Below are 72,008 nucleotides of genomic sequence, written 5' to 3' on the forward strand. Positions count from 1 at the left end.
CTGCTGGATTTGTCTGTGCAGCTTTTTTTTGTATTGATGTGTTTGCAGACCGATTTCACGGACATCCCTTACCTTGCTGACCTCGATTTATTATGATGCATTAATGCTGTAAATTACTCAGGCACAACATGGCAGGTATTCATGATACATTTATTTCTGCCTGTTTGTGTCTGTCACCTGACTACGTCTTCATGGTCTATTCTCTGTAAGATGACACACAGCAGAAAAACAAGGATCTGCAGGAAACACACCTGTAAGGCCCTCTACAAACACAAATAAATATTTACATTTTAAATCTAAAGGGAGATTTTCTCAATGATGAGGTACGACAGAAAACAGTCATATGAAAAGTCACAACAGTTTATTTTACAACAGAGAAAAGTCATTGAAAACTGTAGAAATGCTGCCACATTTATGAATGAGCATCTTACTGCAGATTTGAAGATCTTGGTGTCACATGACTGATCTGTCATCATCATATACAGAATATGTGATCATTTATATTGATGAGCTGTAATGTATACTGAAGAATCACAGTCAAAGGACATATTACACGTTTAAAAATATATATTACATTTGTTTCTGTCACTTTCATATTATATCGCCCCATTCTGCATAAAGTGTAAGATACTGAACCCCAAAATCACTGTACATACACTGTATGTGAGATGGCAAAAAAAACTGTACAGAGCTTTGAGTTTTCATCAAGACGAGAAAAGCTCTAGATAAATACAAACCATTTATCATGTAATAGAGTCAACCATGAGTTTTCAGAGAAATGTCCCTTTAATGACTCGTCTCTGCTACTCAACTGTGACTTTCTACATGTCACTGGTTCATTTTCACAATGTGTTCTCACCACAGTACTGTTACCACAGGGACAAATACTTTGATGTTTGTTCTCACACTTGGTGTCAAGACCTATCGAGGTGAGAGGACGTCTCAGTGGACGTCAGGCTCTTTATCTGCTGGCCGACACGCTCTTGAGACTGATGTACAGGGAGCTGACCATGGTGGCCTCCTCCTGGATGGAGTCCTTCAGCTCCGACTCTCTCATGCACATCATAGCCATCAGGCTCTTGGGCAGCTTCCCGCTGAACAGCAGGTAGATGCAGGGGTTGGCACAGCTGTTCAGACTGGCCAGCAACATCAGGATGCTGAAGATTGCAGCTGGAAACACACAGAGATTCACATGAGCTCCATTTTATTTATATTCTTTATTTAATCTTACCTCTTTAAAATAGACAATCTACTCTTGGTAACACATACTGTTTGCCCAGATTAAAAAATGCAGTTCCTTTGTGTCTTAAGGAAGTACTTTATCTCGTACTATGTCTCTTCGTGTAGAATACTGTACTATTTCTCGAAATGTAATATCTTGTACTATTTCTCTTCATCTAGTTGTACTTTGTACCTGTGTAGTTTATAGTCCTATTTCTCTTAATGTAGTATTTGTCTATTTATTATCTTTTACCATTTCTCTTCATGTAATATATTGTACTATTAAACTTCATGTAAAATATAATTTGTACAAACACTCTTCGTGTAGTATCTTGCACTATTTGTTTTCATGTTGCATCTCGCACTATTTCTCCAAATGTAGTGTTTCATACTATTACCAATAACATGAGTGAATATAATATTATGATTATCGATATTACTAAATGTGTTTTCATGTAGAAGTCCACCGGGATCTTACAGTGAGTGGGCGCCTGCACGTCCCACACGGACCACAGCTGCACGGTGAAGAAAGGCGTCCAGCAGACGATGTATGTGAGCACGATGACCACGGTCATCTTCACGGTCTTCGCCCTGGCTTTGGACACCCCGGCCACGCTGCTGGCCCTGGAGGACAGCGCCTTGGTGTGCGCCTCTCCCACCTGCTGCGTCTTCATGTGGAAGTTGACGTGCACGGTGCGGCAGATGCGCGCCTGGCACACGATCACCGTGAGAATGGGCAGCACGAATATCACCAGAGTGGTCCAGGTCACGTAGGCTCTCGGTCCCCACGGCTTGATGAACTGCGCCCAGCAGTCGTACACGCCGTGAGCGACCTCCACCCGGGAGAAGATGAACACCTGCGGGAGGCTGCCGAAGAGAGAGAGGCACCACACGGCGCACACCGGAGCGTTCCAGCGCGCCCGGCGCCTCTGGAACGTCACCATGGGTTTGCAGATGGCTTGATAGCGGTCTATCGTCATCGCCACGATCATGTACGTGGAGGCAAACATCCCCACCACCTGCAGGTACTTCACTGCGCGACACAGCACGTCTGGACCGACGAATCTGTCCGTGATGTCCCACATGAGCTGCGGACAAACTTGGAAGAAGGTGACCACCAGGTCCGCGACGCACAGGTGGAACACGAAGACGCGCATCCTGGAGAGCTGCTTCCTGCGCTTCCACAGCACCAGCAAGAGCCCGAAGTTCAGGATCCCCGCAGTGATGAAGATGATGGACAGAAGAACTATTTCCACCTGAGCCAAGCGCTCGTTCCGCGGATCATCCTCAGGACGCGCAGTCTCCAAAGTGATGTTACTGATATTTACACTTGACCAAGCCATGCTCTCCGTCTTAAATACAGCGGAGTAACGCACCCCCCTTATATCACCATTCCAGGTGAATCCAGTTAAAGTAGAGACATTTAAAAAAAATAAGTCAAACGCCAGCAGGCAAACTGGGATTCTATTTTAGTAATCTCAACAAAAGTATTTTCTATTGTGTGATTCAAAGGATACATTTCCAATAAAAAACCAATTGAGTGTCTAGGCAGAAAGTGAGGTGTTGGTAGTGGAGAGTAGGGGGCTTTATAGCTTGTCTCTCTGAGAGGTTGCTCCTCCCTCCTGCTCAGAAAACATTCATTTCTCCCAGATACACAAGTGTACGGGATTTACACATACATACATACATTGTAATCTGCACAGCAATTCAGTCTTTTTAATTAAAAATAACATTTTTAACAGAACTTAGTTTCTTCACTAAAACAAGATATTTTGTGTAACTGCAGATAAACCTAAGAGAAAAACAGCAAATCAAAACCAAACATCGGTTTCCCATCATTGTCTTATCAATAAAAATAAATACTTTTTAAAGTAACTGAGCTCAGGTTTAAATTCACTAGCCTCATGTTTCATCTTTCCACACCGGTGCAAGCAGTGAATAAGTGCTGTTGGGATCAAATCTGCATCGTTATAGTATCAGCTGTTAATCTGAGGGACTGACACAAACAGCAGCTCTGTGATGACACATATGGTGAAATCAGCTGCGGTTTTCCATATCATTCATGCCCATAATGTGGCAGCTGCAATGCTCAGTGCATATTGTGTGTGAGGTCTACGGATTTACATGGCGATGCAGATGAACACAGGAGGCCCTCCGGTAATTTAGAATGAAATTGCTTTCATCAATAGGTGCTGTTCTTGTGGCGTCCTCTGTCAACAATGCTCGATCAATACCAGTGATCAGCACAGTTACCATGCAGAGAGTCCAGACTATTTGTCAAAAGGAAAAAAAAAAAAAAAAAACAGCTCTGCTTTGTCTATGTCTGTGCGTGACTGAGCAGTTCCTCTTTGTCCATCTGATAGCGGCTCTTCTTCCAGATGTCGCGGAGACTCTGTAAGGTGGCCCCAATTTCCTTGCCTGACGTGATGCCCATCCTCCTCAGATCGTGACCGCTGACAGGGAATCGAGGGACGGACCACCGGCGCAGCTCGGCCAGCAGCTTCTCCTCACCTTGATACGTCAGCAGCTCGCACACTTTCATCTGAGCATCCAGCTCCCGACTCTGGAAAGATGCAGCACGTGTGGGAGTTATAGCTTTTGAAATGTTGTCTATTAGGTTAAATATCCATCACAATAAGCAATAATCAGAATCAAATAAAAACCTTATTTGTATAATGAAACGGCTATTACTAAATCTGGATTGGTTCACAGACATCACATTTTGTCTAAACAATCATCCCCCACTTCAGACCAGTTAAATGGGCATAAAAGGAGGAAACAGTTAAATAATCACAACTGAAATCAGGCTTTCATGACAGCTCCCATCTATTACAATAATGTGTCTTACGATTCTTGACAAATATTTTCTACTGTAATTACTGTCACTCTTGTCTTTCTTGTTCGGTTACATCTTCTAGTTTCCACAGAATTAAACTGAAGCTTAATCCAGAGTTTTATGCACTTATCCTTTCAAAGCCCATTTAAAAAAACGATTTGAATGATTGTATTGTTTTAGTATCGCTATGTTTTGAGAAAAGTAACATTCTAAAACAGAAATGAAACCAAAGCACATTTTTATCAAAACACAATCCCACCTACTGATTAGTAACATTTCTGAGAATGTAGCTGAGGCTCATTAGTATGGGTGGTAACAGGTTGCATGCAGATGGGGTGATGGATGCTGGTGGACCACAGTTCCGTGGTAAGAAAGAGGGAAAGGTTTGTGTATTCAAAGTAGTGCTGTCTGTATAACTACAGTCATTTTCATGACCGTTAATGTGCTGATTATTTTCTAGATTTAGTGTTTAATTGTTAACTGCAAAAAGGCTAATCACATTAGTTGAAGTTTTGACCTGTCTTGTTTCGTCCAAAACTCAGATACACAGTAGTGTTTCGATCGCAGAAGCTGGAACCTGTGTTTTGTTAATTTTCAATAAAAAATTCTAACAAATTACATTAATGACTGAACTTTGTCGAGCAGCCACTGTATTCACCTTCACAATCACCCAACCATGCTGTCATGGGCAATCACCAGCTGCTTTCACCAGCACATAACATATTACGTGCTGGAGAATAATCGAGGTCTGCCCAGAACATGGCATGTGTACTAGGAATACTCTCGGCTAAAATCAATCAGACAGTTCACAGCATTCCGCTAAGAAGCTCTTCAGCCCTTAATTTGAAAAACAAACATGAACACAGTGACGTCTGTTGCTTTTGACACACTAACTAGAGGAGGCTGAAACTTACATCAAAGATGAAGTCAGTGAAGGGTTTGAGACTCTGCGGCTCGTCTCTGCTCTTGCACAGCTCTCGTCTATGTTTGACCAGGAACAGAGCCAGATTCTTCTCCTCCCTTGAGACTTTCAGTCGGAGGTCCATCTTTTCCACCTCCTCTGGACAGTGAAAGAGAGCAGCCAGGACGGTCATGGGCTTGGGAGAGTGGTCTTTGGCATTCTTCCACACTTGCTTCATCTCTTCAACATCGCCATCTGGAGGTAAACCTGTGGAGGATCAGGGCGGAAGGGATGAGCAGCAGTACAAACAAGAGTAATGGATTTGATTGGATCAGCGCTCAGCTTTGGTATCCTGTTCAAACATGCATTACTGAATAACCTGCTGTGAAATTATTCATTGAGAGACACTGGATCATCTGACTAATACTAGAGGTCACAGTGCCACAGAGGTCAAGAGGCATCAGAGTCCACTTCAACTTAGTAGAGGACATTGAATCCTTCCCCTTTTAGAAACGGATACAAATTGTTCAGCCCTTGAGATTTAATGACTATTGATCTTTTTTCCTGAGATAATGACTTGATAGCAGTCATTATGTGCTGTAGCCTACTCTATTTTCAAGAGGGATCTGAGTAATAACAAAGACAAACACATGTTCGGCATGGGAACATTTTCCGATAAACTTAGCTACGTACATACATGTATATACATAGGCAAGGTGCTACCATGCAGCCATAATAGATGTTTTTACCTGAAATAGGAAATTATGTACCTATTCTCTTGTTGAGGTTGAGAGTTGAGAGACCGGTTGGTCAGTTTAAAAAAAGATGCCAATTACAATGCAGGACAGATGTGAGATGCCGTTAAGTTGCATTATGCGATATGTGGGATCAAGCCTTCTTGTTTCACATGGAAGCCAATATTTCAACGACCTTATTCTGCATGAATTTTTTTTACAATTATGATGTTAAAATTAGTTGCTGTTATGTGTATGACTCAACATAACGCCTTTCTACTTGTTCACACTCAAACCCAGGACATGAGTTGTGAGGCGGTTAGCAACTGTTGTGTGTCTATGTTGCAAAATTCTGTAAAAACTCCAAAAGGATTTTACAATGTGATTACGATGAAAGTCTACTTAATGTGACCAAGGCCAGAATATTCCACGTCTTAGTTCAATAATTATTTATATTGTATATGACTTTAGTCAGATTAAGGTCATCAGAAAATGGTTTACATGGCAGTGTCTCATTCAGAGTGTTGTTTTAATCTGGTTAATATCAGAATATTGTTGGCCATGTAAACCTATCTAGTGTTCCAGAAGCTATAAAAATATCTTTGCATCTGTCTCACCTATATACTGGGCCAGTTCCAGCTTGTACATCAGCTCCAGTAGATGAGCAGCATGGTCACCAACCACCATCTTTTTTAGTTCCACCCAAATCCGCTCTCCCGATATTGCTGCTAGGCCTCTGCCATTTTCCTTGATGGCTGTCAGCGTCTCAGGGTCGTGGTCATCAGGATCCAAAGCCACCCTGCCGTGGAACCTGGGTTGAATTAAGGGGGCTACGGTTAATACACTTAGAACCTTTTGGAGGGTGAAAACGAAAATCTTTTACTTCTAAGTCCTCTCCATTTTACTCAGAGGTAAGTTTGAATTGGTTAAGACGAAAATGAAATGAAACAGCTCACCTGAAATATCGCAGTATTCTCAAGTAATCTTCTTGGATTCTTTGCTCAGCGCTGCCAACAAACCGAACTTTACGGTTTTGCAGGTCTTCGTATCCTTTGAAATAATCATACAATGTGCCATCGAGACCTATAAAACACAGTTAGGAATTAAAAACAGAGTCCGCACTGTTTACACTGTGAATGAGGAGGCTGGTGTAAATAGGGAGCAGATTGTCTATTCTGCAGTTGGTCACAGAAAATTCTATGAAAAAGGAACAATAATGGTCAAAGATAAGAGCAGGGACTTCTTTTCTTGGACCGGCAAAAAGGTTACTGGCTGTAACTGTTAGCAGCACTTTGCATTCACCGCTGGTTGTTGAATCGGCCCTGCGTCAATCAGGAAGCCACTGCATCATATCTTTTAAAGTCTGTTTCTGCTTGCGTAAAGTAAAATGTGACGCTGGAGTTCTCAAACCGTAACGGCACCAGCAGCCTTTCCAAAAGTCACCGTTCTAGGGGCTTGAAAACTAACGTCAGGCGTAAATATAGAGAAAGTGATGGGTTTCAAAACTAAACCTCTTTAGTGTGAACATAGTGTGAATGAAAATTAATACGAATCAACAACACTTGAACAACAGAAGCAAACGCAAGGGGAAGTCCTCAACAAAGTTCATATCCACTACAGAAAAACACTTACCTAAAAACAGGGAGTTGATGGTGAGGTCTCTCCGCTCTGCATCTCTTAGCCAGTCTTTGGTGAATTCCACCTCTGCATGACGTCCATCTGTCTGAACGTCCAGTCGCAAGGTGGTCACCTCAAAGTTCTCATTGTGTAGCTGTAAAAAATAAACAAAGAAAACAATGATGACAGGGGGCACAGCAAGACCGCCCTCCTAGTGCTGTGAGAAAATATAGGTTTCTTATTTATCTACCCTTATCGAGCCACATATTCCAGTCACAAACTGCAGGCTCCTCTTACATGTGACTTGTTTACATATCCAAGGAATGAATACATCAAACTGGAACTTCCTATTACTGGGCTGCTTATCTCTGGAATACCGACAATCATGCAACCTTAAGACTACTTGTCTGACCAAATATAATATAAACCATATTGATATTATATATAATTTTATACAAAAATATTGTTTTTTGCACGCTCTGTCTACATATTCTTACACTCATAGTATATTATATTATCTATTGTATAGCCAATACTTATATTTATACCTCTACTATATATCATATCATATTATATCATACTCTTTGTATATTCTTGTATATACACATATATATACATGTGTACATGTTATTATTATTATTATTATTACATTTACTATTATTATTATATATACTGTTGCTGCCATTATTACTATATACTGCTATTATATTGGTATAATTACTATCATATATAAATATATTTGATGTTATATTACATACTATATATACTGTACTATTTTTATATACTGTCTAACAATAACATTACCATCATATCATCAGTACTATTACCATCAACTTTCCACTGCACCTTATCTACCTATTTATCTTGTGTTTCTGTTTTTATTCTTTCTACCTCAATATTTGTTATTTTATTCTATTGTATTGTATTGTATTCAAATATACCGGCTGCTATGACGACTTAATTTCCCTTCGGGGATGAATAAAGTAATCTATCTATCTATCTATCTATCTATCTATCTATCTATCTATCTATCTATCTATCTATCTATCTATCTATCTATCTATCTATCTATCTGTGAACAAATGTCTCACCCTTGCTGTAATGGTCCCATGCTTCTCTCCTTTATTGTTGATCATCCTGATGCCAGCCACCTGGAACATGCGCTTCATCTCCTCTGGAGTGGCTGTCGTGGCAAAGTCCACATCCTCAGGCCGCTTCCCAGACAGCAGGTCCCGCACAGCCCCTCCAGCTATCCTTAGCTCATGATTATTCTTCTCAAATATCTCTGCAAAGAACACACACATATTTAAGAGGAGTCTAGTAACTTGAGTGGCCGGTAGCACAATAAACTTTACTCGTGAGATCAACCTGGAGGGGAATATAACTTTCCAAGATGATGAATTACATTTCCATGAATCAAAACAAAAACATTTTCTATTATTTTCTTTCAAAAAAATTCTGACTGTCTCTCTGTCACTCAACTTTTCCTCAAACAAAAATAATGTCTGCCTCCCTTGGTAGTAACCCACCACCACATGGAGACAAGTAGGACTACGGAGCTTTGTCAAGTCTGTTTATATGAGGCTATCTTCAGAAAGGCATTGGCTTGGAGGCTTTTCATTTTAAAACTACCCACATTAAACGGAACCAAAAATAATGTCTGTAGGATTCTGGAAAATGTAGGCTCCTGTATTTAGAGCTTCACCTGTAACTGGGACTAAAAGTTTAAATATTTTGTCACCTGGTTGATCAATATTGCCTGTTTATTTCTTACTCAAAAATGTAAAACCAAACATTACAACAATATTTTAAGGACTTTTTCAGAGAAGTAATTACCGTAGTTACATTTAAACATGACTTTACATGTGGATTTTTGTATTCCCCAGTGACCAAAACTAGAATACTGATTTGTGAGTTACAAGAATGAGTTAACACCAGCAAATATCCATATTTATATCCATTGTATAAAGACATTACAAATGGGAATCTGGGGGGATGTGACCAAGCCAGTGTTTCTGAGGACAGATGAATACATATCAGACTCTGCTGACATGTGAGTGGGAGACGAGGCGGAGGAGCTGGAAGTTTCAGGGGTCTCACCTACGAGTCCGTTCAGCCCCTCGGTGAACAGAGAGCGGAAGTCACTGGTCTTCAGCTGCATCGTGTTCAGACTCCTCCACCAGACACCAGCTCTGCCAACCACACGAGGACTCAGCAACCTGCTCCACATCTGCACACACAGCACACACGTCACAGTTAGCTTGTAGCTAGCTAGCCGACGCTGCATGTCGGCGTGCACCTGGCGAGTAGTAAATACAAAAGCAGCACATGAGCAACATTGACGCGTCAACGTGTACGTACCAGGCAGTTCACACATGGAGTGAGCACAACACAAACACGTGTGTTGGAGAGTACACTGTAGTTGTTGTCGCTTCTGTCATTAGAAGTGCTAGGATACAGGAAGTGTTACGCTAACGTGCGGCTGCTATCCAATAGGCTCAGGGGGAGGGGCTTTAAGGAGCTTATCGCGAGATGTTGTATGGAGAAGCTGAGACAGAGTGCTATGTATGGACAGCGAGTATAATGGCAAAAAAGACGAGGTTGCATGAAAAACTGTATAGATTAAGAGATTTTCACTGTGGAATAGATAATTTCTGGATATTTCAAAGTACTGTACAAACACTTTGCTCAATAAGTTCAGAGTGAGACTGATATGCCTGTGTTCAGGACCTCTCTGATTACCTACATACTGAATATCAAACATATTTACTGTATAGATTTGGAGATTTTTCAAAGTTAAGTCCAACATGTGTACAATCAAATCAGTTAATTTCTGGATATTTCAAAGTTCTATAAAAACACTTTGCTCAATAAGTTCAGAGTGGGACTGATATGCCTGTGTTCAGGACCTCTCTGACCACCTACATACTGAAGATCAAACATTTTTACTGAATAGATTTGGAGATTTTTATGACTAGTCCCCTTTCTTGGAATCTGTAACTTTCCAAAAGCGATATTTTCCATTTCTTTTGATCACAGGCATATCAGTCTCACTCTCAACTTATGGAGCAAAGTGATTTTATATTACTTTGAAATATCCACAAATGAACTGATTTGATTGTACACATGTTGGACTTTACTTTGACAAATCTCTTAATGTATACAGTAAATATGTTTGGTATTCAGTACATTGGTAGTTAGAGAGGTCCTGAACACAGGCATATCAGTCTCTCTCTGAACTTATTGAGCAAAGTGTTTTTACAGTAATTTGAAATATCCTCAAATGATATACTCCACAGTTGAAATGTTGGACTTTACTTTGAAAAATCTCTTAATCTATACAGTAGTAATGTTTGATATTCAGTACATTGATAGTCAGAGAGGTCCTGAACACAGTCATATCAGTCTCACTCTGAACTTATTGAGCAACGTGTTTTTATAGAACTTTGAAATATCCAGAAATGAAATATTCCACAGTGAAAATGTTCTACTTTGCTTTGAAAAATCTCTTAATCTATACAGTAAATATGTTCGATATTCAGTATGTAGGTGGTCAGAGAGGTCCTGGACACAGGCATATCGGTCTCTCTCTGAACATATTGAGCAAAGTGTTTTTACAGTACTTTGAAGTATCCAGAAATGACCTACTTGAAGCTAAAAATGTGGGATTTTTATTTTGTAAAATCTCATAATTGATACTTTCAAAATGCTATTCATAAAAACACACAGGTAAGGCCATATATACTTCTTGTGAATTCAATCCAAGAAATTATTTTCAATTACGCATTTTGTATAGGCTCCATGTCAACAGTTTATTTTGAAAACCGAACGTAGACCCACATGTGTTCTTCCTCTAACTTTGAGTACTCCGTTGCCTTCCCCTTTCTGGGCGGTTTGGATGCGTTTACCATAAGTGTCAGTATATGAGTGCAGTAGGATTTCTGTGTCGGCTGATTTGGGGAAAGGAAATATAAAGTCTTGGTTGAGTTTTTAAAAGAAACTGGATTAATGAGAAGGATTGAATTTGAAGTTTGTGTTTTTTTTTTTAAATTTTAATTTAATTTTGTTTTGTTGATTGTTTCTATTTGTTTTTATTATTGATGTATTTGCGCAGACTAAACCAACCAAACACTCTGACTCACACTCCAGTAGAGTAGGTGGCGGTAATGCACCTTTAACGCTAGGTGCCACCCCCCGTTAAACTAAAACAAGAAGAAGAAGAAGAAGAAGAAGTGCATGGATGAGAGGAGCTGCTGTCAGATCAGAAACACTCTGAGGAGGAGGAGAATGGCGAAGGTGGAGCTGACGCCGCTCAGACCGTGGGACGACTTCTTCCCCGGCTCCGAGAGATTCGCCAAACCGGACATGAAGGATTTGACCAAGTGGAACAACAGGGTGGTCAGCAACCTGCTCTACTACCAGACCAACTATCTGGCTCTGGCTGTCGTCGTCTTCCTCATTGTCGGGTCAGTAACATACGGGAAGTTATGGTGTCAACACAGCAGCTTGTGTTTTTAGGATGTTTGTTATCTTCTAGTGTCTGTGTATCTGTGGGGCTGTGGAGTGTGAGCTGGGATGTAGGCTGCCACTTTAGAAGGGATTTAAAACGAGGGGACAGACTGGGTGAAGGCTGCTAACAGGACAAAGTGCTGAAGCCAAACCCTTAAGAATGAAAGGACCGTTATTATTGTTCCTGCAACCACGTGATGCACTGTTATTGTTATGTTGTCAGCAGGAAGTACAGTCCAAAAGTTCCCTCTCCTGTTGCGATACGATTCAGACATTTTATTATTTCAGCTAAATCTCATGTTTGAATTAAATTATTCAAATCTCGAGGCTCCCAGGATGTACCGGTTGGAGACAGTGACGGAATAAAGGAGACTATCCAGCATTCAATTCAGTTTAATTTACATAGCACCAACACATAGCATACATTAACACAGTAAGGTTGAGACTTTGGTATTGAGGAGAAACCCAACAGTTCATAAGCAAAGACTCTGTGACTGTGGAGAGAAACAATTCTTTAACAGGAAGAAACTAGAGCCGACTGATCATATGGATTTTTGGGGGTTGCTGCCGAAACTGATTAAAAAGAAAAAACAAAAAATTCTGATGCTGATATTTCATCAAACATATGAATGGAGTTTCTTCACTTGAGCTTGATTTGGAAGAGTTACTTTCAAAATATCCATCCCCAAATTTCTGTGTCAAAGAAGAGATCAAATATAGAAGTGTATTTAAACAACTCCCTCTCCTGGACTTTGAGATAACTTACTGGTTGGGGGAGAGAAAAGTCTCCACTACTGTTACAGGTAATACTTTGAAATGGATGAAATCTGCTAATTCGGCCCCGATGTTGCAACTCACTGATATGACTCTGAGAAGCTAATATTGATCGATGAAATCGGCAAACTGATCAATCGAAGATACCTCAAGCAGAACTAGACTCAATGTGGTTGAATCTAGTTCAGGTTGGGGGGAGTGGAAAAGGCAAAGACTGGTTTGTTGTAATGTAAATAATAATAGTGATATTTATAGATGAAGTGATATAATGATAGCAGCACAAGTTAATAATAATAATAGTTATAATAATAATAAAGTTGATCCTCCTGACTCATTCTGTACCATGAACCATAATCAGATTTCAGCCTCTGACCACTGCAAGCTTCCCCATGAACAAGTCTATTATGTGATGAGTCCATACAAGGCAGATTCATCACAGTCTCCACGTTATGAAATATCTTGGCTTTAGTTGGCACTTTGCTCCAACTTTAGCCTGGTTTACTAAAAATAGTGTCGCCCTCTGTCACACTCTGTGAGCTGAGCTGTGTGATGACATATCGTTGCTATGGTGTGTCTCATCAGCTGCAGATAGCCCAGTCATGAGAGCAGCAGCTTAATCAGCTGGGTGGACCCTGTATCTTTGAGGAGGGAAAACACAAGTATTGAACATTTCTTCAGCGAGTCAATCCTGACTCATGAGGCAACAAGGCTTAACTTTGACCTAGTCAATTTTGCTGGTTTCATTAAATGACGACATTTTATCCAGTTTGGAAACAGCTCACCCACATCTCTGTGTTTACATGAACATTATTGGTAAACCTATGTGTTCTCAACAAACCTAACTGCACACACAGACAATGCTCTGTGTTTATCACTTCTCTTATAGCACTGCAATTGTGTCCTGTTGTTTCTGACTGATAACTTTGGTCTAAAGGTCTGACATTGCTGTGATCACAAATAAAGTTGTAGACACAAATAAATGTGTGATAAACTGAACTTTAATGATTGTGTGTTCTCCTCATACATTTCTTCTTCTTCTTCATTCAGCTCTAACAGCAGGTTTTCTCCAGGAGATCCTCAACAAATCTCTACATTCAAGTCAATCTGTTAGATTTAAATACCATGTCAGGAGAAAATACAATTTCAATTGAAAAGTAATATCCTTGAATAGTATTTCAAGTAATTGTCCACCAGAGGGCATCGGCAAGTAACTTGAACTGTTCAGTAACTAAGGATTAAAGGAATTTTAAGGATTTAAAGGGACACGGATTTAGTGTTTCTAGTTTTTTGTGATGACATTTAACTGTGGTGAGTATATTGATATTACAATTGAGGAAACTTTATCCAGTTATCCAGGATCACCACTGTTAATGTGAGGCTTTAAACCTCAAAGAGTGGCAGAGTAACTGTGAGACAGGCCTAGATCACGCACTATGGTCATGAACTTGACCCGATGACATCACTGCCGCCATGCCTGGATTTGTCTCAGAGGTTTTGTATCTGAGGCGTCTGGTCAGAGAGAAAACAACAGTTTAGGAGGAGAATTGTTGTTATGGTTATTGATATATGCTACTTTCCATATCATTTTATTATCATAATAGTTTCAGATTAATCTTCTGTGTGTGTCTGTGTGTGTGTGCTTGCACGCATGTGCGTTCAAGTGTTAATTTAAGATTTGATTGACCCTTTTTTTTTACATTACAAAAAAACTTTCTAGCACTGCAATTATTAATACTTTCAACATTTTATGTATATGCTGATGGTATATCTGGTAAAAAATTGTGATAAAATCCCCATCATATTTCCATAGAGACCAAGAAGTGATACCTTTCAATTCCTTGTTACCTCCACCAAGGAGGTTAGGTTTTTACCACTGTTCATTTGTTTGTCAGCTTTTTTAACATGGACAAAGATAGATAGATATATTTTTTTGACATTTTTTAACAAATATTGCAGTGTAATTCGGAGTAATTCATCAATATTGATAAATGTTTGTTTGTTGTTTAGGGGGACGTATAATAAAAAGAGTGTGAAATTTGGTGCAGCTTGATTGAATTTAAGGGTGTTGGGCCTTGGCGGAGGTTTCCACTCTACTGAGAGACGTTCTAGTTTTATTTTAGTATCGGTATCAAATCGAAAGAGTTTTCCACCACGTAAAGTAAAGAAAAGCAACTTTTCATATTATTATATTATCATAATAGTTTCCGATTAATCTTCTTGTAATGGACTAATTAATAAATTCACTACTTAAAATGTAAGTTCTTTCAGTTGAGAAAAAACAATCTGTGATACTTTAGGGGTGCTGTTGTTGTATTGACAGCATCTAAACACTAGGTGGAGCCAGTGACCACACTTATGAACCCTGCCTTTGCTCATGCTGTAAACTGACTCCCTGCTCCCTGCGGCGTCTCTTGTTGCCACCCTGCAGGTTCCTGAACCCTCTAGGGATGTTCACAGCGATGGCCGTGGTGTCGGGGGTGTTCCTGAGCTCCGTGTGGGCTGGGGAGAACCGAGCAGTGATCAACAACTTCAAGAGGCAGAGCCCCACAGCGTTTTTGATTGCCGTCATGATTGCCAGCTACCTCCTCATCTCCATGCTGGGGAGTGTCATGGTGTTCATGACGGCAATCACGTTACCTTTGGCATGTAAGTTCAAGACAGGAATGCTTAAAGGTCACATTTTGATTTGAAACCATAAATGACCCATAAAGTTAATATATGCATGTTACTGCAATATAATTTCAGGCATTAAAGTGATGAGGGACTAAAAATAATTTAATAGCTGAATAAAAGCCTTTTATGTTTTATGAGTAAATGTATTTTCAGAGTACAGTGATCTGTTCTTTTGAATTATAAAATGATCTTTTAAAATGAGTCAAACGTGCTGTCACAGATTCTCACAGACTGATGTTTTCATAGTTTGAAAAGTTTATAGGTTTGTTTTTGCCAAATGTTTCAACTGTAACCAGTCGCTCTCCCATCTGTCTTTCAGTTATATTTGCACACTCTTCATTTCGTCTGCGCAACATGAAGAATAAACTGGAGAACAAGATCGAGGGCGCCGGCCTGAAGAGGTCACCCATGGGTCTTTTGCTGGAGGCTCTAGGTCAACAAGAAGAGAACTTTCAAAAGATCCAGAGCTTCCTGGAGGGAAAACTGACGGAATGATTGGACTTGGAACAGAGCCACACAAATATGCACACACATGCACCAATACACACAAACGTCCATCTTTTTGGCCAAAGATTTTGACTTTTTTCTTAGATTTAACGAAATGTCTGTATCCTTTTGTCTAAACCTCTTAAATGTTTGTTTCCTACACAGTGTGTTTACTCGAGTCTTTTTTTGCAAAGCAGCCTTGTTATCTTTGCCTCTGGGTTATCTGCCATTCACCTAGAACTTGTCAGGGCAGTTTTTCTGAAAGACAGCGATGAGTGCACCTATAAGCTGCCTCACATCTGTGCTATGCAGCGTGTCAGTACTGCACACAGCTGCAGACTCCTCTCCTTGGTACAGAGATCTGTGTTTAATCAGTGTCAGCACTGCCTGTTAAGCCTGGACTAAAATTGTAAAAGCGATGCAAGTGTTGCCTTTTTAACAAAGAATTCAAAAGTGCACAGTCAACACACATCACTGCCAAGGCACCGAGGGCTGGGTTGTCTGCTCACATAAAACGTAACAGTTTACTCGAGCACGGAAACAGAGCGACCTCATGTTCACGCTAATAAAGAGAGCGAGACAAAAGAGAGAAGGGAGTGAGTGGCAATATATAAAATGAAAAAACTTCAAAGCATTGTGACGTCTTCACCCGCACCCATCAGTATTCCTCCAGCACCTCTCTCTGTTTAATCTTGACAGTGCCCCCTGGGTGATGGATTGGCCAACTTTGCTTTCCTCTCCGCTTACCCCCAATGCTAATCAATGGGCTGCAGTAGATTAAAGTGTGGAGAGCTGAGCACGCCGCGCGGTGACAAAGTGCATCTGCAGTCACTCGCCTCCAAATCCGAGTTAGTTTTGGCAGCGTCAGCGGCTTTGGCTGTTTCATATTGGATTCCATTTAAAATTGACTGCAGATAGCGAGAATCCATCTGGAACATAACGTGCTGTTATTTGGTTTTAAGGGGCAGAGTGAGGATGTGAGGGGAAACGTGAAGATAAGAATGATGGGCATTAAAAAGAGAAAGCTGTGTTCATGTTAACCCTTTGCCTTCAGAATTACTCAAATCCTTCCTCCTCTGTAAGGAATGTGTGATATTTTTGAAGCGAGCTCCACAGATGACCTCTGCACACTCAGGTGAAACAGTATTCCAGTGACTCTCCGAGCTTACCACCCCCCCTTCCCCCGGCTGTGCTACAGTATTGATTTATGTCCCCCACTGCGGTGCCTCATCTTCATCCATATTGTGGAACTTGAGGGAGTGAGCACAAGCACCGGTGGCGATAAACTAGAACTAAAGTCGTGTCCCTGAAGGCACAGTGGAGGCCCTTGTTCTCTCTGCTTCAGCTGCCGTGAGGATCGCACCGACACGTGTGTGCTGCCGCTCGCACAACAGGTGTGTGTTCTGTGTTCTGTGTTTTTAGACACAGTTGCACGGTGCAAAACAACGCTCATGCTTTCTTGGTGTTGTTGCATGAGTCAGCAGCAGTTCACTAACTTGTCATTTGGAAACAGCTGTAAATGCGTCCGAAGGTAGGGTGACAAATAAAGCTGTGCACTGTTTTGGCCCCAGCTGCTAAGTAACAACTCGACTCCTTATGCAGGATTTTAAGTTACAACATCCTCCACCTGTTTAGTTTCCACAACACATAGGTGTGGGTCAGGGAATTTTTTTTGCATCTTATAATAGGTAACTCTGTTTGGTCCCTTTGACAACACACTGCCTTCGGGTTGACCCTGTTCAGCCCCCGCCCCTGCCTGAGAGGCTTTGGCTCTTTCCTGGCTAAGCTGGTTAACTAGCTTCAGAACTCAAGACGACTTGTCATTCAGCAGATCCGGCCGCCTGGGCCAACACTGCGGCGGCGGATCACGTGACGCGTAAGCGATGACCCGCTGTGACCTTTCCGAGTCTGCTGCATCCTCATGTGATCTCCTCAACCTTTCCCATACACCCACACTTCTCTCCACCACCTCCTGAGAGCTCACCCATGTTAGCCCGATGAACCCGGGCCTCGGTGCATGTGACTGGTCGGCTAATCCAACCATTCAACCGGCATAACTTGTCATAGCTATTACTGCATGGATCAAGGTGCAATGTGCTGATCCTTGGGACGGTTTACTCTCACTTTAATCTGATTTTGGCGGAGTTTAGCTGTTCATGTCTGACACCTACTGTAGGTACTGTACCTAACTCTAGGTTTGGGTCCAGTCATGAACGTTTTTGACCCAAGGGCAGATTTGAAACCTTATCTTCTGAGCCAGTGTCCAAAGTATATGCATTATTTCAATATCTTACTTTGGGAAATATCGAAAAAGACTTATTTTGGGAGGCAAAGCAAATGCAATCCATAAACACTGTGAGCTCAGAAAGGCAATATGATTAACTTTCCCGTATAAATAGCTGCTTTAAGCTTCCAGCAGTCGCAAATCAACATTAGCTTAAGCCAAAGGATTAAATTACATTTTCAAAGAATGGCAACTAACTGAAGGAATTATCTGGCTTTTTTTCTGCTAGATGCTATGCCTTGTTTACTGGGTATGGTTGCCAGGTTCTGCAGAACAAAACCAGCCCAAACAACTGCCCAATACCAGAACTCAAAATATACCCCTGCCATACCATATTTTGTTCAGACACAGGGAGAACATGCACTGAGACCCCTGCTGAACCGGGAACCTTTTTGTAGTGAGGCAACAGGGCTTACCACATACATTAAAATGATAATAAATATATGTTTTTGTCATTTTTGGTAGTTTTTATTACTGTTAAGTGTTAGTTTTGATTTCCACTAATTATTTGATGCAATAAAACTGGGGTGAGACTATAATTTACAGCTGAGTTTGATTCAGGATTGATTGTGCTGATGTATCTGCGGGACCTCTGGGTCAGCATCCATTACCAGAATATTTTGGCCTCATTTTATTTTAGGAGTTGGAGACGCGTCCTTTTAAACAGATGTCAACTAAAAATGGTGGTTGGTGATACTTAAAAAGAACATTTTAATAACAGGATGTACCATCAAAAAAAGGAAGTGATAATCACTATTCTAGATGTCATTCGAAAACATATTTCATACAAAATATTGATCGCTGCAGCTGTAAATGGGGGACCATTTATGATCATAAACAAGGCCTACATCTGACATTTGATACCAGCTCTCAGTATTTGATGGTTTTTTGGTACTTGGTGCTCCAGACATCAATTACTGCCATCTAACTATAACGTTTGAGACCCGGCTCTAATCGGCTCGGTAGTTTCGTCTGTAGTTAAGATGAGACCAAAAGCACATAGTAGCCCATTGTTTATGTAGTGGCGTGTCAGCTGGAGCAGTCGCCCTGACGTCTGGCTGCAGCTGGTGCAAGGCAGCGAAGGAACCGAGACACAGCGAGACAGCTGGATGCAAAACACTCCGGCCCCATCCCTACGCCTTGGGTACAGCCGAGGAGCTGGGAAGTGTCCGAGACCTCCCCCAAGCTCCTTCAAGAAGCACAACACCGAGAGGCACTGCAGGCAAGTGAAGCTGCTCCACTGAGGCCTTCTGAAGAGGCGAGCGGTGGCAGGATACACACTTTCAAGTGTAGAAAAGTGGGGAAAGGGAGGGAGGGAAATGAGGTGAAGGGTTACAGCATTATCTCTAGGAGGGGAGGAAGCTCAATACATGTCTCCAGCAGACTTGTGTTGCGTGGATGCCTGGAGGGAGGGTTTGGTGCAATAAACACTGGCTTGTCATTCACAGGGAGGACAGAGGAGGAGGGTTTAGCTCATGGAGGGTGTGACGGCTTTTAAAGACTGGTTTGGTCGGTTTATGGCCCTAAGACACATACCAAAAAAAAAACTGCCTGGCTACACTGCAAAGATGCTGAGAAAACAGAGTGACAGAGCTCTGCAGCAGGGGAGCAATTTCAAAAACAGATGATTTATTCATAATTAGCTATCATCATGACTGATTGCTTCTCCGCTTCCATTTTTACGGGCTCCAAAAAAAGTAAGAATAGCTGGGTTGTAGCCAGTTATCTCTCATACTATAATCTGCTTCCTTGAACGTTCCCCTCATGATCCATTTCTTAACTGTTAGTACGTAGAGAATGAAGATGTCCAGGTTCCGTGACACAGGCTGCTCTATCAGACTTAAGGTTATTCAGCGGTTTTCCTCTTGAGCGGTGCCACTTTTCAAGCCCTCATTTCATTAATTGAAGTGGATCAACAGACGTTCACTTATCTAATTTAAGGGATTTGGATTTAAACCCTGCATTTCCTGCACTGAGAGAAGGGATGAGGATTTTGAAATTTCCTGAGACGCTTTAAGTCTCTATAACTTAATAAGCATCATCTTCAAACCACACAAATCATTCAAACGCTGATTTTTTTATTCAAACAAATGCAATTATACAAATGACTAAGAACCAGCTTAACAACAGTTGTTTACTATATATTACATGCTTTTCAAATACATAAAAATGTCTAAAAAAGAAGGGGAAAAAAGACAGACCCAGTGTATTTACAATACCAACATTTATATACAGCTTCTTTCTCTGAGAGAAATTGGGCGCACCAGTCCATGATTTCCAGCATGGATGAAATATCATGTTTAAACAAAATTAAATAAAGAAAAGATAAGATAAACAAAACTGAACTGTCTTCTTGCAGTGACTGATCAGATCTGGCAGTAATATTAAAGTTGATGACTTCGAGTAATACTCAAGTGGTGTGACGCAGTAGAAGTACTTGGCTCAATTGTATTGTTAAGTACTGACAGTGAGATGTACTAAATAGTCAGTAAATGACACACAGGACATGAAGCACAGTGGTAGTTTGATACAACGCTGTTTGACAAAAGCGGATCTGGCGGCTGTACATCGTTCCAGGAAGTAGCCATCTCTTCCCACTCATTTTCAATGAGCTCATTCCTTCATTTTGATGATGTCCTCATCAATCCATGTTTGATCCTTCATGGTAACAGTAAGTATACATGCGTGTTAATAGGAGAACATCAGCAAAGCAGTAGTCTTTTCTCCTTGTTCATAACGGCTCAGTATCCTCTTACAGAGACAGTCTTAGTCCTTGGTTAGTGAAGTCGGCATCTCCTCAGAGAAGCAGTGGAGAGTTTCAGTCCACAGCAGGTCCTGGTAAAGTTTAGGTGCACAACTGCCATCACCACAAACACTCGCAATTCCACACACGTAGACGCTCCTCTTGGGTTTTGTTATGATTTAAAACACAAGGATGTGGGTCGGTTTGGCAACTGTGTTTGTGACAAACAAGTTCCTTCATTCTTTGGACCCCGTTTACAGAAACATGGGTAAGTGCAGTCTAAGGCACAATGACAACGTGTCAAGGTGAGAGATTCGTACAGCGCGACGACAAGTGAGGCAACTACACTATTGTTCCCGGTTTTGATTCCGCGTGCCATTGAAGCTGGTCGTCTGGCTCCATGTTTGTGTGCATTTGGCTGCTGACATCTATGTAGGACCTGGAATAAGCACAGGAGAATGAACACATTAGACAGCTGGCAAAATGAATGTGACTGGTTAAGAATGGGTTTAGAATGAATTAACCCTGGGCTGTGATTATCCAACCCAATACCAAGATCAGGAGCTCCACTTTAAGTAGGAATGTAAAAACACACACTAATGTAATGTGTTTCCGATCTGCTCAAGGTGGAGTAAGAGATTCTAATCCAATACACTTTTCATCCCATTCAGTGATCATCTCCTCATGGTCCACAAGCACTAGCAGAGCCAGTTATGTGCTCCTGGCAGAACTGGCTATGTAAATGGGAAAACATCATAGTAGCCTGGGTTGAACCACACTAATATGAATCCATTCTGTCTGCAACAGGTGGCGTTTGTGCTTGTGCAGGGGCAATGAAAGAGGAAAAAAAAAAAAAATAGCAGGGGGCAGTAAAAAACCTGCTGACAGAGAGTGGATTACCAGGGGAAGGGGACAGAGAACGAGCAATGTACCCTTCCATCAACACCAGACCCTGAGGAGTTTGTGAGTTTGTGTGTTGATTGAAGACAAGAGACCGGCGGCGATGTTGAGTAAAGTGTGTCGTGACGGCAGTATATACAGTAATATAACCACACTGTCAAGAAAGAAAGATGGCAAAACCAGGGGAGGTCAGAAGAACAAAGTTCTTTGATAAGGAAATAGTGACGAGCATCGGTGAGGTTTTCCAACAATGGAGTCTGCACCTTCAGACTAAGTAGGAAATTCAGCCCTGGCCCAGTTTACTAAATTTAAATGACCTGACCAGGGACATCTGAACTTTGCAGCTTGACGAGATATTTTATCAGTGTTATATTAGTTACAGTAGCTGGACAGTGAATTATCTTTGTCTGCAGTTGTTGTTCTGGAACCGGGTAAAAGTCGGATAGTCGATGCACGTTGTCTCTGCAGCAACTGCAACAACAGTTTGCCATCTTGCTGTTTGATCTACATCATGATGTTTGTCCGAGTATGTTCATTTGTATAGACACAAACAACTACATACACAAGTTTGCTTGCACAGTGGGATCGTTTGGATTGATGCAATAACTAAAATAATCTTCCAGGTAATATTAACTTATTTTTTAGCTTACAGCCACTAAACTACTGACTTCTTTGTCTTGCTAGTTTTAAGTCGGATGTTTTGAATGTTTTTTTTTCACGCCATGAGACTATCTCAATGCACCCATGAGTTTAGGAGGTGCAGACATTCTGGATGAGCACTGAAGGGGGTGGGTGGGTAGGTGGGTGGGGGTGTGGGGGTAGTATTGTTTTGCTCTTGAGAGTCGTTCTCCAAAAAATGGCACACATGTTAAACATGGCAGAACCAGACTGGGTCCTTCCTGACCAACCAAAACAATCTTTGTATGGTCTTGTTCAGAGCCATTTTCTGCTTTGATGTTGTTTTACAGTTTTTTTACACTTACTCCACCTTTAATGTTAAACTCAGTTTCAAGCCCAGGGTCAACATTCTCACGCAGCAATGCAGCAGATGCACACAGAAATTAAAAACACACACAGCCTTCAAATGCGACAATGATCAGAGGTCACATTTTCCCTCTGCCACACAAGTGCTCTCCCACCACCAAAAGAAACCCGAAATCATGAAGGTAAAAATGATTTGGAGTTTTCTGTGAGGCCCTGCCACTTTTGAAAAAAGATCCCCATCACCACGATAACCAAGTGGTGTAGTTTTACAGTCTCGTCTCTCACCCTTTCCTCTGTGCTGTGACTTTGATTATTTGGGGGAAAAGATTAATTTTCCTGGTCAGTAGCATAGGCTGCAGCACCACACCTCTCTAAAGGCCCCGCAGGGCGCGCCATCCTATTACCGCTCCTCCACTCAAACTCTGTGGGACATCTGCACATGAGAGGGGGCAAAGGTGAAGGGTGAATGGCAGCTCATGGGCAGGGAGCCTCTGCATGGGCCGGGAAGGCAAACAGCAGAGGAGAAATAACAAACTACAAAAAAGAGAAATGTGACCACTGAATGGCAATTTGCTTGCCAGAAGAGGAAGTATGGCAGGCATGTTTTAATAGAAGCCATGCAGTTACCTTATCATACATGATAATGCACAATAAAACATCTAAAAAATGCAAAGTTCACTTCAACATGGACGAGCAGACTATGATTTACACTGCAGACAAACCCAAAGAAGCAAACGCACAGGCTCCAGCTGTCGCTGTTTACTTACTATGAACTACCTTTAGCAAAGGACACCTTACTGAGCATGTGCCCTCTGGAGGATTGAGGCTGCGCAGGGCTGGAGGCCACCTGTCTGGCCCGACAGCCAGGGGAGTAGGAGGAGGAGGGAAAGGAGGAGGAGGGTAGGGAGGAGGTGGAGGAGGAAGCTGAGGAGGAAGAACTAGCAGGGAAAAAGGCACAGCGCCTCCGACCGTCAGGGCTGTGCCAGGAGGCCTTTAAAAGCTGTGAGGCGCCATATCTATAAGAAAGCAGGGCCCAGTGGAGAGTTAAGGAGAAGAAGAGAACCATTCTGAAGTTCTGAGGAGGATGTGACAGCAGGCCCCAACCTAGAGTCTATAATCCTACTGCTGAACCAGGCTGTAACATTAAATACATACATAACATGAAGGTGAAGTTAAAGAAAAGGCAACACTGGCTACACAAGTGTTGTGTGTAAGGGATAACCATTCCAGGTAATTAAATACTGTGCTTAGCTCTGCGGATAAGGAGGATCAGAGTGTCTTATTGGATAAGGAGCTGAGTTGAGGCCAAGTTTTTCTTTCTCACCTGCTGTGGGCAGAGTGGCTGTATGGGGCTGTGCTGTAAGAGTAGGACGGCTGCGGCGGCGGCGCATGCATAGGCATGTCATATTCCGACATGCCACCACTCATGTGGCTGTGCCAGTTTCCAGTCGAGGATGCTGAGGACGCTGTAGAAACAAATGGTGCAATTTAGATATGATCAACCTTCGTGTGAAACTTGTGTCAACATTATTTGCTAGAGACAGTGTTTACAGGGTGCAGTGGTCTGACCTGATGAGAACATGTTTCTGTTGTTGTGGCTGTAGGGTGCAGGCATGGTCTGATAGCCCAGGCTCTGCTGGGAGCCTCTGTCGAAGTCGTAGTACGGAGCTTGTTTGTGTACGGCGCTGCGATGGTACCAGCCTTTCAAGTGCTCAGCCACCAAGGCTTTTTGGATGTTCTTGGTGACATGCTCGTTGCTGTGGGCCACCTGGCGGTTTCTTGGTGGCCTGAGCGTAGCATATGGGTGCTGTGTCATGCCGTCTATCTCGTCGTTACCATAGTGACTGTGCACGTCGTGGTAATCTGTCGGGGCGGGATGGTAGGACGGGTTGACATTATAGTGTCCCTCCATGTCGTTATACATGTAGTGTCCGTTGGAGTAAGGCTCTGGGTCTGCGTAGCTGGGGTAACCTGTGACATAATAAGCTGTTGTGGTGGGCCGGGCCCGAGGCTGGTAGGCGTAGCAGCGGGTATCTGGCTGAGCCAGGTTGGGCATGCTGCCTGTGTTGGCGTACAGGTCTTTTTTGTGGCGACCGCGGGTCCTGCGTTTGTGGGTGTGGTTACCAGGAACACTGTACTCCACACTGGACTGGCTTGTGTAGGAAGAGCCGTCATCGAGGACCTCTGTGCTGTTGCTCCGTCGGGCTGGGTTGAAGGTGTACGTTGGCACAGGAGGTTCAGGTTCTGTCTGGAACTGAGACTGTGACTCCAGACTCCCGCTACGCTGGCGGAAATGTTGTGGAGCATCCTCTGTCCTACAAGAGTAAAACATTATTCGTACATGATGTACAGCAAAGGACACAAGAGCTGCTGCTGAAAGAAAATATAAAGCAACAAACAGTCCATCTCTAGGGCCTCACCTTAGCTGGGTGCTGCTGTAGGCGTTGCGGGTGAGCAGAGGGGTGGGGGGCATGCTGCGGGCGTCACGTTGCTGTCTGGAAGCCGGTTTAAAAGGGCTGCTGTGGCTTGATAAGGCATCACGGTGACTGTAATGGAGCGGTTCCTGGACTTGTCCATAAATTAATCTGGAACAGAAATATCAACAGTGTTTTCAGGGCATTCGCCTTTTTTTATTAAGGTAAACACCTCTACCCTTGCTCACCAAACTGAAGAAGAAGAAAAAAAACACCTCCTTTCACCTGAAAGGCTGTAATTTCAGAGTCCACTGATCTATCTTTTCATGCAATAGAAAGCATTGTGTCCATTCAAAATGAGCCAACATCCCTATAGCAACACATTGCTTCTATCATTTTGTAAACAGTGGGGAAATGGCTGCCATCTAAACTAAGTTTCCAGAGCCACTTTCTTGTTTCTTTTCCTCTCAACTTGGACTTGTTGACTGCTCCTTCACAGGCAGTGACATGTTCTTCTACATCTATTTTTAAAGCAAGTGCATTTGGGCTGATAAGAGGGAGATTGCCGGAGAGGCAGAAGAAAGAGGGAGGAGGTTACTGGCAGGAATGTAGCCCTGGATCTGCTCTACAGGTCTGAACTCGGTCCTTGCTCAGTCACACACACACACACACACACACTGGAAAATCATAAACATAAATACACTCCATTCGTGTCAGTGCTAGCTGTGTACCTGCTGTCTGAGTGCTGCTCAGATACACGTCTCTCCTGGTTGTAATGGAGGTCCAGGGTTTCTGCGTGGTGCGGTCGTGGAGAATACTGCACTGATCTGGACCGCTGCCTCTGGGAAGTAAACTCATCATCTGGGAGATAAAAGCAATAACATGATTATAACTCATCTATCATGGAGGATTGAGGGGAGGGTGTAAATACACGCACACTGAGCATTATTACGCTTGGACACTTACCATCATCCAGAGTAAGGCTGTCAGATAGAGAACTGAGGTCTGAAGGGTTGACATCATCTGATAACAGAGGAGAGAAATGGTCTTTCACAAATGCTTCTCCTCAGAGACAGTGTGTTAATGGATTTGTAGTCGTTTGTGATGTCTGAGTGTGAATCATTTCTATGAACAGATTCTACATGTGAACGTGCAGAATCGTTAGGCGAAGGACAAGATTTTCGGGCCAGAAGCCTTGTGGTTTCCGTTTCCTAGTTTGAGCAATCATGTTTGATAAAGGTGTGGGAATACCTGCTAAGATCAGTGAAGCTCTCTGGGTGGGCTGCTTTCCTTTCTTGATCCTGTAGGCGTTGATCTCCCTCTCAATATCCTCCAGCTTCCTCCTCGCGTCCAGGAAGTTATTTCTCCTCTTCTTCTTTACTGTCTTGCCGAGGTCGCCCTCGTTGGCTAACTTGATGGCTGCTTCTACAATCTTCTGCTGTAGCGCAAACATGCTCTCCAGATTCCTCAAATGTGGGTCCTGTAGTCACACATACATATATCAGAAGCTGTCAGCAGTCTTCCGAACAAAGAAACATACTTTAAACATCTCTGTGTTCAAAAACACCATTTATTAGAAACAGATAAAACATTCATTGTCAATGTGCTCACATATTCTCGTTCATATCCAGTTTTCGCATTGACTTGCAGATGTAAGCCAGCCATGTCTCACAACAACAGTTTAATTCAAAGCATGCTATGTAACTCTCGAAGCACATGTTCAACTTTTACTCCTCATTTAAAAAAGTCCAATGATCTGAACGATCTCCAGGTAATCAAACTCTCTTTATGCCAAATAACAGGAAATGTAGTAATACATCACAACCATAGCTTTACTAACCGCATCATAGGGGAAAAGGTTATCCAGCTTGAAGGTCGTACCAACACGGCGACGGATTTGGGGAGCCTTCTCACCCGTGGCCAGGGGATACTCTGGAGGTAATCTGCCTGTAAGCTCCTACAAATAAGAACAACCACCCGTCAGTTGAGTTAAAAAACTTCACATCTTCAAAAAAACTGACTGAGAGAGACACTCACTGCTTCTCTCATGCAGATCTTTTTCAGTTCCTCAAGTTTCTTTGTCAGCTTGTCCCGAAGGTCTTTTTCTTTCTTCTTTAAATCTGCAATCTTCTCTTTCTTCTGCTCCTCACTGATTTCTGAATCAGCAGAACCTGGAATAAGCACACATCTGATTAGTTTAAAAAACGACTACAGTCATAAATCATGGTTCTCATCAGTCTGATGTGGTACAGAAGCCATTAGCTGATTAACTCTCTGCTTACCGGCTGAGATGAGGCTCCCACTGCTGGCCATGATGAGCTGATCTTTGATCTCGATGCTGGAAAGTTTAGTGATCCGCGGGGCGCTGATCTCTGTGAGGTCGACAGCGATGTCTCCTGAACTCCTGGTTGTGGTCATATTCGACTTTAGGGTACAAAATAAAAGGACAATTAGGAGAAAGAAACAAGAAAGAGAGGTGTAGGAAGGTTTGGGAGTAATTCATTCTAATAATAGCGCACTGCGATAGTAGTGGCTCCATTTGCATACTCTGTACTCAGAGCTCACTGCTCTCTCATCAATCAGTGTGGGCTCTATTCCTCGATGAACACTGACACGCCATCTGCCTTTGAGCAAGACAGGGGATGAATAACCTCATCTGACTGCAGACACACACACTTATCCATCTCCACCACGAAATGCACATCACAGCCCACTAATACTTTGTAATAGCTCTGATGCTCAGCAAATATGCACCATAAACAAAAACCCATTAAGCACTGGATGTCTGTAAACACACTGTGCCTTCTCCTATTCTCAATGGCACAGTCATAAAACACACATATCCCTTCACAGCTATAACACTTTAGCACTTTTACCATCAAGCCGCAGACAAAGCAAAAACAGCCATATTCAAAGGTACTACTCATACTGTATCATTTTGCATATACTAATAAACACCCTCAGAGCAGTAATGAGCATTTTAATGTGTTACTTTGAGTAGGTTACAGTAGTTTTATTTCAATTAAATGAGAGCCTTACAGCACAACCTAAGCTGACTAGCATCATGGGACACATTGCTATTAAACCTGTCATCTCCCTTTGTCAAACTATTTACACAAGTCATAAACATGGGACACGGATCAGGCAGTGCATCACACGATGAACAGTCAATGGTGCACTAGTCTTGGCACGTTACAATATCTTCTTTCAGTCAATGTTCAAACTATATACACTCTGTGGGTTTTGATAATGTTGAGCTTTATCTCATACTGGAGTTATTTTCCAAAATCAAGTCAGAGAGTTTAATAAACAGTTTAAACACCACAAAAATCAGCAGCATGTGTCAGCCAGTCATTTACTCTTCCAGTGTGGGCTTTTTTCCACACACTGACTCTGATCTGTATGTGGGTCACCAGACACAAGACAAGCTCTCTCTACAAAAGTCAAGGATCAGTGTAAGACAAGTATTGGCCAGTTTGATTGTGTTGGTGGGAAATGTGAACAACGTGACACAAGAAAACCGAGACTTACTTTGCTTTGCTTTCTATCCAGGTAGAACTGGTGCTGACTGATGGCCATCACCCAGATGGTTTTAATCAGAGAGTGGCTGGCATACCATGTGTGAATAACCAGACCAGTCTGTCCAAAAGTTCGCTTGGTCACTGTTCTTCTATGGAAGATAATAAACAGACATTAAGTACTTCTACTGATGCAGAAGGAAAATCTTTTCAGCTACATAACAAAAAACATTGACGGTAGAAAAACATGGTTTTCATTAATATAAAATATCTTAGTAAGCAGATACTGGGAAAGAGAAAATCTTTATACAATTAAACTTGCAAGGCTTTGTGTAGTAAATTGACTGAAGAGGAGACAAGCAGTGACATCACATTTTGAAACAGACTGTAGGATTTAATGACAGCTCTGAAGGCTGAGAGTAGCACATTAACGCTGTGAGAGGAGCAGAGGTCTACAACAACCATAGAATAATAAAGTGGCCCTTGACCAGTAGGAAGCAGTCATTTAACAGGCAGGCTACAGCCATTAACATGGTGTCCTCAATGCACCAAGGGCTACAGATGCCCTTCACTATTTGTGAGCTGTAGGTTAAGTACAAGAGTGGTGAGAAAGCAGCAGCTAAAATGGGAACACATAAAAAACTGATATGAAAAATAAGGATGTTTGCTTTCTCTGACCTGTGCGGGTCGTTCACTTCCACTGCAAATTTCTTCTCCCGGAAATACAAATTCTCCAACTGCTTCCACTGAAACAACTGTAGAGAGAATGAGACAGAGAAGGGGGAGGGATGGGTATTGAGAAATTACACCCCTAAGTACACAAGCCAACACTGCACTTGAAATGTTGATTTACACTACATGGACAGAGGGATGATTTCATAAACAAAAGGCTGTACAAATACACATTTGTATAAGTTTGGTAAGAAAAGCTACAATGTTCCCCACAGAACACAACGGCCCGGCAAGTATTAAAACAACTGGCCTTGTTTCTTCCAAAGCACCCTGCCTTTAAGCAAAGTTTTTGACTGGTTGACTTGCAACATTAGCAGAAGGAGCATATAACAGCTGAAGCCATGAATGGGGCTCAGAGGGCCAGCCAGTCAGGTGTAAGTCCAGGCTAACACAGGAGCAATTATAATGCTGCTGCAACTGCAGGGAGTAAAATCGTGCCAGGCATCGGGCCAGCTTCTCATTTCATTCTACCGTGGAGGGAAACAGAGGCAGAACTTCTCTGTGTCAGAAAGGAACATCTGCTCCACGGATAGCACGCTCATTAAACAGATCTGGAGCCACTTGCCTGAGTACAACTCCTCCCTGCTCTGATTTAAGAAAATACTAGATGCTGCAGAACATAAAAAAACATATATTTTTTGCATTAGCTGATGCTTTGTGGAAGATATCCAAAAAAACGGACATTACTCCAATTCCACAAGGACAAACATACTTTGCACTAAGCAAACCAACTATAGAACATTTCATATCTTCCTTTACAGCAGTGACTCACACATTGACTGCTTGTATCTTGATCTTAGAAGGCAGATACAGAACCACGCCAGACAGATCATTTACAGGAGGACATAAGGAAAATGAAACATAAAACCCTATTGAAAAGAACAGGTAATAGGTGGAAGCTATACAAGGTCTTACCGTGAAGGTTTTTTTTGCTCTTATCAAATCCCTGGTAGGATTCTCTTGGGTTTGAATTAAATCCTTTGACGGAGTTTCCCACAGGGCTGCAGCCTGCTCGAACAATACTCTCTCTTGTCTGTTCTCAGGAAGCCAGATAGGTGTTGCAAGAGTTTCAGCTGAGCTGCCCACGCCCCTTTAACCAGCCCCTCCCTCCCCTGACATCACTGACACCTCACACCGCCTTCAAGGCTCTAACCTGCTCTGCACCACTCTCCCTCTCTCCCTCTCTCCCTCCCACACACACACACAAAGCTCACATCCTTTTTAGCCAGACCAGATCTGCAGGTTGTTTACAACTATTTGCACTTTGCTTTTGTCCCTCACAGATAAGCCATCAAACCTATACAGACTTTGAATACTTCACTTGAATCCTGGAAGTTCTCTGCGTTTCATGCTATAAATACCACACAAAGCACTGTTGTGTAGCTGAATTCACTATGACCACCCCCGCCCCCTCGGGCAAACATGATAGGAGTCTGTCACTATGGTCTAATCATTCATAGCAAGAGCCTCTAACCAGGTAGAAAGCATGTACTATATGGTCTAATAAAAGCTAACAAGCATGATAAACCAGAGGAAATCTGATTTTGCATGGATGAAAATGCTCTTCTCTACCATACTGCTATTGTTCCTGATCATACTACTGTAGCCCATTAAAACAAATGAACAGGTTTCTAGTATAAAAATAAAGTTTTTGGTGGTGGGCATGGCGGAGATCTCCACCTACCGTTCTTGCCAATATTGCACTCATTATCAATCACACAGTCTGTCTGGCAGTGAAACAAAGAGCACGGTATTTAATGAACAATAGGAACCAGCCAACCGGACGCATCCAAAATCTCATCCCATTGTGGAGGGAACCCCACACCAATCCACCCAGTCGCTATCACTTAGCACCATTTACATTGTAACAAAAGATAACAAGAGCAGAGGCAATAAACACTTTCAGTGGATCATGCCTGCTGTTAGAGAAACTCCACACCTGAGTGCCAGCAAGCAGATGAAACTAAGACATGGAGACAAAATATGTCAGGGATGTGACACACCTTAAACTCAACAATCACGAGACTGCAAAATAATTTTGCACGTTAGCACGTTGACATACTCTGCATTCACTGCCCCAACAATACAAATAAGAGGAAGAGAAAACTAAATTTGTATTTCCTTAAACCTAAACCAGCTTAACAGAGCAAATATGATTTGAGTGAATACACAGAATGTCTGTATCTTCAGTATTTACATCTTGTCTTGTGTTTACCAAATGTCTCATTACAAGCAAGTGGTAGTTTTCCAGAAATGCCTGTGGTTTTCAGATGGGATCAGGGTGTTCAGATCCAGCTCACACCGACAACTCAATGTACCCTACAGCCATGAGTCCACAGGAACAAACATGGAGGGAAAATGTGTCAAAGGCTCTGAGTCACACATCGTGCAGAAAAATATCTGCCCCTCCCTTTACGTAACATATCACATACCGGCACTGGCTGATTGGCAACACTGTACGTTTCCACAACATGATACATGGCTTAAAGTTGTAAAGACATGATAACACGAAAACAGCTGAAGGAACTGCATCCTATTTTGATGTATGATAGAGTCAGTTAAATTAAAAGACAAGTCACCGGGGGGAGGATGTGTTCAGTTTTCATTTAAACTTACTTTTAGCTTTGTTTTATTTTCACAGAGAAACTTTACAATCCCTTCATGTCTTACATCATGTTGTTATTAACCCAAGGCAGACACTGTCACCCACAATCAACTGAACATTTATTTTGGTTCTGTTGGCACATCATATATGAAGACCAGCATGTGGTCTGAAAGAGTGTCCTGTTACCTGCTGGGAGAGAGCCCCAGTGACACAGACACAGAACAGTTTCCCAGTTTAATTCAATGAATTAAGTGTTGACTTGCCATCTGCTTCAGTCCCATTGTTTGACCTGGAAACCCAGCTTTCTAATAGTTAGTAATGAGCAAATCTTCTCCTCTAAATACAACCATTCTTTTAGCATCGCTCTCCCTAGTCTCCTCTGGATCTGTGAAATACATATTGTCCCTTTTATGTTGAGATCACATCCATACACTGTGTCTATACATAAAACTAATGATAGGTCAATTACATGACCACAAATGGCACTTCTCTCAAACACAGCTGAGCTTTTAGTTTTCAGGATATTCAATGAGTGATGAAACTGGCATGCATACAGAGAAGATAATAATATATAATAAAAATAATAATAATAACAAGAATTTGAGCATATTAAATCCCTCAAAAAGCCAATTCATTTGCCTGAATAATAATAATAATAATCCTTACAATTTCAATAGGGCCTCACCTGTCAGTGCTCGGGCCCTAAATATTGATAATATGACACTATACTCTAACGTTAAACATATCTTTTGAACACTTGTTTTCACCTCCATATTATTTGTATATTTCTATATTACTTTCATCTGTATATTATGTACCAATTATAGTATCCCGTAAATGTACACCCTGAACTGTGGAATAAAATCATATTGTATACTATTGTGAACTTACACTTATTTATATATGTACAGCATTGTACACACATATAGTTATACTATATATAGTATTCTGTATCTGTGAAATACATTATATATACATCATTGACTTTTCATTGATTCATTACCTTGAAGTTTACTGTATCCATAACTACTACTTACCTAATCCGTACCCTCACACTAACCTAAACCTTACCTAACCTAACTCCAAGCATGTCTTTACCTTAATTTTTTATGGATTAGGTCTAAGCGATTTGCTTAATGTCTCCACAAGAAAGACAAGCTCCATAACGTGACTGTGTATAAAGATTTAGGACTCCAAGATGAATATCTAGACCACACACACACAGCGGTATGCTGAGAGGGGTTGCAGAGGGAAGGGAGGGATGGGCTGGATTGAAAGCAGGGACTGTGAACCAAGAAAGGAAACACTATCAATATTTACCAGATACAGAAAACTCCCTCCAAGGCAAAGGGAAAGTATCCACACACTTCCAACTATCAGCAAGAGTGACAAAAAAGGTCATTGAGAAAGGCAAAGTTTTTTCCCAGAGCAGGTTCCCATGTGACAGTCCCCCCTTGTGTGGAGGAGTTGGGGAAGGCAGAGTCTAGTTTTATTGAACCCCAACACCTTCATAGCTTTCTCCCAACTCCGAACACGCACCCACCCACCCAGCTGGCAGAGTGCCAAACCAAGTCCCTGAGGCCCACAGCTTCCCACAGAGCACCATAATTACACCTTCCACTACGAGGGGCCGGGCAGAGACCCACTGTGGCTGTGCCTGTTAATGCCGCTGTATTCACTATAACAGCACACCCTGCTATGTCAACAGGTTCCTGCATTACAACCCCAGCTATGACGAGTTCAATGAAAGAGGTTGAGGAGAAATCCACACTTGGGTCACCACTAAATAACACTGTTCCAACAAAAGAGACGGTAATCACAAGTGCAATCGCAGGAAAAATTGGCTCAGGCGCATTACATCTTTTTATACAGTGAAACATGTTACAATGTCAGATGTATATCAAACATGGCCAAAGTTTCATGTAATAAGTATGTAGAAGTATTGCCTGAGACGAAAGGTCAGATTTCCGACTGCATGAACATCATGTGGAAACTACTTTTTCTACTTACTTTTATGTGTTATACACTTTTTTCTGAGCCTCAACTCTGCATTTCTGTCTATCTTCTTCTTTCCTTTAAGGGTTTTAAACACACTCACTTGTAACTCTCTCTGACATTTCTGTGTTTTTTCACCTCCAGTTAAAAGGGTTTTCTTTTTGGAGGTTTTTCTTCACCCTAGTCAAGGGTTAAAGACATCTTGTATAGATTGTTCGGCCCATGGCAAACTCTGATTTGTGAATATGTTTACTTTGAGCAAGTATTTATTTGTCCATTTTTCCCCCAAATGTGTTAGCCGTGTTGTTCATAATACCTAACATTCATATCCATTGTTGTTGATATTGGTTTGTTACTGTATTTGATGTGAAACATTCAGCCTTGACTGCACACAGCACATGCTGTACTGAAACTCCAAAGTATTTTCCCATCTGTGACCCTCTTTCTCCTGACCAGCATGGGAAACATGGTCCTATTTACACCTATTTACTGTTTGGGTGGATCATTAACCAGCTAACAAAAAGCACAGGGCTGAGCAGTGCTTAAGTTATGTATTTCAATAGAGCTTAACACAGAGGTGTAAACTCATCAGAGGTGAAAAAGGAGACAGAGATGTTATCAGTGAGTCTGACATTTGTTTTTTTCAGATATAATTAGGCTACTGTGATAAGTAATTAACTTAACTCCATGATAAGAACCACAGGTCAGTTTAAGCCACATTTCTACACTCTTGTCTCATGAATTAGTTTCATGTTCCAATACAAATACAAATGTGATTTCAGTAGAAACTTAGTTTTCATCACTGATTGATAAGATATACATCCACAAAAAAATAAAAAAACAGGTATTTTAACTTGCTTGAGTTTGTAAGAAAACCAATTATAATTATATAAGGCCCGCACACACACGCTAGTCCCAAAGGGCTTTACACGTACATTATATCAAACCCTGTATCCTTAGATATTGGACAAGGATGTAGAAAAACTAAGATAAGAAATAAGAAATATGAGTCAACCAGTATACTTGCTTTGAAATAATAACATTGCAAATCAAAACTAAATAAGTTATTGAAAAAAGGGCTGCTGTAAAAAGATGTCAGTCTACCTTTCTTGGTTTCAGCTTATCCTGCAAATCGTACTGGCCAATGCCTTTGTAGCTGACTCCCAGCCACCACGGTAGTCCTTGCTTATCCTGCATGAAAACATGAACACACACACACACACAGCAGCACTCATTAGAGCAGTAAGAGGTAGCTTTATTGGTGGGAGTCAAAAAAAAAATATATATATACAACAATAAACAGAGGCCTGTTACTGAGGCAATTACCCCATTAGGTTCGCAGCAAAGAAGAGATCAGATACATTTAAGGCCTTAAAATCTCTGAGCCTGACTGAGTCATTTTATCATCACTGTTTGATCTTCTCAGACACCTTGATTTAATAGGGTTTGGTCGAGAAAGTTAGCAAATTAAAACTGGAGGAATCACTTAAATAATGCTAAGCTTAACATTTGCAGTAATGATTGAGTGCACTCCTTATCCCACCCAGGCAGACTCAGTACAGGTCTGTGTAGTTCTACAGTAACGTACATGTGTGGCTTCTTTAGCTACAAGACATATTTTAAACAGGAAATTGTCTCATGAAAAATCCTCAAGCAAAGCGTTTAAAATTAAAAGAATAAAGGTGATATTGAGAAATCATTAAATGCAGAAAAAGAGATGAAGACAAGATATTGAAAGAATAATCAGAGCACCACAGTTACCTTCACTGGGTAATAATGGACTCCGTATGTCGGCAATGACTCCACCAGGGCAAGATACCTTTAGAGGAAGAGGAACAGTTTAACAGAAATGCAGCCACTTTCACTTCATCACTGTCAACTGCTGGCTCTTGTAAAACAGACAGAGTGGGGTTTAAGCTACAGTGAATGAGAAGCCACAGTCATTTGCAGTGGCAAGTTGATCGATTTGTTTCAGGGCCGTGACAGAGCGAGAGGGAGAGTCCATTGATCAGTTCAAGGACACAAATCATCCCAGTGTAAATGACCCAGGGATGCACTGAAATACAGTGCCGGGAAATATACACTGGAGGATTGTGATCCTCCCCATGCTGGCCGGCTGCCTAAACTAAGAGCACCTCCTGTAATTAATGACACATTCTGGCAAGGTGACAGCAGCCACCTCTTATAACAACAGCCGCCACTGAGCAGGCACACGAGGTTAAAGAGGAAGCCTGGTGTAGTGCACTGTGGAATCAGAGGCAGTAATGTCTAATGGAGGGTACAGTTTGAAAACTAATTTTAAAAAACATAAAAATAGTGTATTCATATTTCACTACTTACTGCACAACTGCTTGTCCTCTGGTCAGTTCCTTCAATTTCTTGTAATGTTCAATCACTTTGTCTTCACTGCAAATAAACAAATAAAACTTTAAATGAATAATCCATCAAGTGTTACACATTCCAGCCAAAGAGGGATTGTTGTGAGAGGGCTCTTTCTTTGACACACATTGTGTCTGCTCATGCAGAAAATGCAGTCTGGCCTACTGGCCTGTTGATGGCTCTCATCCTCCTCTCCTGCAGATGCATCCCATTTACTTGCCACTGTAATCATCACTTTTAATTGCATAGCCCGGCAGCAAACTCACAACAGGCAGAAAGAGCCAGAGAGAGAGCCAGAGAGAGAGAGAGAGAGAGAAACATGGTGGCACACATGTGCTCACACATGCACTGTAAGACTGTAATTTTACTTTGGATATTAAACACAATGCATATGCAGCAACCTCAGACAACTATCAAAGCAGAGGAGGAGGGGCAGGAAGAGGAGCAAAAACAGCAGTGTGGAGGGAAGAAACAGAAAGACACCAATCCTTCACACAGTCAGTGTCTGTCAGCACCTCCTTGTCCACTCTCAGGGCTAATGGGCAAACTTAATTAACAAAACCCAGGCATTAATTAGTCACCTCATTAGAGGCAAAACACGTCTGCCAAGAACCAGGAAGGACTGCTTGCACCATACTGCCCAGAACTGCTCTTCTGGGGTACAAACCACTTTGTACAACCAGGAAATCTGGCAGCAAAATTGTAAGTGTATTAATAGAAAAGGGTGTTTCTTCTCCCCAACCACCCACAACATCAGATATCTTACCAGAAATTGAGAGATGGGTGCTCCCTTAAAACTCTTGTTGGTAGAACTGGGAGCTGCTTCAGGTCTGATCTGGCAGTATCAGCACTAAAAAAGAAATCATACACAGGATTACAAGCAGCAAATACAAGCATTCACAATAACAGTCCTTCTATGTGGCATTTTGATCTCAGAACAGATTTAGCTTGCTATTACTCTTTACACAAAGGGGCTGTACTGTATGTGTGAACGCCAGTTTCCCATTAATTAAGACTGTGGCAGCTCGTAATAGTCCTATTTGTCCCACAACGTCTCCATAACGATTTAATACAATTTTTACACTTTTCCTAACATGAAAAAGTGTTGGTCTTAGTGTTTTTTGCTGTTGCTTCATTGTAGAGTTGTGTGTGACCCTCTTTCTGTCTCTCTCTCACAAACACATTGACACATCTGTCAGAGTTTAACCTTCCACGTTGGTGGGATTTCCATGAATCCATAAACGTTTTTATCCTCCTCGGCAGGCATGCATCAGTCAGCATAAAAATCGGTAGTTTCCACTTTGGCTGTGCGTGTCACAGCGATGGGCAGGCTGGTCACAGAGGAACAACTATCTGTACCTTTCTTGTATGTGTGAATTACTGTATGCATGTTCACAGTTATCAACCCTCATCAACCTGAACCTTCCCTAGCTACCACCACAACACAATCTCATTCTGTGGTTGACAGAAAGAAAAGAAGTTGGACCGGTAATGAAACAGATATTTCCCCTGCATGCTCCCTAGCAAAATTCAGTGTAACATAACATCATTTCGCTTCCGCATCCTAGAGTAACCTTATGTTTTTTTTCAAAGAGTGTGGGTTTTTCAGTTTATGACAAGGACTTTTTCATTTTATGTTCAGATTTCACTCAAAACCCTTCACTCGCACTAATGCTTAGATTTGCTTAGGAGACCTTATATAGCAATAGAAAATTAAATACTACTGTGTGTTTAAAATGAATGTTCCATACCAGCATGTGGGCCATAAGGAGAGTAAGGTAAATGTTTACACAAGAATCTCAATCCAAGGTTGAAAAGTATGTAGAGAACAGTTCACCATGTTTTTAGTACTTTCACAGTGTGGTTTGAATTCAGTCACGGCAGCAATAACTTATATTTGGAAACCTTTAGAGAAGGTGCAGTGTCAGGATATTATTTCCATCTCTCTTATCTATAAAGAGTATTGCTGCTTGCCAAGACTAAACTCAAGCTTCACATATGTCTTGCCAGAATTAATTTATAAAAGCCGGGACAGGGCCTTTAACTTAAAGAAAGTCTCTTGAAGGACATGGAAAAAATCTATTCAATAATATGAAATCCATTTCATACAGCACATATCAGTTATCTGATGTTCTGCAGATAAACTACAGTATACTGATTCATCTTCACAGCACAGCCAGTGATCGAACCATGACAGATGCAGCAGGTACTGTTCTATTACACATAGTCTTCAGGTGTCACAATAAACACAGCAACTGACCATGTTGTTATCTGTACAGACAAACTGTGGTGTTTGTCACTGTCGAGGTCTATGACAGTGACCTACGAGTCTCTCCAGCATCATGTAGGAGGGAGCACAGGGTCTTCAGTTTCTACTGGACAAAAAGAGCTCTGGCTTGCTGGGCCAGTCCACTAGAGATCTGAACAAAAGCCATTCACAAGCACTTGGCAGCCTCTGTCCTTGTTGAAAAGTACTGTACGAGCCCCACAGCTGTTAGAAATCACTGAGACACAACTCAGATGTGCCGGTCAGACCCTATGTAGTATTAAAGCAATTACAACATCTGCAATTAGTGTAACAGGTCTTTGTCAGTATCCTCTACATAAGAAAATAAGTATGTAAGCCAATTTTAGGTCAAAAGCCATTTGACCTTATGTTGCCTTTCACTCAATTTAACTCTAATGGCATTTCGCTGCCACTAACATGGTAGTACAAAAGCATAATGATCCAGTTACTTGAAACCGCTTACTAAACAAAAACAAAGGTGAGCCACTGCCGCCTCAAGGGCAGAGGCACTTGAATCACTCTCCCCCGTTGCTACCTCTCCTAGCTTGACTGGGTTTTGCTGCCATGGCACCTCGCTGTGTGTTTGATGGCATACATTTTATAGGGAACCGGGGCCTGGTGCTGTCGGGGTGATCTACTCTGCAGCCGTGCTGCCCCGTCAGCAATCTGGAATTCATTACTACGTCTGTTATCTCCCAGCAGCCTGCAGCGTGGGGAAAATCCAACATCCAGTACAGCCCAGCCCAACACGGCCTACTCAGTGTGGGAGAGATAATACTCATGTGTCAGCTATTCCACAGGGCCGAGACGTGGTGACTATGGGGGGAGCAAAATGAGAGCCTGTTGCTGTGAATGAACCACTAACTAGAGGCTACACCTGCAAATAGAACTGAAGTCTAAAACTGCCTGGGTGTAAAATGGGCTCATATGGACACAATTAGAACACAAATGTGTAAATCAAACTTAATTTAACAGCCGGAACATTTTAAGCTTATTGATGAAGCTGTTGACAACTGAACAGCAGTAAAACCTCCCCTCAGTTACTCTTAAAACAGCTAGAGATCTTTAAAAATATCACTCATTTAGGTGATTTCCTGTTTTCCAAAACCCCGATCATCAACCTGAGAAAACATGGCTGTTAGTTATACCTGCAGGTGATGAGAACAACCAAAATAGTTTGCGAATCACTGCAGTAAAAGAAGATGCCATGTGAACAAAGTAAAGGGAATTCAGATACACTCCAAGTACAATGTGAAACCTGATGGTGCATTAATTCAACGCACAGCAGGGGGTTGGCCTGCACCACCACAATAACACGACTGCAGTGAGTCCTCCCGACGCCAAGTTGTCTACCATTGGACAGTTTGTCTGGCTCATCCTTCTTAAGGAGGAGGAGGTCTCCTTAACTCCTCAACAGCTAATCTCACTACTCCACTGCCCTTTGGTGATACAGTGGAGATGAGACACATTTAAATTGTTTGAGTATATAAGAGGATTCTCTAAAAGAAGAAGAAATAAAGGACATCATTCATAGGAATGATGAAGTGTGGCCACAAGACAGCGGGGGATGCACCAGTACAAAAACACTGTTAAATCCTGGAGCCAGACGTTTGAGGATAATGCCATTTATACACATTTCTCAAAAGTAGAAAACACATTTCCCAATAGTTGTCGTCAACTGAGAGAATACAAATGCTTGCAAATGTTCTACAACTTATTAGAAATCAGAGTGAGAAAGGGGGAAAATAACAAGAAAAAAGATTTGGACACACACCCGTTCATCCTGATTTGACCAGATTTGTTGGCAGGTTGTCTCTTATTGTGCTTTCAGAGTCAAGACAAAGTAGGGCCCATCCCCACACCCACATGTACTGCACTACACTTCAGGGGGAAGTAATTTAGACACTTGAGGCATAAATCTGAACCAAATCTGTAATAGATGATAATTAACATGTATCAGGTCAATGGTGCAGCACAGTTAATGAGCTAACACAGACACTGCCAAGTTTTGCCTTCCACTTTTTTTGCAAGAGAACAATGGTGTGGGATGACAAGAGGTTACGCTGTATTGCATATTTCACCATTCAAACTACACACAAACACACACACACACACAATTCCTTACAGAGAACAAATCTTTGTGTTCACATAAAGGCTAGAGAGAGAGAGAGAGGCCTTTAAAGGCAAAGCACAGGGACAACACACAGGTTGTTCTGCTTCAACCTGCTCAGCCACTCACTTCAACAAGTAAAGTTAACAAATGGCAGCCCTTCACTCCCGTGGCTGGAAAAAAAAACAGCATACCTTACCAGCAGGTAAAGCCTCTGAGAGCAAGGTCCACTATGAAAACATCATCTTCTCTATCGAAAAAGATTATGAAGCTTAGTGCAGAATCTCCAAGTGACCAGATTGTGTAGTATTTCGTGTCACATGGGCTGTTTTTGTCAAGTGCTGTGACATTTATGAGAGATAACACAATCACCACATTAGTGAAAGGACGGCTTTGGTAAAGTTTTGAGGTTTAAACTGTGAATACGCTGTCTGCCTTCCCCAGCAAGTGTGTGACAAAAGAACAAGTGTTCTGATTTCAAACACAACCTTTGAACCGAGTGGATGGCAGCAAGCCAGCAGGGGTTCAGTTCAATGTCACAAGAGCAACATAAAAAAGGAAATTATTAACTGAGGGAAGTCCAGTGTAAAAAATACTTTCTGAACCTGATAAGTTTAGCATTAACTGGCTGTACACAGTGAATATTTACTCAGTGAGCACTGACCAAACAGCGAGAGAAGTCCAACTCTGCTTCCTTGTCAGAGTAAAGCGACAGACTCATACAACTGCAGACGCTAGTTCACTAAAATGTTACTGCATTTCTAACTCTTAACACCAATACAGCAAAAATATTAAGATACGCCGGTGCATGTATCTTTAAATAACTATAAAATCTATGTGTGTGTAATCTCTCTTCAACTAAAAATCCTCCTGTAAATTAAAATTGTGTTTTAAATTATGTGTTTAAGATGGTGAAGTGTGCATTCAACTGAGGAATGAAGATCATTCAATAGTTTATGCATGCTCTCTAAGAACCTTAGTGAAATACTTTAAAAATGACAAATTTCCCTCTCCAGCTAAAAATGATCCTGTGACCCAAGGTGTGTTTCAAATTCAATATTTTCTTGAAGTGAAAAAGGAACTAGGTGGTGTATTTTGCATTAAACTGCAGAATCTAGATCATTAACATTGTGTATGCATGTTTCTGTATACCATCATAGCAGAAATATGAAAATAAGCTAGTGCATGTATCTTTGAAGAAGACAAAAACCTTGTATGTGCAGAGTCTCATCAAGTAAAATGATTCTGCAACTCAAAATGTGTTTGAAAAAAAGTGTACTTGATTTGACAAAGACTATTTATATCGTGTAGTTTGCTCTCAACTGCAGAATCTAGCAAATTAAAATGTTAATGCATGTTTTGTATAATAATACAGCAAAAAAAAATGATATGCTAGTGAAAAGGCAAAAACTTGATGTAAGTTGATTTCACTCAGCTAAATTTGATCCTTTAGCTTAAAATGTGTTGTAAAAATAAATAAACGGTGCCCCTGATGTGACGAAGACCTTTAAGATTAATCTGTTTTTCTTTCATTCACTGCAATGACTTTAAGGTTTTAATAAAATATGATTTCTTACCTGGTGTAAACTCCTTTAGCCTCCTGAAAAGGAGAAAATGATGCCGTTGGTAAAAGCAAATGAAACAACCCTATATTGACTAAGCCTGCTAATGTTAGCGATCTACACAAAGTTACACGACTAACACAGTTCGTGTGACCCCAATGTTAATTTCCCACACTGCTTTGAAGCACAAGCTGACTGTTAGAGGACAATATGAATAATAAAGGGTCACATGCATACAATGGCTGCGAGTAAAACAGCCCCCCCCCCCCCCCAGGGACTACTGTTTTCAAATGTTGCGTGTCCCGGACCGTCGGGCTCCATGAGAGGCGACATTACAGAGAGGAAAGCCTGCGACAAGAACTCTTTCTTACCTGCAAGGCGAAGGCGGCTAACTTGAAAACATTCCCACTCTCCACTTCGATGGTCTCCTGCGGGAGAAAGAAGTGAATGAGCGAGTTTCCTCCAGAGAACCCTCTCCCGTCCCCACACACAGAGTCGAGCCTGACTGAGCCGAGCACCGAACACTTGACTTCAGAGGGAATCCTCGTACCTCGGCCCCACCGTTACCGACCCAACCACCGCCGCTCGCACGACACGGTGTTTCAAACCCCCCCCCGGCGTGTTTTTAACTTTCTTTTCCGGCCGCACGGTTTATCGACGCGGTTTCTATAAACGGGAGAAATCCACAGTGGTGCGTGGAGAGCCGAGCTGCAGGTCCTGCGGGAGGTGACGGCCCCTCTCAGTGATAGTGGTACGGTCCGACAGCAGGTTCAACAGTCTCCGTCTCCCATGGCGACCAGTCTGCTCCCCGCGCGAAAAAAAACTGCACTGCAACGTCTGATTTTGTGCTGCGTTCACTGCTCCTCGTACATTTCCGTGTCCTGGTTTATATACATTTTTAGTTATCCCACACACATGCACAATCATACTCATGCAATTGAGGGAAATTTGTCCTCTGCTTTTAACCCATCTGGTGCAGGACACACAGAGCAGTGGGCAGCCATGTACAGCACCCGGGGAGCAGATGTTGGGGGAGTAAGGTGCCTTGCTCAGGGGCACTAGACAGGGTAGGGAGAATAGTCTTTTGATTTTTTGGACAGATCCAGGTTCATCTTTTTGTTGTTATTCCATCCAGGTAAGTTTTTGTTGAAACTCCGTGGAGTCGAACCAGCATCGGACCAGAGACCTTTTTCTGCCAGTAGTCCAACTTTCTGCCACTAGTCCACCGCCTCTCCAGTTTTAGCATCTATCTGACAACTGTAGTAAAACAGTATGCGGTAGTAGTAACGCACCTGTATGTGTATTATCCGACCAAACGTAAAACACCATTCATAACTGCATTCATAATGGATAATATACGATCAATACCATGTAAAGATCTCTTTGACAATGTTGACGGACTGCGGGTAGTGGATGCTTTACTTACGCGATTTTAATATATAAACAACCATATATTTATATATTAAATACATCCATAAACTTCAAGTCAGTGTCTATAACATTTGACCAAACTTTGAATGCTGTTTGGCCATTTGAGTTATGTTGTAGAATTCCCAACAGCACCTGAAAGCAGCATTCTGAAAGAACGAGTGTGCTCATTAAAAAGTTTTTAACATGTAAATATTGTTAGTAGTTGATATTCTCAAGAATTTAAGAAATGTAGAAACGCATAAATTAATATCATAGTATGAATAAACTCTTGCATGAATGTAGAATAAATAAGATAAAAGTGTGTGTATCAAAATAGCTGTATATTGAGAAAGTATACTTGTATGTTATGTGCTACAACAATTTACATTCAAATATTGCTATGGTAAGTCTTGCATAACATAGACCCAACTACAAAGTTACAAAACATGTGAATCCTATATGAACAACAACATGCATACAACATATTGATCATCACGTGACCATCTGACCATCAACCCCAAGTTGATTGAAATCTGACGCTGATCAATAGTTGGACTGGGAGTCTGCTCATAAGGAAATCAATGTCTGGGTGCAATGATCTGGAGCTAGAGGAAAAACCATATTTGATTTATGAGATTCAAAAATAAAAATAAAATAAATGCTTAAAACAGACTTACGTTAAACACCAACGATTTTGCGTTCAGGAAGAAGAGCTCCACTGTGGTGTTATCTTTCAGGAAGGTGATCTTCTCAATGTAAAACCTGTGGACAGTTTAACAGCAAGGTTCAATTGGAATGTGATGTCAATGCATTTTGTATTTTTATTTCAGCATCAGTATCAGCAGACTTCATCATGTGTCATCTACTGAAGCATGGAAGTCACACAGCAGTGTTCCATCACTGCCACCTGCTGGCTAAAACAAGCCATGAAACTATTGACAATTTTGCTTCTATCATTTAATCATTCAGACCACAGTTTTTCATGTAAAGCACTAAGAGTTTAGATATTATAGACTGATGTGCATGGAGGAAGCACACGAGTATTCCAGATCTGGAAAGCTTTAACAGCAAGAGCACTTACCTCACAAGAAACTTGAGCTCCAAAGGCCCCGAGGTCTTGGAGAAGTCATGATCAAGGACTTTACGATCCAGCTGCAGCCAGTTATTCTGGCCACTGAGCAGAAATAAACAAATAAATCGCAAGTTGAAATGTTATTGTGATACTGACATCTTAATTTCTGTCTCTTCTTTTATCTACTATCAAAAGGCTTCTCTCTCCTTCTGTAAACAAGGATTGGTTCTAAATCAACAAATCATCTCATTAAAAATAAAATGTAAGACAGTAACACAAATTTTAAGTCTTTAATATGTGTCCCATATTAGGAAATGTACTTACGTGTCATCTATGAAGCACAATCCGAAATATTCTTTCTCCTTCAGGTTAAAGTGCGACGACACCAAATCTAACAGCTCTCGGGACAACAGCTTGGGCTGCAGAGTTTAGAGAGACACACAGGATTGGAGTTGAGATCACTTGTGTAAAAAATGAAATTTAAGAAATAAAGAAGGAGACAAAATACCTGCACCAGGAGCTCCAGATTCCTGCCGTCAAGGAGGTGAATCTGGCAGAGACGTCCTTCGGTCATCTAGAGGAAAAAACATCACATGAGACGTCAGCTGCTTCAAAAGTAAGAGTACACAGCTCTTCCACCTCTACCTGTGCCTCCCCACACGCACAGCCGTCCTTCCACTGTTTTAGCCCCCGGGATAAAATGGCTGCATCGTTGGAATGACTCACCTCAGTGTCATGTTTGACTTTGTGCTGAATGAATAGGTAAAGAGAGCCACCGGGCAAATGTCCATGTGGGAGCCATGTCCCAAAACATCAAAGTCATTGAAAGTTGATAATCCCTATTTACTGTATTTTAGACAAAGCGGAGAAGAGTCATAAATAAGCTGTGATTTACAACATGTGCTGCATGAATCATAAACAAAGAGTCTCAGGTTCTTTGGTCCCATACACACACACTTTGTCTTTTTCACTCTTCCATATCCTTCCTCTGCATCAACACGGGTTTGTTGAAAATCCCTGAAATGTCATCATCAGCCCTCGTCTTCCTCTCCAGTACAGTAATCAAACTGAAGGACAATGAAGGGCTGCTGCATAATTTAATGGAATTTCCATTCCATTGTTTAAGATGAATAGTTTTAAGAGTCAATCTGTTGCAGTCAGCAGACCTGCCTTTCACACAGGACAAGGTAGGAATACTATTGTGTGGTGATGAACAATATTCAAATCATATTTCACTCTGTTAAGCTGTAGCAAACATTCAGGCCGACATTCAGCTACTCTAAAACAAGTTTGATTACTTGTGCACATTCTGATCACCCTCTGTTTAAATAATCTGTTAAATAAAGAATCATTAAGAATTATTAATAATCAATTAAATGATTATAATTCCAGATTTTGCTGCCATAATTTTTGTCATATAACTAGCCAATCACATTGAGATATCATACAAAGTGGCTTTAAATGTGGTAAAATTACTTTTGTTGCTTTGTATTTTAGCACAAAGACAGAAAAAGGGGCGCTCTCATTCTGTTCATATCTTGCTACTGTTAAATTGCAGACACACGATGCAGAACCTCATTGGCAGGAGTGTGTGTTAGTGTTTACTTGATGCTTTTTGCTGCCCAGGAATGTGTCCCTGCACTTTCATTCTCTGTGACTTCAATGAAAAACATGTGGTATCCAACTGTTTGGCCTCTGTGCTGGAAAAGTGAGGGTCATGTTGACGTCCAGTGTGACCGCAGGCGGAGAAGACGTTCTCCGGCACGGCATTTAATTTCAGGACACATTGTCCTCGGCGCCACAACAGAGCCGTCATTTCTCTTTTATAATGTACAAGCTGCTTTTACACTGTGTTGTTTTTCCAACTCCCTGAACCTCAGGGAGATTTACTGCTCTGTGGGCTTCACTCCTCAACAAATGGTTTTATTTGCATTCACACTAGTTTGGTAATGTGCTAACTTTTGCTCTGAAACCATGGATTTGAACGCCATATCCACTCCTACTGTACATCCAAGTAGGATGTGAGTGGCACAGCAGGAACTTTTTACAGCTCCATATCTTAGTGGTCCAGAAGAGGCAAGAAGAAGCGATCAGGGATTAATATCTATAGTAGCCTCAAGCGTTGTGACTTGTCCAGAGAACAATCCTTCATACAGCCAATCAATCAATGCTGCATTGTTGTTAACAACTGAAGTCCAAACATGGAGAAAAAAACAAAGGCCTTTAGTTTACAGTCTGATTTCAAGCTCACAGACAGACAATTACTTTTATATTCACCATTAAAATCTTTGCATCTGACTCAAAATCCTTTATCTCTGTCTTTTCTCCTCGTGTCAATACATTACCAGTTTCAAATATGTTCACAAACATCTAAAGAGCATCCCCTTATGAGTATATAAAAGTGACAAAGTATTCTGAAGATTTAAAAGACAGTTTTATCCTGACAGAAACTGCTCTCTGTCCACAGCGAGGACCTGAGTGATGTCGCTGAGGGGTCACATCTGTGTCAGGGAGGTCGTTCCCCCCCTGCAGCCCTGTCATTATGGGCACGGAGCTCATAATGGCGCACTCTTCACATGACCTTCAGCCACTGACCTTCTCATGTTGAGACGGGCCCACCCTGCCGCTTTGATCAGGTCGACAACTACTTCAACCGTCAACCAGAGGTAAACCACAGCAATAAAACACACGGTGGTGGAAAGTAACAAATTACCTTGGCTTCAATACTATGTGGCAGCAGACATATTCCATTCATAATTCTTCATATGTCTTAAGTAAACGTTTTATCACTTGATACTTTTCAAATCAAGACTTTTATCCAAAAACATATGATCACTTTATATAGAAATAAATAAACTGCATTGTTACAATAAACTTTCACATTAACCTACAACAATAATTTCCCCTTAAATATTGAATCAGATACAATTAGATAATACCACAATTTATGCATACACTGAAATAAGTTGTTGGACCAACTTAAAAAATTGCATCAATTGGTAGCACACAAATAAATAAAGTTTGTTCTACTGAATGTAACAGTTTATAATACACAAATGGATGTGGGATAATTACAAAAAAAACTTAATTCATTAGTGTTTTACGAATTGAGGGAATTCAGCAATGTTCTATTTTCTGTGTAATAAGTACTTTAAGTGTAAATGTGAGGCAGGGTTTTCACTTGACTTGCTATAAATAAGCTTTAATACTCTGAGGGGAAGAAACAGCATCCTGGTATATTGCTTAAAAATTCAAAGGCTCTGATACTTTCTAACAGATACTACAATCTGTTAGAGAGAACACGTGAGCGCCAGGTGTTTTTATGCACTTTGAAAAGGAGTCACAGAGGGACCACTGTGTCGGCTGATGTGACTCAGAAGACTGTGATCTGAGTGAGACCGAGAATCTTTACAAATAACTGGTGTGTAAAACATCCTGAAACATGAATGACTAAATGCTGACTGACTCTAAATACCTTATCTGGACGATGTGTTCACCCAACAGACAGGTGTTCCAGCAACAATTCATTTCAAAGACCAACTCTGAAAGTTCTTCTCCTCGGCCAGACAGTGAGATCAAACAGCCGGTCATGCTGATTTCTAATGGTTGCCACATGTGCAGGGAGAGAGACCCTTGTTAAAAAACAGACTTTGTGACTCACTAAGAGGCAGCTTGAGCCTCCTCACAGTCGCACAAATAAACACGAGCATACGCAAACGAGCCAAGTGAGAGAAATTACCCGCTCAACTCACACGGAGCAAAGTTCCTGTGAAATTCTAGTTAATATAAGCCACACACACAACAATTCAACCAAAGAAATCCATCTGCCATCCAGGAATTAATCACACTGGCTGTTGAGAAAGCGATCAATAAAACTCCTTTTTAATTAAAGCATTTATGCTTCCGCTGCTAAAAGAGCTGCCATACCTGGTAGCATTTCCCAATCCTGAACCAGGCTTCTAGGAAGCGTCTGCATGGCATCACTCCACGATTGTACCACCTCCTCAAGGTCTGATGTGCCAGGCCCCAGACGAGCTGGCTGCTTGATGCCACCAGGTCCTCCATTCCACGTATGATGCGCACAGCCATGACTGAGGGCTCTTTTCTACTGCTACTGATGACACCTCACAGACTCAGAGCCCGGAGACGAGATGAACTGCAGACCACTTTGTTTTGCTTCAGAGCAACAAGCTGAAAGCAGCATCTACACATGCACAAACGTCTACTATGTCTACCCAGCTGATGTAATGTCAGTGAGAGTCGGCGCTGTGGAGAGGCTGGAGCAGAGCGGCATGCCTCAGGCTCGGTCCTGGGCCTGGGTCCAAAACACTGCCTCATAGTGTGCACAAGGGGAGGGCAGGACAGAACCACGAGGCCCCTGCTGCAGAGGCTCCAACTCCTCTCCACATAAACACTCTTGTATACAAACACAGAAACAAGCTCCGGCTGGCCACTCAACCTCTAAAGTCAGAAATACACAGCTCTGTGACTCACAGTGGTGAGAATGTTTTGTTTGGCAGGTTTCTTTTCCCCCATTGTAATATAATTTTGCTACGCTAAGGCGAATGTCATCTTCTATCATTTGTATTATTATTTCAGCAAGTATTGTAATTCCATTGTCTGAAAAAAGGGGTGTGGGAACGGTTTGACACTTTGTCTGGGATGTGGGAGCAATTTCCTGAGGAGACCAGACATCTCCACCCTCTATATTATGCAGGAACACTAAAGATAATTGGTTGTGTTTGTCTGACGGGGCAAGACTAAAAGTGAAACTGCGTGGGAAAACCTTTTAAGAAAGTTTTTGAAGTAAAATAAAATATGTGGACTTAAGTGTGCCTGTGTCTCACAGCCAGACGTCTTCCCTTATCCAGCTGCACACACAGGCCGTACACCTGACTCAGATAAACAAAGGAGAAAAAAAAGGAAAAGCTGGAGAACAGATGAGTTGAGCAGCTCTCAGCAGCGACGTGTTGCAGTTCAGCTGGAAACAATATCACGCTGTTTGTTTATGTGACCCCTGTCTCCAAGAATGCTAAATTGTCCTCTGTCAACACGGCGCTGTTTCATTGAACATGATCAACATAATTTTCTCAGAGCAGAGCAGGAACACTGTGACCTCCACATCTACAGGAATAATAATAATTAAATAAAGAAAACAAAGCATATAGAGTAAATGAGCAATGCTGTTTTCTGCCTCATCTACTGTTGAGGCCAGTGAGGCAGCTCAGCTTTTCCCATGAATGTTATTTTGTTTATGTGCTGTGTTACATGCGATATCTATTGCACTTCTTTTTTTATCCCTGATAAAAGTTTTTTTGGTAGTTTTTCTCACTCTCGTCAAAGTTTAAGGGCATAGGATGTTGCACCTCTATGTTTTTATCTATCTGTCTGTCTGTCTGTCTGTCTGTCTGTCTGTCTGTCTGTCTGTCTGTCTGTCTGTCTGTCTGTCTGTCTGTCTGTCTGTCTGTCTGTCTGTCTGTCTGTCTGTCTGTCTGTCTGTCTGTCTGTCTGTCTGTCTGTCTGTCTGTCTGTCTGTCTGTCTGTCTGTCTGTCTGTCTGTCTGTCTGTCTGTCTGTCTGTCTGTCTGTCTGTCTGTCTGTCTGTCTGTCTGTCTGTCTGTCTGTCTGTCTCTCCACCAATACATCCATCCATCCATCCATCCATCATCCAGTGAACCTGGGCTACAAAAACAAATAATCAAAAGAAATCGGCCTTATTATCAGTCAGGCATCTGTCAGTCAGCGTGTGCAGTTGCATGAATGTGTCTGAAACACACATGTTGGCTATAATCACATCATTTACTTCATGTAGTGTAGACAGGCAGTGAACTGGCTATACTAAGCATGAGCAGCGGCAGGCAGCTGTGACAATGGGCTTTTATAGAAAATGGGATTATGTGCAATTCTCAGGGGTTTGTGTTAATGTACGTCTTCATTCTGGCACAAAAAGATCCACTCTGTTTACACTAGTATGAGTTGAGCATTCAGGGATATTGATTGGAGAGAGCCAGGTTATATTGTTTCCCTGTGCTTCCAGTTTATATACTAATATTACTAACCAACAGCTGAATTCATATTTATATTTATTACTTACCAACAAAAGACTTCATACAGGAAGTGCTGTGCAGAATTTGCTGTTGGTGGATTGTACCAGTAATTTGTTAAATTAATTAAATGTGAATGAATCTGTTACTTTAATGCATATAAATTGGTTGACTGAAACTGATAATGCTCATATTGTGATGCTTGGGTAGGACTGCATTACTCTGACTGTAGAGATTATTAAATTATGGATCATAAATATTATTATAATTTTTCCTAAATAATACTTATATAATAATATATTTTTAATTGTATTTGATCTGCATGTACATATGTATATATTTATACTTGTATGTTAATGTATATAACCCTCTTCTTTGTTATTACTATTGTTGTATTTGTAAGACCCTGAACTGGGGGCAGGGGGTGGGTTGGGGTTGGTTTAATGTCGTTAACAGAATACATGTATCCTTATTTCAAGACGCTTTGTTTTGAAAATTGGAAAAACCATAATGATAAAAAAGAGTTGAATCAATCTATTCTTGGCAAGAAAAGACGACAGTGGGAAACAAAGAGCAGGCTCTTTGTGGTCAGCAGTCAATTTCATGCTCTTTAGACAATCACAGCTTCTTGACACATAATGGAGGTGGTTGATATGAAATTTAGATAAACATAATAATAATAAAATAATGACACGAGGGAGAAAATTCAATTGCTCTCCTCTCATTTCCATGTGTCCTAACAGGATTACATACTACGGAAGTTGTAATCCACCAATGCATGAACCAGAAGGTTCTATTTCTGGAGGGCAGGATTCATCATCTGGGACCTATTTGGAGGTTTATAGATGCACCGTGACCAGCTTACCATGATAAACATGGACAGGCGTGTGAGGCCATGCACGGCTGTCTGGAATGACAGCGGGCAGGACAGCCAAGCATATGGTGGACACAAGCCGCTGTTCACACACACATGATCGCCACGTGTATAAAGGAGAGCAGCGTGTTCTGGTCCACGTATTGTTACAGTACACAGGGTACAGAGCTACTGAGGCATGCGTGGCACATATTTCAGAGGTACAAACACGTTAACTGTCCACTTACTTCAGAAAACAAGTTGCCACCATTCTTAAAATATTGTAAAAGTAAAACATAAATTAACAATAAATGTTGTTTTAATTTAATATTCAGTAGCTTACCAGATCATAACCACTACTTACCATGGAGCACTAGTCAGCAGTGGTTATTTTTCAATGTAAAAGCATGCAGGCATTGTGTCTACTGGGAGCCACACACATACACATTTGTTAAAACTCACAAACACACACACACACACATGTGGAACGCCTGCAGGCAACTAATAATCCCAGTTGATTTCCACACTCTACGCTGGGGGTTCTCTGAGGTGAAGATGCAGAAGGAGGAAACGACCTCAGTGAGAATCAATCTGTGGGAGTCTAGGAGGCGTCCCAGGGGAAAGTGGGAATTAACCGTCCGAGAGATGTACAATCGGAGAGCGATATACAATAAGCAGCCTGAACTGATCCGAATATATATCTCAGTAGTAGCTTTCATAATTAATATGGTTTATGTATAGGACTAACATGCAGACAGAGATTGTTTGGCCATTTGGAGACAGTGGAACAAGCTGTAAACACGACATCTGACATATTATCACATTATGATGTTTATACACCTAATGTGAGCAAACAGTCTTATTTACACATGCAGCAGACGTGGAGCAAACATAGACTGTATAGACATGTTGACGATTTGTCTCCTCTTCCTGCCTCTAACCAGAAAGGAAGCTAAAGATTTCCACAATTGAACTCTGGAGCCAGAGTCTGCGCAGTAGCGAAACGTGACCAATCCGGAGTCAGCCTGAGTTTTAAAATAACAAATTAAAAAAAACTTACGGGAGGTGTTAACACTTACATCAGGGTGATAAAATTGGCAGGATTTGTGATCCATACTTCAGTCAGCCACCAGGTAGCGATAGAAACAGTTTGGCTTCACTTTTGAGGAGCAGTCCTGTCGTCCATCTTTATGTACAGTGTATGGGAGCAACAGTAGCATTAATTTGGTGTGTTTCCATTCACTAGGTTAGTTTCCCTATGGTATTTTAGTCTTCATATGGTTGCTACCAGCGCTCTTTGGAAACATCTGGCTCTTTAGCAGCTAAACGCTCCATCATGTTCACTAGCTAGAGTTTCTAACTCAGGCTCTGGTGTTGGGAATGTACGACGGAGGGTTTATTAGTGCTTCTTCTTAAAAAGCCCCTTGCTTGCGTAACTGGAAATGATGCTGAGATGATGAGAGTGAAACAAAACACATGGTTGTTAAAACCAAAACATTGAGCTGAAAGGTGCTAAAATGCTCCAATTAGCTGCAAGGAACTGCAGACTGAAGTGAAACGACCATTTGCATTTGGTAATGTGATCTGTTGATATTTAAAAAAAAATGATTATAGCAGCAACAAACTCTGTGTATTAAATAATCAACTCAATAACCTCACAATGAGGTCAATATGACAGGGTCAGAATCACATACTGTCAACTCTTAAGCCAAACAGATGTTTTTTCTATTTCAGAGGGTAAAATATCATTCTATTTGCCCTCTGAGATAACAACTTTTCACCAGCAACTTCCTCTTGCCTGGTTAACCTAACAACGTCAGCATAACTGTTGTCTAACAGTCTCCGCCTCTCCCTGTCTCCAGCCTGGCACCACTGACGCACACACCATGATCTCACACCGTCACCCTCTCTGATGTCACTCTGGTGTCCATTTCTCTACACATGTCATGTGCTGCACACAAGACTCTGTTCACTTTAAGGCTCACTCTTTTCAAGCTTTCGTTACACTTTGTCCCTCAAGCCGAGAACAATCGATTGTAGTGGAAGTGCGACAGCAGAGGCTGACATATTTACTCTTCACGCTGCAATGCCCCTTTGAGACCAGCAGATGGGGAAATTGCATGGCACCAAAGCCCTGAGGAATAAAGAGAGGAAATACATTTAGTCCCGGAAATTGTGTGGTAAATTATGCTGTCTGGAGGGCTTTCCTATTACCTTTATGCCAATGTCATGCCCTTTCTTCTAAGATAAGGGCCTCATTTCATTGGTGAAGGCTAGATCGAAAGTTTAATAAGAATCCAGACAGACAGGCTGTTACAATTTAGCCCCCTGCTCGGCTCAGTCCCAGAAGTTCAGTGTTAATAGGTTTGAATCTGTTGAGAATACACGGCAGGGCATGATGGGGGCAGCCGCGCTGCCAAGATCGTCAAGGCTCCCTGTCCCCCGGCTCATTTCAACACGGGATAGCAATTACCGTGTACAGTAAGTGGTAGATTAATTGTCTGAAAGGGGAAGGCCTCCTTGTGGATGTGACAGAGCCGGAGCAGAGCAGTCAAACAGCTGTCCTCCACATGGGCCTGCAGATGACGAGCTATGCCACATACTGAGTCTGCAGCTGACACATGCAGTATGCAGTATGCCCGGCCCTCTCACACATGCTGGATGGTTAACTTATAATGTCCTGGCCTCAAGGGACCCTGCCCACACGCTCATGTAGCTTCATGACCGTCAGTCTTGGTTAGAAATGGAGCAGGTGGACACAGCTGTCAGAAATCATGACACTTGATATGAGGGCAATTTGTCGTCATGCATCATACATGAAGAGATTACGTTCATGAAACATGAAAGAGGGACATCTCTGGTCATGCATAGAGTATGCCCCACTTTTAAATGGGCTTTGCATATTCCTGTCTCACACACAATATGAGTGAAAGGAAAATCAAATAATCAAATCATTTGTTCTTTCTTTATCTTTGAGTTGGTTCCTCTCCACTTCACATACAGCTTGCTTTTCTTTATGTTCCATTCGTAAATTACAGCAAGAAGAACGGCAATGAAATAAACTGTACGTCTGCCCTCAGGCCTTCAGACTTCACAATCATCCCAGTAAGTGAGAGGCGGCCATTATCCTTCATGACTGAAATTGTCACTGCGTCTGTTAAAGCAACCACAAGACATTTTAATTACAGCCAATTAACACCATGTGATAAAGCTCCATTTGACGAATGAATGGCGAGACAGAAAAGCTTTTTGTGTGTGTTTAGGCGGCGTAGTCAAGCCCCGCTTTGTGTGGCCAGGCGGGGGATATGGAAAAGAACAGAAAGAAAAAGAAGGCAGGGAAAGAGGGCTCAGGGCTTCATGCTGCCACCATCCACCTATCGGCTTGTCAGGCTGTGTCTAGGGATTTGGGGCCAGCTCCTCTTGCTGCATGGGACAGCGCTCAGGGCCACCCTGGAGGCCACAGGCTGTGACAAACCATGTGTGTGTATAACCCAGATGCTACGAGGAGGAGGAGGTCAGACTGGGGTAAGTGTGTGGGAGGCAGAGGCTATGGTGTCAGTCAGCAGCCGTGCACTGTCTGCCGCTATAAAATATTGCCCTGAGGGATTGTGGATCTCTCGATTTACCCAGACGTTTCTCAGAAGAAGCATAAAGCGCCTGTGTTATTAGTTTTCAATATCATAGTCAAGCTATGGAAAACATGAATGGCCACTGTGGACATCTCCACAGGCGTCGGAATGAAACAAAGAGAGAGCAACAAAGATGAGGGGTAGTGGGGGGGTGCACACTACAAGTGAGGGGCTGTTATGAGCCTCAAGGCAACGGAAGGGATTCAATAATTGCACGGAAGAAAAAATACAGTAATTTAACATGGTTTTGCTTTTAAGATATGTAAAGAAATATATCATTCATGTAAATATGATACAAATCTAATTTACATATTTTCAGGAGGAACAAATCGATATGAAGAGGGTTTCTGACATGTTAAAAAGCATCCACATGATTATTTTCTATGACTTTTATTAATGATCTGTCAGGCAACAAACAATCAGTTCCCTTATAGTTCACACAGTGGATGTGCACAGAGTTGTCTTCATCAGCTCAGAGCTATGCTGGGAATTACACCAGACCTTGCTCTGTGAACATACAAGAATTATTGGCCATGCAGGGAACATATAAATGAGTTAAGACAATTACATATTCAGTTTCCATCTATAATTGTGAAAATTGCTCAAGGGGAAGCATGTGGAGAAGCAGGAAAGGGTCACAGTTCATAATAAGCTTTTTAATATCATAGTTAAAGAGCCGTGCATCTGAAACTTCAACCTTTAGCTAAAAAGATACCAATTCTAGCAAAACTGTTACCATGGATAATAACTGAATACTGTCTGTTTGCTTCACCAAATTTTTTTAACATCCTATTAGTGGATCGTCACTTCATTTGTGACATGTTGCCCAGTGACAATTGTTATCTTGTTTTAGATCTGGAGAAATCTGACCCCTATGATGTACAGTATAATAATCTAGTTTAATCTCCCTCCATCCACCCATCTATCCATCCTTGCTGGCCAAGTAGGGTATCCCAGACGTACATGTCCCTAGCCACGCTTTTCAGCTCTTCCTGGGTGATCCCGAGGCGTTCGTATGCCACTGAAGTCGGGGTCTCCCTCAGGGTCCCAGTAAGCCTGCACAGGAGGGCGCCCAGGAGGTATCCTGACTAGATGCCGGAACCACCTCAACAGTCCGCTATCTACATGAAAGAGCAACGGTTCTACTCCAAGCTCTGAACATTTATTTATGAGTCTAAATCCATTTTGTGGCAACAAAAGGCTGATTTCTGGCAGCTGATATCTGCATTAAAATGATTTACAGTTTGGTGTATCACTCTAGATCCACATAACTAACTAGATAATCAGATCAGTTACATGGCTTTATTTGACCAGACAACACGTGCCTGGTAGAACACAACTGATTCAGACATACCACATGCAGAAAACCGCTCTATGCGCACGCTAACATCCATCTTGCATACAGACAGCAGAACCTGTGTGGCTCAAACAGGCGTCACAAAGCCAGTGGTCGTAAAGGAATACTGCTGCTGCCTTTCAGTATCAAATCGAAAACATTTCTTTTTTCATCCTGATGTATAAATACAAAAAGCTCTCAATGGGCTAAAAGCTCTTAAAGGTTCCAGCTCTGTCAGAGCGATTTCAAGAGGTGCTGTGATTTGAAGAGAGGGGGCCTTCACTCAGAGTCAAATGGGGACTTATAAGAAGGTGGAGCTTGTGGAGCAAAGAGCCTCAGAGGCGGGCATCTGTTCCAGGTTTGCTGCTATGTCTTATTCAATACGTTTAACTCATCGGATATTCTGAAACAGCTGCTACACTGCAGAAGGAAAACATGTCTCATTACTGAATCGTTCACACGGACAAATACATTTTTAACTGAGGAAATATCCTCAGAGTTACTTTGGAGAGAAAAAATCTCAGTGGCTGAAGCCAAATATTTGAAGGGACAACAAAAGAGCCACCATGTAAAAGCTACACCCAGATCAGATATACCAAAACTTTAAATGCAAATAGGCCAAGTTAATATATGAAGAATGAAATGCATGGATTGCAATGATGACCAAAAGAGAATTTTCATCTGACGTGACGTATCATTGTAGAATTCTTCAGCTAATTGCTTTTGTTTTTAGGCACACAACTTTACTGATTCGTTTTTTGCCCGCAGCTCTGATTAGATGATCTGATCATTTCAATTTGCCAGTAAATCCAGCAAAAAGCTAAACAAAATCCCTGAAACACACTATAACACCTGGACGGCATTTGGCAGAGAGACAGTCAGGGAGTTTAAAAAGTGGACACTCCAAGCAAAACGATTATTACAGGAGTCTGAGGAGACCAAAGCAGAGGTAAAAGAAATGTGAATGTTGGACTTGGAAACATGTGTCCAATGTCTCCTTAATGTTTGGGTAAATGTCATATTACTATTAACAAGCCATATTACTGACTAACATATTACTGTTAGTCAGTGTTGTGTTCACAGTTTAAGATAAAAATATAATATAAAGTAAAGAAGTTTAACTTTATGACATGAGCTCACTTCTGCTTTTTTTGTGTTTTCTCTTTACCGCTGCAGTTCAGATTTCAAGAGTGAACATTGTACAGAGAAGTAGCCCCAGCTAGAAAACTGAAACTACTGTTATTTACTGAGAGTAAAACATTTCCTTTTCTGCCACGCAATTACTGATTTTCCTATTTTTTATAGTGGCAGCCTCGAAATAGACATCTTTCTCTTCAGATCTGTATCCCATGCACTGTAAAAGCTGTATGGGTGTTTTTAGTATTACCAGGGAATGTATGTCATTTCATTTTTACCATGCACGTAATCTGGAGAGCTAAATAAATTAACAGGGTTCCATGCTTATCAACAGATGTGGCACATTATGTCGAACACAGTGCGCTGATGAGGCTTAACTGATTTCAATAGGGATTTACATAACTACTGAAATAATTATTAGGCTACTTTTCAGCAACATGTAAAATTTCTCTAAATTTAGATTTTTATGTGACAATGTGATAATCTACATATATTCTCAATATGAAATAATTTATTGAGAACTCTCTTTAATTAATCTACCAGTTCTGCAGTCCAAAAAACAGATATATTCAAGGAACAATTCATTCAAACAGAAAATATGAAGTAAACTTTCAAAAATTTTAAATAATCAAAACAGTTTGGCAATTTGCTTGAGAACTGACTTCGCTCATTATAGTCAAATGTCAAACTTTGTCAAACCTAATGAACTTATCCTTTCAGCCAGATGTACGCTGTACATAAATGTATTAGCACACATGCTTACACCACCTTTCATTTCCCCCAGACTAACAACCACTGCCCTCCCCCGGGGATACACTATCATCTTTCCTCCCACTGTGCCTGACACCTGTTACAACTGTGCTCTGCACACTAGCAGAGGATCAACTTTCTAACAAGCCACAGTGTCACCAAACACTGCCATGACATCACTCACTTCTGCCCAGAGACTATAAATGAAGAAGCTAATGTTGCTGATAGACAACACAGCAAATTGTTGCATGCTTTTGTAAATATGAGCAAATCTAGCTATATAAGGTGTTCTGCTGCAGTAGAGTATTGTGGTGAAAAATACGTACACATGCTCAGGTGGGACGACAATCATGTTTGAAAAGGAAATAGCTGAGTCTCTAAGCAACACAATGGACCTTTGAAAAGGCCTTAAATCAAAGGTAGCTCTTTCTATTGAGTTACTGGGTTTATTTCCTCGTCACTTAATCACCATGCTCCCACATCTCCTCCCTATTTACTGCTAACACGTCTCTCACCGCTGCCCTCTCTCCCTGTCACAGAGCTCAGTCTGGCCTGTCTGAGTGGACCAGCAGGGTGCACGGTTTTGGTCTACGGCGCAGGTGATGACTTCCCTCGCCTCTCCTGCCTCCCCCTCCCCTTCATCCTCCTCATGCCGAGCTGCAGCGGTGAAGGTGACTGCAGCTGGATGATTTCTTTCTTTCTAAACTGCAGGGGATGTGAGTTGGAGGGTGAGTGGTGCCTGGGATTTGGTGTGTATGTGTGGGTCTGTGTGTATGTGTAAGAGAGGTGGGGGGTATTGGTTGCCATTATTAACCCAGTAAAAGAGGTGTCTCACATAACACTCCATTAATGATGAATGCTATAAGCTCTAATAGGTGCAGCACCTATACATCCTCCATCTCCATTGTCTAGCACGCTGCACCACCATGGCTCCAAAACTACAAATTTAACAGACAGTAGAACCGAAAATAAATTAATGCACGAGGAAAGGTTTGAAAAAAAAGAGGAAAAATCCAGCAAAGCCGCTCAACAGGAAATTACTTTGAGGGGGGCTGGTGAAATCCAAAGCATCACATATTCAGTCTTTTTCCCATATTCAAGTCTCCTGTGCCGTGCCCCCACCCCTTCTGGCACTGAACATGTGAAACAGTCACATGGGGTTTTTTAAGCATTGAGCAGTATTGATCACTGTAGATCCAAGGCTGCGGGATACATCTGCTGTAGGAGCATTGGTTGTTTTTGTTTTTGTGTGTGTGTGTGTTGTTTTTTTTTCTAAACTCCACACCATGTACCTCCGTTTGCGCCTGGGAGGATAATAATAGCAGCTCCGGTCCTCTCCGTCCACCTCCCCCCTCCTTTACCTCATCCACACTCACAGTGATTGGAGTCTCATTCTGGCCATTACCGTTCAGGCTTTCAAACATCCTCTCAACATCATCACACCTCAGAGATGTGTGTGTGTGTGTGTGTGTGTGTGTGTGTGTGTGTGTGTGTGTGTGTGTGTGTGTGTGTGTGTGTGTGTGTGTGTGTGTGTGTGTGTGTGTGTGTGTGCGTGTGTGTGTGTGTGTGTGTTTGTGTGTGTGTGTGTGTGTGTGCATGTAGGTGAAAGAGAGTTCATGTGATCTCTGCATTGTGTATTTAAGAGGAAAATGGGAAGAAATGGAGAGTGATCACAAAAGAGGCATGGATGGATGGATGGATAGATGGAGAGAGTATCACAAGCAGCATAATTACGGGGAGGACCACCCCCCATACCCAACACCACCCACCACTCATTCTCTCCAAAAACCTCCCAGGCAAGCCAACAGCAGCACAGACGGAGAGGAAGGTGGTAGAAGACTTTTCTTTGTTGTTATTTTCATTTTTCTCAGCCTAACAGGAATTACATCCCAGTCTAAGAGCCGCATGAGGAGGAGGAGGAGGAGGAGGAGGAGGAGGAGGAGGAGGAGGAGGAGGAGGAGGAGGAGGAGGAGGAGGAGGAGGAGGAGGAGGAGGAGGAGGAGGAGGAGGAGGAGGAGAGAAACACAGACAGAAAGGAGGAATATTCCTCTCTGGAATGTAACGCTGCACGAATCCGTTGGGTTTAAGGCCCCCTCCATTGCCATAAGGAGAAAGACCCTCCTGGCTACATCTCACCTGCCCACCTGTGAAGTGGTGTAGGCCAACAAGATTTTGAGTGTGAGAGGAATACTTAGAGCTAGGTGAACAAAGACATTTATGGGCTCACAATTTCTAAATGTTTCTGCACATTCTACTTGGGGGCTGGGAGGAAAGGTTATGGAAAATAACGCGAGCAAGTGACTCAGACATTTGCATATTCACATACAGCCACTCGGGAGAATGCCCAGACTTTTCTGCATGTCTGAAAGCAGCACTACAGTTTTTAGTTGCAGCTTTTTCTTAACCTCGTGTTCTGTGACTGTGGCACGTGCAAACCCATAACAGGTGCTTGAGAGAATATACACAAAGCAAAAGGCATCATAGCAACGATTGAGATGCAATGTGATGTAAACAAGGACCAAACAGGAAGCATTTCCGTCCTTAAAGTCTTTCATAATGCTTTTTTTGCTCATGTTTGCAAAAATAGACAGAGATTTATTTTCCTCATAGATATCTATGAGGAAAATAAAATATTCTCACCTATTAACATAATTTTACTGTGGGGCAACTAAAAAGTGATGAATGATGATTAGCGCTTCATCTGCCAATTATCTTCTTGATGGATGACTTGATTTCTTTGTCTATAAAACAAGGTTTGAAAACTAATTGTAAAAAAAAACAACGAATTCAATCTATTTAAATGTTGGGCATCTTAGAAGTTGCAACTATCAAACCTTTTGTGCTGGAAATTTGTATTAAATTATCAATTCATTATCAAGAGAGTTGTAGGTTAATTTTCTGACTTCTGAGACTAATTGTTGAAGTTCAAATGTGTCTGTATGATGGATACACTTGGCGTCCACACTACTTGGAACCTCTAAAATTTAGCAGTTTGGAAATGCTGCTGTCCCCATTTCAGTTTGAAAACTCTGGTGCAGCATTTTTCTGGATAGGCAGAAATTCATTGGTTGGAAGCGATGACATAAACACTCATGGGCGCTTGCTGATTGGGTATTTTTGGTAACTACTTAGCCTCTTAGCCTTCACTGATTCATTTGGCCCCTATCACATGACCCTCCACCAGAAGAAAACTGGCATTATGGCACAGAGACATACACAACTGCAAAGCAAATAACGCTCATATCAATTTAGTTTGAAAACGTAGTAGCCTCTGAGGGTTGTTCTACTGGTCTTTCTGAAAACATAACGCATGTTCCTGTTTACTTTCCTGTTACTATCTACTCTTCATGCGATCGTAGTAAAAGATAAAAGATCTTATTAAGAAAACAGAGAGGCTACCACTAGGGAGTGAAAAATCGTTAAAACAGATGCTTTCTGTCCAGATTTCTCATTAAAACAGTGGTCTTCATGGGGGGGAAATAATGATGTATCACCGACCAACTGTTTCCCCTAATTTCTGTTGGCTGTTGTACTCGCGCAAACCATGCACCTTTGGAATTGTGAATAATTTCCCACTAACATCCCCCAGAGACAGGGGGCTTTCACTCTGAAGTGCACTGGAGTCAATAGCCACGGAAATACATAGGTAACCTATAAATCTATCCTAGTGTCCATTCTTTAAATATTTCATAAGGACGTGAGCTTAAGCGCTGCACTTTGAGGGGGATTTGTCCACAACCTGGCCAGTGCCTGTCCTTAAACAGATTGGGCTTGTTTTAATGTAGTCGCATTCATTTAAATGACAAACTGGCTCCCAGAGGAATTCCCAACCAGCTGAGTGGCTGTCTCCAGGGCTTCTGTCAGTGTTTTCTGCTTTAATCTGAAGGGAAATAAACAGCGAATATGTTACATTACCACATTAAAGGACCCAAATCCCTCAGAAATCAAAAGTATATATATCTTTTTTGTTTCCCTAAACCTCTTTGCGCGCAATATTTCCTGTAAGCAGGAACCGTAAATGTGGGATGTTTCACAATTTCTTGCGATTCGAATGTGAAACTAAAGTCTAGACTCTTTGTTTTACTCAGGATGTCCTGTCTGAGGGGACAAAGCAGACGTGAAACAAGGAAAAGAGATGTAGTGCCTGCTGAGCTGGTCCCCAGCCGAGGCACAGATTCCTGTTGACACAACTTTCAGAGTGAACCATGTTTTCAGTGATTATGTTACAGGCTCGAGCAGCACTGAGGCGATTTACAGTAAACGTGACAGGACTGATTTGGGGAAGAACATTTTTTTAATGGACTGAATCTCACTAACGCCTCTTTACGCTGATGTCCCCTCTCCCTTTGGGATCTCAATTGATTTGCCCTGTAAAGCCTATAGATTACTGTTGACCCACAAACACATTTACTAGAAAACACTCCAGTGTCTGTCCCTGAATTAGGCCTCCAGCGGCAAGCCTGTTTACCATAGCTATATTAAAGTGCTAATCCACAACATCCATGTTTTTCTAAATGTGACATCAGCTAAGCACACTTTGGCCCGCTGCTTTTTTTGCTTTGCCCAATCACATGTCGACTAAGTAATGTGACATATTTTTACTTCGCTGAATAAAGTGAGACTATAAAAATGTTATGTGTTGTGTATCAGTTTCATACACTCAGAGCTTTTGCTGTTAAGGCCTTACAGTCTGATATGTCACTGGCTTGTGGTGGCTAATGTTAGCAATGCTTTAGACTTTGCCATGAAACGCACAATCGGTTTAGCAACATAAACTGTTCATAAGAATGTTTGATGTGTGTCCACTTCCTGTCACTATCCCATCAATTCACAGGTTCGACCAATTGCGAGTCAGTCTTGGGTGTCAATCAGGACATTTCCTCCCCTTTTAATATCATTAGACAATTAATTGAAGCCAAACTTACCAGAAAGTGAGCACTTGGACATGATCAGATTTACCTAAAAAATGTAATAAAAGTAAACTTTGACTTTTTAGGTTGGTCCATGTTTCATCAACTAACATGTATGTGTTGAGGTTTATGATCTATACTGCAGCCAGCCACCAGGCGATGATCAAGACACTTTGGCCTCACATTTGGGGGGCAGTCATTGTCCATCTGTACAGTCTATCACAAGCAAATTTTGGTTTAGCATGTAGCTAAAATGCTAGATGTCCTGAATGCTAGATTTAGCCAAATGCTTGGCTATTTTATAAGTAACAATAGGTTAGGAGTATTTGAAGGGACAATCCACCTCACTCCTGAGTCCTTCTCTGTCCTATTATGCCCCAAAGTAAGTCCTAAAAATAAACAGTATTATAGGATGCAGTGTTATTGTGCTTTACTCTTGCAAATTCTAGACAGACTGACCACTTTCCACCCATGAAACACCAACCAAACGTTGACAGTTTGTTTTCTTCATTTTGTATATAACTCATGCTGTCACCTGGAAAAAAACGCAACGCAATGCCTGGATTTAACTTGCAAACATTTGCATTTACATTCCCACCTGTCACGTGCCAGGACTCTGGCTGGGATCTTTCAGCGTGGGGATAATCTGTTGTCAGAACCAGTCAGGCAGGAACTTGTTTTCTAGCAGAAGTGTTGAATTATACGAGCCTGCATGACAACAGTATCACGTAACCTAACCGATAAATGCTGTCATTCAAATCTGTGCACAGAGCGTTATAATGAAGACGTGTGGGAAAAAGAAGGAAAAATGCTGATGAACCACTTCTTACACAAAACAGGGCCTCGGATGAGTGTGGTGGGAACGCATCATCACATGAGGTCACACTCCCCAGGTGGACTGGATGCGCTGTTTAAATCTTGTTTACACTTGCAAAGACACGGATAAGGTCTGTTAATGGACCCTGATTGGCAAATATACTCCTATTTGTGGCGAACAGCGGCGTTGGAAAACTCTGTGACGGTTAATAGCTTTATTGAATCAGAAGCGCTGACCCCATTAAAAAGCAGCTGAACATCCTGGACTAAAGTCAACACAAAGCAGCGCTGCCTTTGCAGTTTGTGTGTGTGCGCGTGTGTGTGTGTCACAGAGAGAGAGAAAGAGGCAGCACATGTTTCTCTCGTGAGGCACACATTCAGTGTAGTCACTCTGTGCCTTTGTTATCACTCACGTCCTGTCACTGGGTTTCCTCATGTCAGACCTGCTGTGTGACAACAAATGAGTGACCCTGAAGATCACAGGACTTTTTAAATATGCCTGACATTTAGGAGATCTGTTCAAATGTAGTCATTCCCCTGTTGTTGTGGTTTTTTTCATGGTGTGAGGTGACACAAGACCCACACAGGATATCACATGCCTGCCTGCCCATTGTGTGTCTGGTCCCGGAAACAGGATATTCACACAGAGGACAGCACACCAGCTGACCACAGACTCAGAGAGAATGAAGAGTGTGTGTGTGTTCTGAACTTTAACAAATAAAGTACACTACAATACATGCTCTTGAAGGTGCATTATAGGTATCACTGAAGTGACCACACCCCAGGTGACTGTGTTAAATCTGTCCTGAGCAACTCCACTACACCTTTCTGACAAGCAGGGTCCCCCACTCATGTTGACATGTCAACAGCTCAGAAACAAGCTGACATTCACTCAGCTTAAATAAAATACTGTGTGGCTCCATGTTGAGTTAAGGGTTGGCTGGGATTAATTGATACTCAAACACATGCATGCACTTTCTAAATGGTGTGATGATGTTAATTGTTTCTATGTGGGGATTGTGTGTAAAATAGCGCATTTAAAGCTCTAAATGAACCCAAATGCGCTCTGAAATAGCGAATGAGAGCAAAAAGCGCACGTTATTGTTAATGCATGATAACAAAACAAACTGGAGAGGCTGTTTACAGGTGATCGCACACACCATTATATTATTGTTATTGTTTGTTTTACTCTTAGAAATAAAAAGGCACTTAGGAAACTAATGAAACGGTTCTCACCTTGTGTTGTCTTTTGTTGTGATCTGATTGTTCCCACTTTTATTGTCTGTCCGCAGAGCGTCTCCGCCGGCGTTCACATAAATCCGCCTCTGTCCCCACAGCACCGGAGCTGCTTTTTGTTCCAATGAATGGAGAGTTGCTTCTGCAGGGCTTCAGATGAAAAGTCCAGCGAGGGAAGCTGCTGCTGCCTGTTCGGCATTAGTAACCCTGTGTCCACGCACTGAGCGTCAGTCCGGTCCGGGTCCCCGCCTCCTCTCCTCTCCTCTACCTTCCACAGATTCGGGATGGGACAGATGGATCTCCCCCTGCTGCTGCTGCTGCCTCCGTGCGCCGTGTTTGGCCACTGGGGGAGCGCTTCCTGCTGTACAGCTGAGCAGAGACCTGAACTAGCATGGCTCTCAAGCAGAGCGCATACATTCAATCAAGCTTCATAAGTTCCCTAAATATGTGTGAATATTTCCCAATCGAGATTCATGAGTTGTGAAAGTATCATAAAAAAAGGAAAATGCAGAGAAATCTGGCTATGGCCAATGTCTATCTACTACTTATTCCACAATCTGTCTGTGCAACACATATCTCACAAACCATTCATCTTACCAGCTTCACCGTGGTTTTGTGTATTATATATCAACCCTAGTGCTGAATGTGGTTATTTTTGGTCATGGGATACATTCAATATTTTTGTGTTATTTTAAGTTGATTAACAGCATCTATGGGACTCTGCTTCCACATCAGAATCAGAATCAGAATCAGAATCAGAAAGGATTTATTGCCAAGTAGGTTTACACCTACCTGGAATTTTCTTTGGTGAAAAGGTGCATACATTTAACATAAAGCATAAAAACACAATAAGTACTTCCCATAAGAAAGAAATAACTGCATATAAACCAAATATATATACAAGACATAAAAGTTAAATAAAGAGTAAAATGCAAAAACAGGTATATACAAGATATAAAAAGTTAAATAAAAAGTAAAAATTCAAAGTAGGAGAGAAATGGGGAAGTGCAATATGCAATATACTGTTATGTTATGTGTGATAATGTAACACAGAATTGACACGTGGGTGCGGGATAAGAGTCCAGATTAACAACAAACAGCTACCTTCAAAGGTTTGAGGGAAATTTCTGGTAATAATAACATAAATTATGCCATTTATTGATAATAACATCTCCCTGGACATTGTTTTTGAACCAACCATCAACCAACCAGGCAGCCAATCAAAACAACCAAACCAAACCAAACAAACAAACAAACATCTTGGTGGATGAACCTTAAGGGGCAGTTGTTGTGTGTTATAGTTTTACATTTATATTGCATTCAATGTACTGTGTTATAGTTTTACATTTATATTGCATTCAATGTACTGTACGCATTTCAACAGACAGCCTTAGCTCATGTGAGGATTATTATGTGTGGATCAGGGGAGAAATTTGTTTACACACATACTCCGATGCAAATATATAGCTTGGTCCAACTGTGTGGTTTTTGCCTGAGCACGTCTAAAGTGCTCCTCCTTTGACAGTTGCTGTATGTAAGCTACATTGAATTGCCAGCAGCAGCAGCACTGCCCTGAGGTCCATTATATAAGAAGATAATATTGGTTTGAGAAGCTGGCCTAGTTGCCCAAAATCAGCCATAAACCCTCTTACAGAACAAGCTTTACAGTGTTTTCACAGTTAATTAACAATGAGTGTGCTATAAATAGTGTCAACGCCTCAAAAAAATTTAACTGGAGTTCCCCTCATTTTGATATTTTCTGGGCAGCAGCTTTAATGTTTTTGGAAAGTCTCATTTCTATCTATCGGTGTCATGTCAAGCACTAGCTTCAAGTCAATCCCCAACAAACCCACTGTGCGTTACTTACACTAGCACCACACAGCAGATAGATAAAATGATTTATAGGCTGCTGAGCACAGCACAGTATTTAGCAGCTAAAGCCAGTAGGTACACTGCTGAAGGGAAGTTGAACACTGGAATTAATCAACCAGTTGACCAGAAACATATGGCTGTATATGTAGACTTTTGTTGCTCTGAGTCTGCTAGATGTGTTTGGAAATACATTCCTTTATTAAATTAATATGGAAACAGTATGATAGTGATGGGTTGATTGAATTGCAGTATTATCCCATGTCCATTACATCTCCAGACAAATATACCTCCTGTGAGTTTATGGTCAATGTACCATTACTGTGACTTTAAAAGCCAATAGCAATCTTTGCTGTGAGCTACAACTAATACAATCAATGAACCCTATCCCTTATCTATCTGACTTTACTGAACTAAATATCTAAAAAGTTCTTAGAAAAGTCCGGAGTTATTAGTTATTATTTTGAGTTTGAAGTAGAAATAATAGAAAATGGACATGATCATGATAGTGCACAGGTTTGTTGGAACATTACATGTCACTTCTCAGAGATGTTGTAGATTTTCCTATGACTCCAGTGTGAGGGGAAGGAAAGGAGTGCCACCCTGTTGTGGCTCGGTGGCAGGCCGAACAATGGAAAGGCCCACAAAAACTGCAGGGGCCAAGGAAATGGGAGGGATGAAAACTGTCCAGTTTATTATAAAACCGGTTGAACCAAGTGTCAGGTCTCGTCTACGGGGTGACACTCCCTCGTCTATCTCAGCTGTGCATACACACAGAGCAGAAAAAGAAAGAATATAAAAGACACACAAAAGATGAGTCTTTGTGTTGAGGCAAAGGCCGGTTGTGTTACAGGAGGGAAAATGCTTTCTTCAAAGACTAAATGAGTCACTGCAGGGACGGCCCCCATCCCCCTCCCCATTTGTGAGGATTTCTGCGAGGCCGTGATTAGGCTCACCCCAGTGCCATGTGTGCACCATGCACCCCCCACCCACCCACCTCATCCCCTCCAATCTCTGCCTTGCCTTAGCTCTCAATGAGATTAGCCCACAAGCTATTGTTCTGATGACACTTCATTTTAAGCTATACTCTCATTAACATAATACAAAGACAGAATCGCATGACTTGGTGACTTTAAAGAATTAAATATGTGTAGCATATGTGAATATATGATGAAATCAAACATTAAAACAAAAAAATAAGCAAAAACAACCTCCAGCCAAGATCCGAATGAAGCAAACCTTTATTTGTGTATCTCCAAGATGCTTCAGATGAGATGTTTATATGTTTTATATCTCAGAAGTCATTAAGTGCCCTCACTTAATCATTATTAACATGACACCTCAGGTTTAAATCTTGAGGTAAACAACTGAAAAGAGAACAATGAATGCAACCAGCCTGTGTGGAGGGAGGAAACTATGATTTTAAGGACAAGGGGATTATGTTGTTCTCGTGGAACAGATGTTAACATGGAGAGGTTGATCCTCCTGAGAGCGGCCCCTCACACACACACACACTGTCCTGCAGTCGCTGGCCCATTGTCAATGTGCATCCTCTCTTCTCAGTCTTTGGTTGCATATCGCTCCCACCCCACCCCCATCCAAGACAGACTTACTCTACCCCATGACCTTGATGGGCTCCTAATGACATCCACTTTTGTGGTTTGACAGATGTGAGCTCTTGACAACTTTCATGCTTCCTCCTGAAGCAACCTCCACACATTCATGATTAGTATGGATAAACAAAAGATGGATGACAATAAGTACCATTAACAATAAGTGAGCACTGACCCCTCCATCTCAGCTCATCCTCTCATCAGACCTGTAAGCAGGTCAGCTGTTGTGCGACCAGCCTTCATTCTTCTTGATAGCTTGGTCATTTCACCGGGTCTTTAGTATTTTCCAGGTCAGGGTGAATGGATTCAGAAGTTCAATTCACTGCTCTTTATTCCTCCCCCACATTTTCTTTCAAACCTGAGAATGCGTTGATATGTAAAATATTATTGATACATCTCACAAGCCTTGTGCAATGTAAATGTAAAACTCTTAATCACTGCACAATACTTACTCAACCCTTCATTGTAGGGGTGGTAACTATGGATTTTCTAAATCATTTGCATATATTCCACAATTGACTGCACACTTTTTCATATCTATCTTTTCTGTTTTATATCGACTGAAGTTAGCATGATAACCGGATAGCCATATTATATGAAGGACCAAAAACATGTAAGTTTAAAAAATAAATAGACAGATAAATAAATATAGAAGTAAATAATTAAATGAAGAAATAAATGAAACAATAAATACAGCTTGTGATTAAACAGACCCTAAACCTATATCTGCATTCAGACATTCATTTATTTCTACTTCTATTTACTTATTCATTCAATTATGTATTACTTCATTTATTTATTTACTGCCTGATAAAGACTACTATATACATTTAGAAATACAGAAATAACTTTATAAATGTAGGTGTGGAAAAATTTCTTTGCAAACTGTATTATTTTCTTCCCATTGGCTAATGAATTTAGTATTAATTTCTTTATTAATTTGTATTGTTGGAATTTTTTTGTCCATCATACTGGCCTGACACATCTCGTAATACCACTTTGTGCCCCAAGAGGCAATGTTGAGTCATTTTAGGCATATTAAGAGGTAGAAAGTATGATTTTGCTCTAAATCTGAGTCACTATATTCCTCCACTCTGTCCTCCAGCTCAGTTTTTGTTTCTGCTGTTCAAGGTTCTCTCCTTTTCCCTCGTGTGGCTCGACCTCATCTCCTGGCACCGCTACATGTTCCCTGTCTCTCTGACAGGACAGACAGGATGTGATCATCGTCGGTCTAACAACCTGTGAGGGAAAACTTTATTTCCCAACCCATGAGGGTCTGTCTACATGTCAACAACTGTCCGATGCTGAGGTCAGATTTGTTCAACCTAATGTTAGCTCAGTGACAGGGTTGAAACTTATAGGTCATTGGCCAGTGAACACTCTCATGTGAACCCTGGTAAACAGCGAGGGACAGTTAAAATTATATGTTTTTTTTTTACAGTCCAATGGCCCAGAGTAATTGATCCTGGTACATATTGTCTGATTATGTGCAGAGAATGAGGGAAAGAGACCAGAGTGCGTTCCTAGGACACATACATTTTTCTGACAAAATGCCCAAAACATTTTTTATAGAAAAATAACAGAATGGATCTTCACAGAACTTGGTGGAAAGACACAGAATGGGTCAGGGAAGAACCCATTACATTTTTGTATAAATCCAGATGTTTATTTCTCACAAAAACATATTTAGAAGACTGATATCTATGAATGTGTGCAATTTGGTGTAGCTTAATTGGATTTAAGTGGCCTTTTGAGCCTTGGTGAAGGTATGTGCACTACTGAGTGCCGTTCTAGTTTAAAGTATGAATTTGACAGTTAACCAATTCTAACACATTGCCCATGTAATGTTGTACTAAGATTGTAATTTCCCAATGATACCCTTCTGACATGTTTTATATTTATCGAAACATTTTTTTACTCCGACTCTTACAGGATAATTAATAGAAATAGCCTGTACACGTTAAATTGGCTTTTTCCTTTGTTACATGAGACACTAAATATATTTTACATAATCTAAAACGTCATCAGCTATATTTCACTCACAGTGTGTGGTCAGTGATGAGTGAAACTGCCATTAGGAGCTTTTGTAGTACCACTATGTTGACCAGTCCATGTTTTTACTGCAGAGAGTAGAGTTTCACAAAGTTGTAGCTATTTTTCTCCCTCATAACTAATTCTGAAAAGTTCTTTGTTTTAACATTTTTGCCATCTTAATATTATTCAAGAGAATACGCAATAGGAGAGGGTAAAAATACTCATTATTTCAGGTACTATAACAGTTTTTGCTCCATACACTAAACGGGAGAAAACAATAAAAGTCAAATAATTTTACTGGCAGTTATTATTAATGAGAACAGATAAATTACAGATGATCCTCATTTTAATTAAATAAACATATGAATTGAGTTAACTCTGATGATCATCTGGCTTTTCATTTGTCTTTAGCGCCGTCTGGTGAACTTTTTCAGCTACTGCAATAGCGATCTTGAAAAAGCCTCATAAGTCTGACTGAGTGTGTTGTTGAAGAAATCCCAACACGATATGTGAATGTGTATCTTCACACAAAGGAAGTTTTCTGTGGAGCGGCCAAGAAGCCACACACAGACTTTAACTTGATCACATGGCTTCAAGCCAGGCACTGCAGAGAGGCCCTTCAGCTTCATGGTAGTCTGTCAACTGTAATGTGGCTCACACTTTGTCGTGCACTCAGACCATTCATACATGAAAGAAAATATACCAAATCGCGTACCTGTTAATAATATAGTTTATGTCACACGTGTGTACCTGTGAATTTGTGTTAACCAAAATCATGGCCCTCATCAAAATTATGTTTTTCCGTTGACAGGGAACATTGCTTCACTTGCAAAGTTAGTTCAACACAGTCGCTGCAACTCGCTATTTACTATGCCTGCAGGAGATGACCTTATCAAATTATACTTTAAAACCAGATTTAGTAATACAGGAATACTCGTGATTTTAGTCCAGACTCACAAAGAATCCAGACTTTGAAGAGATATTGTTGTGAAGTGGGCCTATTCACAAGAGAAAAACGAGCTCAAGGAGACTACGA

At 41.5% G+C, this 72,008-nt stretch overlaps 4 protein-coding genes across 4 annotated transcripts; 1 reads left to right on the forward strand and 3 right to left on the reverse strand.

Moving 5' to 3' along the window:
- Window positions 1-961: 961 nt before the first annotated feature.
- Window positions 962-2,564, reverse strand: avpr2b.1 (arginine vasopressin receptor 2b, tandem duplicate, 1). Its single transcript, XM_061070171.1, has 2 exons — window positions 1,700-2,564; window positions 962-1,170 (listed from the first exon to the last, which is right to left on the reverse strand). Exons 1-2 carry the CDS (start codon window positions 2,562-2,564, stop codon window positions 962-964), a joined length of 1,074 nt encoding a protein of 357 aa, XP_060926154.1.
- Window positions 2,565-2,923: 359 nt separating this feature from the next.
- On the reverse strand, window positions 2,924-9,786 carry trnt1 (tRNA nucleotidyl transferase, CCA-adding, 1). Its single transcript, XM_061069883.1, has 8 exons — window positions 9,671-9,786; window positions 9,410-9,539; window positions 8,401-8,594; window positions 7,325-7,463; window positions 6,649-6,775; window positions 6,310-6,503; window positions 4,972-5,225; window positions 2,924-3,784 (listed from the first exon to the last, which is right to left on the reverse strand). The coding sequence occupies exons 2-8, from the start codon at window positions 9,537-9,539 to the stop codon at window positions 3,539-3,541; spliced, it is 1,284 nt and encodes a 427-aa protein (XP_060925866.1). The 5' UTR covers window positions 9,671-9,786; the 3' UTR covers window positions 2,924-3,538.
- Window positions 9,787-11,521: 1,735 nt separating this feature from the next.
- On the forward strand, window positions 11,522-15,915 carry arl6ip5a (ADP-ribosylation factor-like 6 interacting protein 5a). Its single transcript, XM_061069877.1, has 3 exons — window positions 11,522-11,775; window positions 15,021-15,238; window positions 15,585-15,915. Exons 1-3 carry the CDS (start codon window positions 11,546-11,548, stop codon window positions 15,758-15,760), a joined length of 624 nt encoding a protein of 207 aa, XP_060925860.1. The 5' UTR covers window positions 11,522-11,545; the 3' UTR covers window positions 15,761-15,915.
- A 4,178-nt stretch (window positions 15,916-20,093) lies between these two features.
- On the reverse strand, window positions 20,094-48,835 carry frmd4ba (FERM domain containing 4Ba). Its single transcript, XM_061069283.1, has 24 exons — window positions 48,674-48,835; window positions 45,255-45,320; window positions 45,071-45,165; window positions 44,756-44,848; window positions 44,352-44,436; window positions 42,636-42,692; window positions 42,280-42,302; window positions 37,072-37,155; window positions 36,267-36,332; window positions 35,688-35,745; window positions 35,031-35,117; window positions 29,273-29,349; window positions 28,608-28,746; window positions 27,359-27,500; window positions 27,114-27,247; window positions 26,917-27,033; window positions 26,328-26,556; window positions 26,043-26,099; window positions 25,808-25,937; window positions 25,083-25,247; window positions 24,232-24,977; window positions 23,987-24,128; window positions 23,030-23,095; window positions 20,094-21,217 (listed from the first exon to the last, which is right to left on the reverse strand). Exons 1-24 carry the CDS (start codon window positions 48,833-48,835, stop codon window positions 21,121-21,123), a joined length of 3,117 nt encoding a protein of 1,038 aa, XP_060925266.1. The 3' UTR covers window positions 20,094-21,120.
- Window positions 48,836-72,008: the final 23,173 nt, after the last annotated feature.

This window comes from Limanda limanda, chromosome 4 (genome assembly GCF_963576545.1).
Source record: "Limanda limanda chromosome 4, fLimLim1.1, whole genome shotgun sequence".
Taxonomy (NCBI): domain Eukaryota; kingdom Metazoa; phylum Chordata; class Actinopteri; order Pleuronectiformes; family Pleuronectidae; genus Limanda; species Limanda limanda.

What these genes read in the sequence shown, in the direction of transcription:
- arl6ip5a (XM_061069877.1), top strand. Translation starts at nt 11,546, where the DNA reads ATGGATGAGAGGAGCTGCTGTCAGATCAGAAACACTCTGAGGAGGAGG. An exon ending in GTCGTCTTCCTCATTGTCGG is followed by an intron (nt 11,776 to 15,020) that starts GTCAGTAACATA and finishes GCCACCCTGCAG; the next exon opens with GTTCCTGAACCCTCTAGGGA. An exon ending in AATCACGTTACCTTTGGCAT is followed by an intron (nt 15,239 to 15,584) that starts GTAAGTTCAAGA and finishes TCTGTCTTTCAG; the next exon opens with TTATATTTGCACACTCTTCA.
- avpr2b.1 (XM_061070171.1), bottom strand. Translation starts at nt 2,564, where the DNA reads ATGGCTTGGTCAAGTGTAAATATCAGTAACATCACTTTGGAGACTGCG. An exon ending in CGTGCAGGCGCCCACTCACT is followed by an intron (nt 1,171 to 1,699) that starts GTAAGATCCCGG and finishes GTGTGTTTCCAG; the next exon opens with CTGCAATCTTCAGCATCCTG.
- trnt1 (XM_061069883.1), bottom strand. Translation starts at nt 9,539, where the DNA reads ATGTGGAGCAGGTTGCTGAGTCCTCGTGTGGTTGGCAGAGCTGGTGTC. An exon ending in ATGGGACCATTACAGCAAGG is followed by an intron (nt 7,464 to 8,400) that starts GTGAGACATTTG and finishes TATTTTTTACAG; the next exon opens with CTACACAATGAGAACTTTGA. An exon ending in AGAATACTGCGATATTTCAG is followed by an intron (nt 6,504 to 6,648) that starts GTGAGCTGTTTC and finishes AATTCAACCCAG; the next exon opens with GTTCCACGGCAGGGTGGCTT.
- frmd4ba (XM_061069283.1), bottom strand. Translation starts at nt 48,835, where the DNA reads ATGGCTGTGCGCATCATACGTGGAATGGAGGACCTGGTGGCATCAAGC. An exon ending in GAAGTGAACGACCCGCACAG is followed by an intron (nt 28,747 to 29,272) that starts GTCAGAGAAAGC and finishes TATCTTCCATAG; the next exon opens with AAGAACAGTGACCAAGCGAA. An exon ending in AGATCTGCATGAGAGAAGCA is followed by an intron (nt 27,034 to 27,113) that starts GTGAGTGTCTCT and finishes TCTTATTTGTAG; the next exon opens with GAGCTTACAGGCAGATTACC.